Source organism: Rhipicephalus microplus, chromosome 6 (assembly GCF_043290135.1).
Source record: "Rhipicephalus microplus isolate Deutch F79 chromosome 6, USDA_Rmic, whole genome shotgun sequence".
NCBI classification, from domain to species: Eukaryota; Metazoa; Arthropoda; class Arachnida; order Ixodida; family Ixodidae; genus Rhipicephalus; species Rhipicephalus microplus.
The window spans coordinates 157,186,041-157,258,129 of record NC_134705.1 but is presented as its reverse complement, the minus strand read 5'-3'; the positions used below and the strand labels follow the sequence as shown (position 1 = coordinate 157,258,129).

General features: G+C 46.6%; 1 protein-coding gene across 1 annotated transcript; it reads right to left on the bottom strand.

Moving 5' to 3' along the window:
• Positions 1-13,179: 13,179 nt before the first annotated feature.
• LOC119167251 (uncharacterized) lies at positions 13,180-30,420 on the bottom strand. Its single transcript, XM_037418700.2, has 5 exons — positions 30,240-30,420; positions 24,246-24,397; positions 22,379-22,446; positions 15,042-15,128; positions 13,180-13,332 (listed from the first exon to the last, which is right to left on the bottom strand). The coding sequence occupies exons 1-5, from the start codon at positions 30,333-30,335 to the stop codon at positions 13,205-13,207; spliced, it is 531 nt and encodes a 176-aa protein (XP_037274597.2). The 5' UTR covers positions 30,336-30,420; the 3' UTR covers positions 13,180-13,204.
• Positions 30,421-72,089: the final 41,669 nt, after the last annotated feature.

Genomic DNA, 72,089 nt, shown 5'->3' with positions numbered 1-72,089 from the left:
CTTTCAGCATCAAGAAAGAGAGTGAGAGTTTATTAGAAGACAGAGAGGTCAGCCTGAGCTAGTTCGCTCTAGCCTGCTACTCCACACAAGGGATAAGGGAAAGGGGAAGGAAAGAGGGAAGGGTGATGATGGGGACAAGAAGAGGTGGTGCGAATGTACAGTAGCCAATTAGCATAGTACCCTACAGTCTAGTTTCTAGTCCAGTGCTTTCTATAAAGTCTAGATAGAACAAAAACTGCCTTTGTAGCAGTTTTTGACACTGTTTGGTCGTTCATTGCTGACAATATGTGGCTTTTACTTGCCAACGTTGCAGTTAGCATTTTTCTTTGCGCCACGTATAATGCACAGTCACAAAATATGTGAGCTATCGTTTCGCGCACTTGGCAGGGTTCACAATTCGGGCTGTCCGCACGGCCGATTAGGTGGGTGTAGTGGCGAGTGAAGGCGACACCCAGGCGAATTCGGTGCAGTATATTAGCATGTCTTCGGCTGATTTTATCTGGAAGATGAAAAGTAATACCGGGGTCTGTTTCCCGCGGGCGCTTGTACCGGTGATCTGGTAGCGACCAGTAAGTGGCAACGCATTCGCGCATGAGTGATCTCAACAATGTGTTGACATCACTTCGCGAGTACGGTACTTTGACGTACATAGGAGCATTGTATATTGCCGCTCTTGCTTCGTTATCGGCTGTTTCGTTGCCATCCAGGCCGCAGTGTCCAGGAATCCATTGGAGCGTAATCAAGGGACCGCTTCTGTGTGTTAGGTCAGATGCTTGGACGATTCCTAATGCTAACTCGTAAAATTGGCCTCTTCTTGAGCAAGAATGGATAGCTTGAAGCGCTGATTTTGAATCAGACAGAATCGTCCATTTACGCGGTGCTTGGTCGTTCACAAATTGTATGGCTTCTTGTATAGCAACAAGTTCTGCAGCTGTCGAAGATGACCTATGATCTAATTTGTACTGTCGGGAAATACCGAGTTGAGGGATCACGAAGGCTGCAGCTGAGGCAGATGAAGTTACAGATCTATCGGTATCAATGTGCACAGAGTCGCCGTATCGGTCATCTAAATGTGCCAAGGTGAGTTGCTTGAGGGCAATATAAGAGACACGCGACTTATACGAAATTTTACGTATGTGAAGGCACACCAGTGGTTTAGTCAATGTCCATGGAGGCACTGCAGGGATTACGGCAGGTGCAAAGCCTGAAGGGATCATGTGCCTATGCGTATCGAGGCATCGTGAATAGGTACATCCTGGTCGGTTTACTTGTAGCGAAGACAACGGGTGCTGTGCATGTCGGGTCAGCAGACGAACGTGCACTCGAAGAGGCTCACAGGACGTGTAAACCTGTATAGGGTAGGTGCGGGACTCCTCTAGTGCCAGAGGTTGACGTGCACCGTGGTAGGCCAAGGCATATTCTCAGTGCTCGCGCCTGAAGGCTCTCTAAAGTACGAAGGCACGTTGCCCGCATGCTGGAAAGCACAGGTGAGCTGTACCTTATATATACCACAAACAATGACTTGTATAAATGCAGAAGACTTTTCTCTGAAGTGCCCCATCTCAGTCCTGCTATAACACGAAGAACATACACAAAACAGATTAGTTTGTTTCGCAGCACAGTCACATGCTTTGACCAGGACAGGTTGCGATAAATGACGACCCCTAAATAGCGGTGGTGCTTGACAGCGGGAATCACTGTTCCGTGAGCGAACATTGGGTACCGCGACATTGATTTCTTCGTAAATGCCAATGCAGCACATTTTGCTATTGAAAGTTCTAGGCCCTGACGACGTAAGTACTTGAATGTTATTGATGTGCCTTGTTGTAGCCTTGCTTGTAGTTGTGGTCGCGTTGCTCCAGATGCCCATATGCATATGTCGTCCACATACGCACTGATTCTGACAACGTCGGGAAGCTCAGCTTCAAGGCCAACGAGTGCTATGTTAAAAAGCATGGGGCTCAGGACGGCGCCTTGCGGAACTCCACGGCTTACGAAATGCCTGGCCGTGTCACCGTTGGATGTCGACATAAAAATGGTACGTTCTCTGAGATAGCTCACTATCCATGCGTGTAGTCGGCCACCTATGTCGATGTCTTCAAGTGCGTCAAGAATGGCCTCATGGTAGACACTATCGTACGTGTCCTTTATATTTAAGAAAATGGCCCCTACCAATCTCCGACGTTGTCTTTCCTTTTTAACAGAAGAAACTGGATCTACAACACCGTGTATAGATGATCGACCTCTACGGCAGCCATTTATAAAATCTGGTAAGCCGACATTATTCTCCAGCAGCCATTCCAATCTTGCCAGCACCATGCGTTCCATCACCTTACCGATGCAACTGGCTAGGGCAATGGGTCTATAAGAAGACAACTCGTGTGAACACTTGCCTGGTTTCAGTAAGGCCACCATGCGGCTGCACTTCCAACTCTCTGGGACTGTCGCTGTTTCCCACGTAGAGTTGTAGAACGACAAGAGAGCCTACCTTGCTTCCTGGCTGAGGTGATATAGAGCCGAATAAGTAATTCCGTCAGGCCCTGGTGCGGACGACCGTCGGGACGCAGAAATCGCAGCGTCGAGTTCGTGCATTGTGAATAATAAGTCGAGGTGATCGTCGCTAGATGGCGGTGAGGCTAAACACGAAGGTGATATCGATGAAGAGGAGATACCTACAAGTAAGTGGCAGTAATCTTCTGCAACCTCTACTTCAGGTCGACCTTGCTCTAGAGCCAAATATCGGAAAGGGAAGAACTGTTGAGTGGGCGTCTGAAGGCTTCGGACACTTTGCCATATTCGAGACAGGGGTTTTCTGGGATCAAGAGAGCCACAAAATACCCTCCACCGTTGCCTATCGAGCTTATCGAGGGGTCGCAATACATGTCGTTGTGCTTGGCGTGCTGTAGATAGGTCAGATGGCGATATCGTCCTCCTGTATTTTCTCTCCGCCCGGCGACGGATTGCACGAAGGTATTCATATTGTGCGTCAAGTTGTGATCTTGGTAGCGACTCATTCACAAGTTTCATATGCGTTGTTAAGGCTGATGCAATGAGGCTTTCTATTTCAGATATAGATTAAATGTTCCCGCACTGAGCATTTACCGAAGCTTGGAATCCTGGCCAGTCTACGCTTTTCACAGGCAGGGGAGTCGAACGACGGAATCCTTTTAGCTGTATATATGTGGGGAGATGGTCACTTCCATGTGTTTCAACTTCTACGAACCAACAGGTGGTAGGCAAGAGACTTCTGCTCACAAAACATACGTATAGACAGCTGCTGTACGATGCGCCACGGAGGTAAGTAGGTGAGCCATCGTTAATGGACATAAGGCCCTGATTGAGCACAAAATTGACAATGTCCCTACCGCGGGTGTTCACTGAGGCAGAACCCCACATGGGATGATGTGCATTGAAATCCCCAACTAATACATGTGGTCCAGGGCAAGCTTGGAGCACAGGCAAGAGATGGGAACAGTCCACGTGGCTTCTAGGAGGAATGTATCCACCAATGATTGATATTGAACGTCGCTTGTGCTTTATTGATAGGCAAATATAGTCGTTAGAATTATGAGGAGCCACGGCATGTCTCACGTACTTTAAATCTTGACGTACGCATATAATTACTTTGCTCGCATTTCGATCATCGCGTGACCACAAAGTGACGTATCTGGAAATACGAAACGACGACATCATATTCGGCTCACATATTACAACCAACGGAAATTTGTATTTAAACATCCGTTGTCGAAAGTCAGACAATCGGCTTCGCAAACCTCATGCATTCCACTGCATTATAGCAGAGGTGCGCACACGTTCATCGAAGAAATTTGCCATATTGTTTATGGAAGGGTGAGCAGTTGCGGTTCCAGCACGTTGAGGATCTGCACTGCAGTTTTCGCACCTGGTGTGCGTGGCTCGTTGAGAATGGCACGAATAGATTTGAGTAGAGGCTTCAGCATAGTTTGGTTCTTCTCAGTGTTTGCCTATCATTTTCCGCCCTCTTTGAAGTTCCAGCCCATGATGTGGTCTTTTTTATTGCTCCGGTCGGTAGCAAAGGCTACTCAGTATCTGAAGCATCGGCGTGCAACGCGGACGTTGGTCCACTTTCTGCATCCTTGGGGCGTGGTGCGTACAAAATGAGTGTAGCGGCCTGATAATGCGCTCGCGTATGTTTATCTGTTGCTGATGGTGATGCATCACTCCTATGTCCACTATGCTTTCGCTGGTGCCTACGCTTTCGATGACGTCTGTGTCGGCGGATGGACGTGACATCCTCTCTGTGTGTCGAGTTGTCTCTGACCATCTTCCGCAGGACGCGAATTTCTGCTTTGATCTTCGGGCACTCCTTCGAAGTCGCTTCATGTGCACCAGAGCAGTTTGGGCATTCCAATGGAACAGCAGTATTGCAGTTTTCCACCTTATGAGACCCGCCGCATCGCTGGCAAGTTGTCTCACTTTTGCACACTGCGCTGACGTGTCCCAACTTGCAGCACTTGTGACACTGCAAAGGCCGTGGCACGTAAGGGCGCACGGGATGTCTCAGGTATCCAACCTTCACGCTAGGGGGCAGAGTCTCAGAATCAAATACTAGTTTAATGCAGCGAGATTGCCCGAAGCGGCGTATGGTCACGATTCTGACAGTCGATGTCACAAGATTCTGGAGGTCAGCGTCTGTGATGTCAGCGTCGACGTCATTTGTCACGCCAGTCGTTGTTTTTTTTCCCGTGAGCGAGAAACGCACGAACTTAAATGTTTCCGAGCTGCGTGACGGCCTTCAGTCTGACAAGAATGGTTTTGTTTGTCACATCAACAGACAATATCTTTTTCCTGCTATTTATGCGAATTTCATTCACTTGAGCAGGTGCAACTCACTCGAATTCATTAGTCGATGACTGCCCGTTTAGTGAGTTCAGAGAGAGAGAGAGAGAGAGAGAAATAAAGATGCAAGGAAAGGCAGGGAGGTTAACCAGACGCACATACGGTTTGCTACGCTGCACTGGGGAAGGGATAAGGGGAAAAAAGAGGTTGCAGAGAGATGAGAAGGTACACACAATCACGAGCACACTCGGGGAGCACACACAGTCTACAGGCGGTCGCTCAGGTTTGTTGACTTTAGGTAAAGTAGCAGTGCTTTAGTTGCTTTCTGCGCTACTGAGGCAGATGCCGAAGTCCCTAGTATCTTCTGCCCACAAAATGGTCCGGGGTCAAGTTGATTCAAAACCATCCGGAGCTTGCATCGCTGTGTGTCGTAGCAAGCGCAGCTGCACAGAATGTGTTCGATGGTCTCTTCAGCTCCGCAGTAGTCGCATGTAGGAGTGTCTGCCATACCAATTCGAAAGGAGTTCTCCTTTGTAAATGCAAGACCCAACCAAAGGCGGCTTAACAGTGTCGCTTCGGAGCGGGAAAGTTTTGATGGTAGGTTTAGCTTTAGCGAAGGATCCAGTTCATAAAATTGACACCTCTGGAAGCTGGTAGACGACCAGGACGTGCGTGTGAGATCTCGAGCCAGCAGGTAAAGTTGTCTTGCTGCATCATTCCTTGATAGATGAATCGGGACTACACGGGTTCCTTCATGCGCTGAGCGGGCTGCATCATCAGCTAATTGATTTCCGGTAATACCGATATGTCCAGGCAGCCATTGATATATAATATCATGCCCTCGTGCTAGAGCTTCATAATGGCAGTGTCTTATTTCTTGTACCAATTGGTCATGACTCCTCCTGCGCATGGCAGACCGCAAACTTTGAAGCGCTGCCTTCGAATCACAGAATATGACCCATTTTCCTGGACGTTCTTGAATGAGATATTGTAAAGCAGCCCTCATAGCAGCAAGCTCTGATGCCGTAGATGTAGTCATATGCGACAACTTAAACTTGATTGTCATTGCTGCAGCCGCAATTACAGCGGCACCTGATGAGCTGCTGGACGAGATGGACCTATCAGTGTATATCTGCGTTCGCTCTAAATACAACTAATGTAATATTAGCAGTGTTGCTTGCTTCAATGCTACTCTGGAGTGATTGCTTTTCTTTTTGATTCCCGGAATTTCTTGATGTACTTGCGGCTGGTCGAAGCACCACAAAGGACATGCCATTCTCACAGCTGGCGTATATCCTGATCGAATGCTGTTTAGGTGCTTGGCTATGACGTCTGAAAATGTAGCACGTGGTCTTCCGGAGGGTAGAAGGGCCAAGTGGTGGTCGGGGACACGGCTAGCATGTCGAATGTGCGCTCTGAGGCAATCCACAACTCTATATGTCCTGACCGGATTGTCTTCGGCAAGCATGATTGTGGCATAAGTAGAAGCGCATCCGGGCCGTTCTAGGCAGATACGCAGTGCCTGACCCTGCAAACTCTCCAATGAATGAGTATTGGATTTGCAAGTGTTAGTCAGTACCGGCAAGCTGTAGCGCAATAGACCCAGAAATAAGGCCCTGCACAGCTGTAGCATGGAGGCCACAGAAGTTCCCCATGCTTTCCCGCACATGAATTTCATTATATGCACAATATATAGCAGTCTCTTCTTCAAGTACGCACAATGTGGGCTCCACGAAAGACTTCTGTCGAATATTATGCCCAGGAAACGATGCGTCTGTGCATATTTGACACTCTGCCCATTGATGTAAACAGGGTAAAGCGTCATTGGTTTGCGTGTAAACGCCATCAACGCGCACTTCACAGTTGATATATTTAGTCCTTGTTTCTGAAGGTAGGATGTTGTGAGGGTTGCTGCCCGCTGTATTCGTGCACGCACCTGAGGGCGAGTAACTACAGCACTCCAGAGGCAAATATCATCGGCGTATAAGGATATAGGCACACCGACTTTGGCAGAACCTTCACCAGACCAACGAGGGCAACATTGAACAATTTGGGGCTTAAAACACCTTCCTGAGGTACTCCGCAGTAGGTGTAATGTTCAGCAGTTGTACCCTCATATGTTTGCACAAAGAAACCCCTGCCAGTTATATAATCTTTTATCCATTGAAACATTCGTCCACCAATGCCCGTTGCTGCGAGAGAAGTGAGGATGGCTTCGTGAGCTACATTATCATATGCACCCTTCACGTCAAGAAAGAGTGCCACTGATATGCACTTGCAACTTTTTTCTTGTTGAAGAAATGTCGATAAGTCAAGGACACAGTCAATGGAGGAGCGGCCCCGACAAAAGCCTGCCATGCAAGAAGCGTATTTGGTGTATCGTTCGAAGTACCACTCGAGACGAAATAGAACCATTGTTTCCATCACTTTGCCGAGGCAGCTTGCGAGGGCAATAGGGCGATACGCTTTCAAGTCCAATGGTGATTTTTCCGATTTAAAAAGTGGTATTAATTGACTTATGTTCCATTCTCAGGGAACGTTGCCGCTGAGCCAGGAGTTGTTGAAGCATGTTAAAAGTTCTTTTCTGGCTTTTTGTCCAAAATGTTTCAATGCACTATAAGCAATACCATCAGGACCTGGCGATGACATGCGCTTAGAAGCGACTAACGCACCTTCCAGTTCTTCCATGGTGAATGGAATGTCCATTTCTGGTAATCGCGTCTCAGGAACGATCACGGTGTCGATGCTCTCGTTCATAATATTACCGGCAACTCTCGTGCAAAATTCTTCAGCCACCTCGAGTTCTGTTTTTCCATGGTGGAGTGCCAAAGCTTTAAAAGGGTGCCGTTGTTGCGGAGAGGAGCGAAGACCACGAACTGTTCTCCATATATATGACAGCGGTTTATGAGAGTCTAGAGATCGCAGAATGCTTTCCAGAGTTCTCTCTCCAGCTTGTAAATGCGTCGTTGAATTTTTTTCTGGAGCCGCCTTGCTTCCCTCAGATCGTAAATTGATCTTGTGCGTCTGTATCGTCGTTCAGCTCGCCTTCGTATAGCTCGTAATCTTTCCAGTTCGATGTCAAACTGTGCTATTTTAGACGAAAATGGTAATTTACATTTGCACGCTCGCATAGCTTCCACTATGGTATTTTCCAGGCTGCAGGCGAGGCCTTCTTGGCAAGCGTCCTCAACACGAGATGTAAACATTAAAGGTCAGTGCCAATTACAAAACCGGAAGATAAATTTTTTATGATACCATCGATCGTCACGTAGGTGGGTATGTGATCACTCCCATGAGTCTCAATATCGCAAAACCATTTAACTTTGTGAGAGAAGCACCGTGACACCAGTGTCAGGTCCAGCCGACTGCCATACATGAGACCCCGCAGATATGTGGGGGTACCATCGTTCATGATGGAAAGGTCGTAATCGGAAGCGAATGTAATAATGTTCTGGCCCCTGGCATTCATCCTAGTGCTCCCCCAAAGCATGTGATGGGCGTTGAAGTCACCGGTGATGATCCAAGGCCCATCGGTCCTCATTAGGATGTCTTTTAATCTGTCGCAGTGAAATCGCGATGACGGAGAGATATATCCACCAATAAGCGTGAACGAAACTGCATCCTTCTTTACACGAAGACACACGTATACTGATTCTCGTCATTTGAACTTATTGGGTGCGAAAGATAAGTCAAGTCTGTGCGAATGTAAACAATTACTTTGCTTCGTTTTTCGCAAGCGGCTGAACAAAAAGCTTCATAACCGGACAATCTATAAGGCGTTGATACGTTTGGTTCACATATGACAAGTATAGGGAATTGATTGGCCTGAACAAATTGGTGAAAGTCCAAGATACGGGACTTCATGCCTCTGGCATTCCACTGAAAAATCGACGCACTTTTAACTTCAGTGCGGAAGATGAGATTTTGTTGAGCCATTGTGCTTATACGAAGTTAGCAAGAACTGGATTCAGTGCATCCAGTATTTGCAGTGCACTCTTAGCAGACGGAGATTGTACGCTGCTCAGTAGCGTGCGAATCGTGGCAATTAATGATTGCACGATTGCAGTCACTTGCCTGTTTTGGTTGAAAAGATCTCGAACCGGGATCGCGGACTGGCCGTCATGAAACTCCTTGGGTTCGCTTGATGCTGCTTCCTTTTGAAGTGCAGGCCACTCTGTCGCAGTTAGGGTATGCTCACTGGCTTTGTACTTTACAGCCTTTTCCACGGCATGTGGTCTGGGAGGCACTGATGAGGGATCAGGCAAACGTGTCGAGGAGGTAGCGGGTGTCCTCGAAGACCGACGTCGACGTGAACGACGCCTTCTGAGTTTAGCTGCGGCTTCTAGATGAGATGAGTGATCGCGCACCATCTCCTTCAAGGTGGCAATTTCCTTCTGAATCCGCGGGCAGTCCTTCGATGTGGCTTCATGGGGTCCATTGCAATTACAGCATTTCTTGACAGTTGCGACGCACTTATCCGCTTCATGGTGCTCGGCGCAGCGGTGGCATACCACCGAATTCTCGCAGACGCTGCTCACATGTCCAAGTTTCATGCATTTACGGCACTGGAGAAGCTTTGGAGTGAAAGGCCGCACAGCATGTCTGAAGTACCCCACCTTCACATGAGAGGGGAGTGATGTGCTCTTAAACGCAATCTTCACACAGCGAGACTTGCCTAGCCGGGTGACATCAACAATTGGAGTATCAGTTGTTGACTTGACAAGAAATTGTAAGTCATTATTGGAAATAGACACATCTATGTCGTAGATCACGCCGGTTACTACATCACATCCCAAGGGAACATGAGAGCGCACCTGGTTGCCGTCCAAGTCAGTTACACTGCGCAGAACGCCCAACGCGCAAAACGTCCACAGCCAGTATATTCTTTCTGGCGTTCACTCTTATGTCCGTGATCTCATTTGGCACGAGCGTTTCCAGAGACCTCGACACAGACTGTCTGTTAAGGCGTTTTATGCTGACGGTAGGAAGTGCAGGCAGAAACAGGATGGTATAAGTGTTCGATTTTGGCGCTTCACTTACAGTTTGAATAGTTGAGGATGAGGATGTCATCATGTTCCTCCTCTTCGCTTTGCGGCTAAGCACAGGTTGGAAACCGTTATCTGAGAAGTCCTCACTGCTTAGATAGTAAGCATGAGTATCTTCACTGTCGCTGTCACTCGCTTGTCCCATCCGCTTCCTGGAGGCGGCCGCCACTGACGCCGCTGGTACCGGCAGGCGCCCGGGGTGGTCTACATCCATCCCCTCTAAGGGAGCAGCGAAAATTGATCAACAGACTTAAGTTACAACTGAAATACGCCGGAGTTAGCAGATGTAGCTCCTATTCAAAACACACTTCTTCGTCTTCTTTCAAGACATAATTAATGTCCCAATCCTCTTGTGCACGTCGTCAAACACTACTTGCCAGATAGTGGCACATACCTGTTGGCGGCGGGTATGTGCCACTGGTATGCGGGTATGTGCCGGAGGTGATTGACACTTAGTATCTACCCAGAAACGATGAGAACACACATGGGTAATTTTAACGCCTGAGCGTTAAGAACCAGATATCGATAACGTTTGTTCGACGAATGCAAGGAATAAATGTCAGGATTCCAGCTGGAATCAAATTCAAGCATTCCGCGTGGCTGTCCAGTATTCTACCAAAGAGCTAGGCCAGGTCTCGGAACTACTTTTCTAATAGGCCCTAATTTTCGTGGAACGTCAATTCTTGTTTCAGTGCTGGCTATTCAATTTTATAAACAATATATATGTACTCCTATGGGCTGTGGTACCGCTATCACGTCGGGTTAACGTGAATTGTAGCCAAGTATACGTGCGTTGAAGTTGTTTGATGTAGCAGTGTCCAGGCCTACCATCCTCGAAGCTCCATACCTACATTTCAGCTTGTCGCTTTTGGTGTGGCTGAAGCTTATGTTCTTGTTGGTATCCTTGCGCAAGTGCAAACAACTGGTTGTATAAACATCTGCAAGTCTCCAACTTATTTCTCTGCATGGAACATTCGTACGTAAACTTAGCGTCATTTCATGAAGGTTCCTCTAAAAGATTGCACGTTCCTTCCGTATGCTTCGCCTAACGTCGATTCCCAAGGCACGTGGGATTTGCCGAATTATTTCCATGGAACGACATAGTCGCGTTTGTCGTACACTTATGTCCTCCTCGGCTTAGCGTCCTCACGTAGGCGGCTAAATAGATAGATAGATAGATAGATAGATAGATAGATAGATAGATAGATAGATAGATAGATAGATAGATAGATAGATAGATAGATATATAGAAAGATAGATAGATAGATAGATAGATAGATCGATCGATAGATAGATAGATAGATAGATAGATAGATAGATAGATAGATAGATAGATAGATAGATAGATAGATAGATAGATAGATAGTAAAACGCTGTGATAACGTATTGATTGGTGAAAAAAATGCTTCAAGTCGGAAACGTCTGAAGTTTATAAACATGCTTCAAGTGACGCCACAGGATGAATCAATAACAACAACTACGACAAAAAATAACGCCTCTATTGCACAAAAGACACAACAGACTCAAACTCTCTCAACTACAGCAGGTGATTAGCAACGTTCAGAAAGGAACATTTTCCTGTCAAAACGTTTAAACGCACAAAGGTACGGAGGTGAGTGTTTCTTTTTTGTTTGTTTCAGGTTTCATACGTTTTCGTCGGCTGAGGCCAAGGAGATATAGCAATGACAACAGGCCTATTTGCATATACTACAGCCTCAAAAAATGAAGCTATTCGGAGAGCGTAGTTCTGCAGTCGCATGTAGATCGCTCTGTGCACTGTTCAGTAAGAGTGCGCAAGCTTGTATAAGGTATAAAAGCCACAATGTTGAAGAGCTCGTTTCGCGGAAATTCCGCCGTCAATGTTGACGTAGGCGTTGTTGTTTGCGAGCGAAAGACAATCACCTGGTCCATGACGAAAAATCGAGAGTGATAATAATAAATCATAAATAATAAAGATTTCGGGTACGAGTGAGGATCGAACCGAGGCCGTTAGAGTGGCAAGCATTCTTCATTGTGAGATATGAAAAAAGCAAGCAGCTGTTCTAACACGCAGCCACTCGTCTTCTCGGAAATTCAGTGAACATAACTTTCTCGGCTTAGAAACGCAGTGAAACGACGACGGCTGAAGCTTTCGCGCGTCCGTCTCTGTAGGCTTAGAAACCCCGCGAAAATAACTCTCATGCTTTACTTTACAAACACACGCACCCTGCGTGCAGGCTTTGCAATACTACATGTGATATCGCCTTAATATTGCCCGGTACAAGCGCACATTGCCATCAGGCATCAGAACATGTGCTTGTCATACTGACTTCATGGTTTCATGCCAGCCAACCGTTAAAAAACACACACATATTAGTGCGCGTACACCCACAAGGCCCCCTAGTGGGTGCATAGCAAAGTCAAAAACATTTCACGCGCTCAATAGCTCGTCATTTAAAGCATGCTACTTGTTACAAAAATTGCAGCCCCATGCGAAAGCTTTACTGACCCAGGCCACATTAAACTTTATCGAAACTACGATTTAAACTTCTCGAGTAACATTATACAATAAAGAGCACGCACAAAGTTTTTGAAGTACGCAATAGGGATATGATATCGCAATAACGTTCAATCCTTAAAGGGACACCAAAGGAAAACAATTACTTGTTTGAGATTGGTAAACTGAACTCTTATGTCGTATCGTTTTCATAAATGAGTCCGTAGTTTAGAAAGAAAATCAAGGTTGAAGTTTAATTTTTAAATTTTGCGCCGCAATTTCCTTACAGGGCGAGAAAAATTTCACAATGTGTTTTTCGTATTTTCTGGACATTGGTTCGACGAAATTTTCTGAACCTTCTTAGTCTAAGCCTACCGCAACCACAGATTACAATGTGCTTCAATTGCATTGATCAGAAGCTACGCAGGACCCAGTAGAGAGCTTCAAAATTTTCTACGTCACGTTGTTTGCTGAAGGAATCTCAAAATGGCGTCTCCGCCCGTAGTTTTTTTTTTCGTGCGTTTTCACGCTTATAAAATGTTATATCGCACTAAAAGTGGTGTTTTCGGGTTTGTAAAATTGGACTCTACTAACACACGAAAAAAATTATTTTGCTCCTTGAGCGAAGCTTAAAGGTTTCCTTATTTTTGTTTACTTAACTCACAATGGCTGTTATGACGTTCTTTTTTTATGTCTGCACCGCCCAGAAATAATAACTAAAAAAAGACTTTAGTGTGCGAGTGAATGGGAACGAAGAGAACAAGGCTGACGTCACGACAGTTAGGCTTGTATAAAACGCTCGTCAACAACGACCGTAATACACTTGCAGGCACACTCAAGTTCAGCTTGGACGGCATTTTCGTCTTTATTGGTTGTCCTCGCACAGTTCTCGGTTGTACGTCGCGTGTCTGACGTGACAGTACCGTTTGTAGTTTTGACGGCAGTGTCGAGGAATTTCATCAACGACTTCGGGCTTTACCCACAGCATGCACTCTGAAAGAAGAACAACATGAAAACAAAAATGCACACGTGAGTTCTGGAAGACGGTGTGAAATATGGTGAGACAGTGATTACTCAAAAAACAAAGCAATGCTGCGAAACGGCATAGTTAAGTACAGGCTGCTCGTATCAGGAAGCACCTTTTGCTCGCGGCCGACACCAAAACGAGCCATTTGAACAGAAGTGCAAAATGGCCTTTATCAAACAACCACACGATTAGCCGAACGTAATATTATAATCTGCATTTGAAAGCAAAAGCTGTTCTGGTAAAAATGCGAACAAAGTAAACCTTCACGTTAGCTTTAATTTTCAATTCTATATTTTTGAGTCTCCCCCCTCCCTGATTATGCTAGCAACTTTCAGGCTTCCCTGTATTAGCTTTATGCAGGAAAGAAAAACCTAATTCAAATCATTGCTCATATTAAAAGAGAGCGTTTAACACGAATGGTTAGTGTGCTCTGATGCGCTCGCACATTCATTACTTTAGGAAGAACTGCTTATAGATCGAAGCTCAAGAGTACTTACTGTTTACACAGCATTTCGGGGTCACTAGCGTCGCAAGTACTCTTGGAGCGCTGGTAGGTTATACCATCTTAAAGTTTTCAGTTACAGCCAAGCCTCCTTATATCGAGCTCGAGTGAATTGAAGTGTCCTTTGTAGATCTTATATTCTCAAGCATGTTGGTCTGTTGGTTGCAGGGAAACCAGCTATGCTCTATCTACCTTCTACCCCCTTTCATGAAAACAGCTTTCATTCGGTTGGTGATACATTCACGATAATTTCAAAGGCCAGGACATTTCATAAAATATTTACTTATGTTCGACACAACTCGCATTCTTTGCACAAAAAAATCAATGCGAGACCCATTAAATCACAGGGCCAGCCACACGTCGGCTGCTAGATTCAGCCAACTCTTGAGCTCATTTTTCAGATAGGCTAGTGTCGGGAATGCCTATTCACAAGCATTCGCTCTTGAAAGTGGTTGTAGCATGTCCAATGCCTCATCTCCAGCTCCTGTCTTCAAGCAGGATAAATGTGAAAGTGGATAAAAGAAGACCTCCGAGGTTTTGCGTCACAGCATAAACACGCTGCTCGTTTGCGGAGTCTGACTGGCGACAAAAAAAAAAAAAAAACTGGTGAAATTTATTGCACAGATCGCGCCTTCCTGAGTGTGTAACCAAAAAAAAAGAAAAAAACGTATTCTTGGCTTGAGGAGCCCCGAGGAAGTTCCTGCGGAACGACTAGGTTTGACGGAACCTACTTTTAGAAACCATGCTATAAATCGAAGTCTTACCACGTTCTATATTGCTATAATAGGTAGTTTTCGGATAGCGTACGCTAAGTTGGAGGGTGTTGTGGGCGTGACGTTTGCGTATGGGTGCTATATGAGTTTTCGTATAGTGTTTGTCCCCAGCAAACGCGTACTCACGCTCAAGACACCGCAAATTGGCTTTGCGGGCATTGTGGGCCGTACGAAATTTCATTTTTTTGCTGGCACACCACGAATGCTAGCCGTGGTTATAGTTTTATGACGCATTCACAGTGGCAATGGCCGCAGCGAATAATATTGGCATACGTTATTTGAAAACTCCCCAATAACAGCGCATAAAAAGATATACCAATACATCGAAAAAAGTAGTAGGAAGAATTGATATATGATTCATCAAGCACTGTTGGTAGGGCTCTATAGAAAGTCAGCTTACGATCATAGTCAAGGACAAACATTTTCAGGACCAAACATGTGTCGTAGTCGGTATAGAGGCCATGGCCAACGTAATAATGCTTCAGATCTGAAATGCAAGCAGACATACAGGTTAACAAAGTCTCCAAGATAATAAAATTACAGGTAGTGTGACATCATATCTTGAAGCATATAGTACGAAATTTAGGCCGAATTCTTTGTCATGGCTAGGAAGTGGCAATTCTAGAAAAAATCGTTAATAACATCGCTGAGCTGTGTCTAACGAATAATCAGCGCGAGTTCACGTACGCGTCACAGTTAGAATGCCAGCCGATAAATAATCGAGTGCGACCCTATAGATAACGACATGACCATTATGTCCTTTTAGGGGCGAAGCACCTCAAGACCTCACAATCTCCATCTGGCTGCCATAGTCTAAAGACGACGTTGCACCGGTGAATGTGAACGAACAAGAACATCTGTGAACTACAAAAGGTTTTACGAAGGCAGTTTACAAGAACAAACAAAATAAAAGGCCACAAAATCGTAGAAACACCTACATGTAGCCACCCATCAATCAAAACAAACAGCATAAAAACGCTCAAGATAAACAACCCAAAATAAAAGAGAAGGCCATGATTCATGATCTGATGCGCACTGCTTCGCTCGATCACAGGCATTCACGCCATGGATATGAGTAGATTAGGTAATGTTTGTAATGCTGCCTTTCAGGCAGTCAAATTTTAGCCGTGAATTGAAGCGAACAGTTCTTTATAAATACAATATGCGTCTGCCCAACCATCTACGCGAGGCTGCTGCAAGGCTCCTATTTTACGCGCGAAGCAGCTTTTGCTTGGGGATCTGTCAATCCCTCGGCGACCGTCCTCTCCCCCACTGCGCATGCCCCAACTCTCTCCCTATCCTCGCGTGAGTGCGAGAGGGCGGGGTGGAGGAAGTGGCGTGATCACTGCATACGCTTCGTTTCTCCTCTGCGGTTTTTCTCTCTTCGCCACAGCTCGGCGCTAGTATATAAAGCGGTGTAGTGCTTTGCTCCCGTTGCACTCTCCTTCAAAATAGTGCTTTTTATGTCCGCGTTGGCAACGGTCTCTAAAATAAAGATGGAACACCCACGTGTACAACCAACTCTTCCTTTTTTATTCTAACAATAACAACCTAATGATTACACCATCGTCCTCTGAAGGGGGCCATGTGGGGACGCGAAGCAGCACCGGGTGTTCACTTTGCGGCACACACCTGGTGCTGTACACAAATGACAGGGGGAATAATATAAGCGGCACACAACATATACAAAATTCAGCACCCAAATGAAAGAGACGCGGAAACATAAAAATGAAAACAACAAATAGAAACACAATTGAACACCAGCACTGCTTTGCACCCCCACATGATTCCCTTTAGTGAGAGATTATGCAATTTTTTGACTCCACCTTCACTTAGATTATCGAATATCTTGTCCCTGGCCTGCCACGCAAAGGTTTATGTCATAGAGACCGAGCCAAACATGAACGCAAGAGAGAGACAGGAACCACAAACGCCGGCTAACAGCTGAAACAAAAAGGCCACAAAACAGCAGAAAGGAAGGTAGACACAGAGGGTTATCTGCACATGTATAGGCAAGAGACGATATCTTTCTAGCATGGACATGCACAGATAAGCAACTCATAGCGATGTTTCACGTCACCGGGATATTGATAAACAGTATACTTCACTCAGCGCAATATGTTCAGCATTTCGAAACTGAATATTACCCCAACCCCCCCACCCCACCCCCTTTTTGAAAAGTGGAATGTTTTGCACGACTACAAAGCGAAAGATAACGCTATAACAAGGTGCTTGATTGGGCTAGTTGGTGCTGCATGGTAGACGAAGAAAGTGCTTAACAGCGCAAACGACAGGAGGGGATAGAAGAGACGAGAACAGAAGAGACGAGAACAGCGCTCTGTTCTCGTCTCTTCTATCCTCTCCTGTCTTTTGCGCTGTTAAGCACTTTCTTCGATAACGCTATAGAAAGAGCAGCCCCTTGCACATTTCGACACATCTTATGGTGACACGTCCACACTGTAGGGAACTATGCGAACGACGACGAAGCAGCATGAAACGGCAAGCCACAGCGTTGGTGCACGCGCCACCCGAGCTTGAGTTTGTTTTGTATTTTCGGCCTGTTGGCGTTCCTCGCTCTTCTGGCGTTCCTCGGCCTTCCAGTAGGTCTGTACGTAAATAAACTGCGTGACATCTGGTGGAGGTGTGTGGACTCCCGTACAAACCTAGAACTTCGCTCCCGTAAGCTTCCCCATCTACGTGACATGAACATGGCCACCGAGACGCCTCTCCAGGTGGGACCTTCGACCGTCCATGTCACTTGCGGTGTCGTGTATCCTCAATGAGACCCTCCTATCTTCACGGGCTCCACTGAGTCGGACGTCGAAGATTGGTTGGCGAGGTACGACAAAATCGGCGCAAGTAACAAATGGGACGACCCAAGTAAGCTGAGCTACGTCACATTCTACCTTGCGGACACCGCGCAACTGTGGTTTAATAACCACGCAGCTGACATTACTACGTGGTCTGCATTCAAGACGGCTATTACGGACGTCTTTGGACAACCTGCGGCACGCAAGCTTCAAACTGAGCACCGTTTACGTCACCGTGCACAGCAACTAGGCGAGACCTACACGGGCTACATTGAAGATGTGTTGCATCTATGCAACCGCATCAACTCTACCATGCCTGAGGAAGAAAAAAATCAGGCACATATTGAAAGGCATTGACGACGGCGCCTTTCAGATGTTGCTTCCGAGAAATTACCCCACCATTGCTGTCCTCGTTTCCCTCTGTCAAAGCTTCGATGATTTGCGTAGGCAGCGCGCAATTGCTCGTCAAGCCCTCACGACGCCAGACACGCTCGCAAGCTTGCACCTAGCTGCCCATCCTACCAACCAGCAGCCGCTGCTTTCGACAATCAAGGACTTCGTCCGCGAAGAGGTAGCGAGCCAGCTATTGCTGCTGCCACTGACACATGAGCCCACGCAAACTTTGGCACCGGACCCCCAACACGTCATTCGGACCCAAGTCGCTGAAGCCCTTCCGCCGGTTCATCAGCAACCACCAGTCACAACGCCTCTCACGTACGCCGCCGTCGCTGCTCGGCCTACACAACAGCGTATGCCGTATGTTCAACCTGCCACGCCACCCTATGTCGTGCCTACAACCCAAATTGCGGCGCCGTATCCCTACGCGAGATCTTCAGCCAGCTCCATTTTACCGTCGCTCAGACGCTTGGAGGACGCCGGATAATAGGCCCATCTGTTTCGCCTGTGGTATCGCTCGACACGTCGCCCGCCACTGTCGCCGAGATCCCCCTCCAGTCGACACCGTGGGCAGGCCAATGGCGTCGTCGTCTAGGACGCCATCAAGGTACACCACTGACGGTCCTCGACCCTACGCAAACCATCGGTCACCATCGCCACGACGACGCTCCCTGTCACCTATGCGTCGCCGACCTGCTACGGAAGAGGGAAACTGATCGCTGCAGCTCCGGAGGCAACAGCTGCATACAATTCGAACTGCTTAAGGCCTCCATCTTTCTCGCCGCAAAACGTTATTGACGTCAATGTTGAGGGGACCGCCGCACAAGCGCTTATCGACACAGGGGCCAGCGTTTCAATAATCTGTGAGACCTTATGCCGCAAGTTGAAAAAGGTGACGACGCCTCTTTCGGACCTGATGCTCCACACGGCCAACTTGCAGTGCATAGAACCTACAGCTGTGTGCACTGCACGTGTCATTATCCAAGGTGAACTTTATGCCATTGAATTTTTTGTGCTGGCATCCTGCTCCCACGAAGTCATTCTTGGATGGGACTTTCTTTCGCGTCATCGGGCCATCATAGATTGCTCACGTGCAGAAGTTGCCCCTACACCGCTGCCAACCTCTTGTTTGGTGGATTCTCTTTCTGAAGCTTACAAACTTGTCGTTGTTGCAGACATGGAAATAGCACCGAGAACATCCGCCCTTGTAGCCCGGACCTGTACGGCCGCTCCTGCCGGAACTGTTTTGTTCAATCCGTCTGACGTATTTACCCGCCGCCGTAGCCTACACCTGCCCTTTGCCGTACTCACCGTGGAATCCGGTGCTGCCGCCATGCTCGTCGCGAACTCGCTATCGTCGCCAGTTACCTTACTTCGCGGAGAATGTTTGGGTAACATACAAGACGTTGACCTCTTGCGCCCTCTAGAGTTCGCCGAACACGCACCTCCCCTCCAGCTCAATGCTGTGACACCACCTGTGGCCACACTGCCCGCGCCAGACTCATTCCAGCCCTCTGTTGCCGCTGAGCTATCGCCGACACAAAGAAGCGAACTCTTGTCCCTTCTTCGAGAGTTCCGTTCTGCATTCGATTGCGCTCAACCATCTTTGGGTCGCACAGCGAACATCACGCACCACATTGACACCGGTACTCATGCTCCCTTACGCCAATGACCATATCGAGTTTCAGCGGAAGAGCGTCGTATTATCAACGAACAAGTCAAAGATATGCTCAAGCGTGGTGTCATCCAGCCATCGCAGAGCCCTTGGTCGTCCCCTGTTGTACTTGTGCGCAAAAAGGATGGGTCTATCCGATTCTGTGTCGACTACCGCCGGCTCAATAAGATAACTCGGAAGGATGTGTACCCATTGCCACGCATCGACGACGCTCTCGATTGCTTGCCAGGGGCAGAATATTTCTCCTCTTTAGATTTACGCTCACGATATTGGCAAGTTCCAATGGCTGATCCTGACCGATTGAAGACTGCATTTGTAACACCTGATGGGCTGTACGAGTTTAACGTCATGCCGTTTGGACTCTGCAACGCCCCAGCTACCTTCGAACGGATGATGGACACCATCCTTCGCGGATACAAGTGGAACACGTGCCTTTGCTACCTAGACGATATCGTCGTTTTTTCTCACGACTTTTCCACTCACCTTGTTCGTCTTCGTGCTATTCTCACGTGTCTCACCTCTGCTGGCCTTCAACTTAACATCAAGAAGTGCCAGTTTGCCGCACGTCAGCTCACTATACTGGGTCACGTCGTCTGCAAAGAGGGTGTTCTCCCGGATCCGGCGAAACTCCGCGCCGTGGCCGACTATCCGAAGCCCAAGTCCATCAAGACGCTTCGAAGTTTTATCGGCCTGTGCTCATACTTTCGTCGATTTGTGCGCAACTTCTCTTCCATCATCGCGCCTCTTACCAACCTGTTGACAACTTCCAAAGGCATTTCTGCTTGGTCAAAAGAGTGCGATGAATCCTTCACCGCGCTTCGGCGGTTATTATTATCACCTCCAATACTACGTCATTTTGACCCTGATGCGCCTACGGAGGCCCAAACCGACGCCAGTGGTGTCGGTCTTGGTGCTGTATTGGCTCAACGAAAACCAGGGTACCAAGAATACGTAGTGGCTTACGCGAGTCGAACCCTCAAGAAAGCCGAGTGTAATTATTCCGTCACGGAGAAAGAGTGCCTCGCAATTGTCTGGGCTTTGACGAAGTTCCGCCCATACCTTTATGGTCGCCCTTTCGAAGTCGTCACGCACCACCACGCTCTATGCTGGCTATCATCGCTCAAAGACCCGTCGGGGCGCCTTGGTCGTTGGGCGCTTCGCCTACAGGAATACGACATTCGTGTTGTATACCGATCTGGCCGCAAGCACTCCGACGCTGATGCGCTATCCCGCTCGCCGCTACCGGTTGACCCAGCCTCCTCGTCACCTTCTTCAGCTGTCATAACACCAATCGACTTCACAGACATGGCATCGGAACAACGCAAACTTGTGTGGATTTCCCAGCTCCTCGCCTTTCTGACTGATCCGTTAGCTAATTTAGTGTCAAGAACTATCCGCCGTCAAGCCACACATTTCGCTATTTGAGACGACCTACTCTATCGGCGGAATTACCCGTCTGAAGGTAGGAAGTGGCTGTTAGTGATACCCAGCCACATGCGCTCGGAAATCTGTACTGCCTTCCACAACGACCCGCAAAGCGCTCACGCTGGCGCTCTCAAAACGTACAACCGTCTACGTCAGCGGTACTACTGGCGCGGCATGTACACATTTGTCCGCAAGTACGTACGTGCTTGTACTGCATGCCAGTGACGTAAAGTCCCACCTCAACGCCCTGCCGGTACACTTCAGCCTCTGCCTTGTCCAGCGCGTCCGTTTGACCGCGTCGGTATCGACTTATACGGACCACTTCCCACGTCGTCTTCTGGAAATAGGTGGATAATTGTCGGCGTGGACCACCTCACGCGTTACGCGGAGACAGCAGCTCTACCCGCAGCAACCGCGAGGGAAGTTGCTTTTTTCATCTTGCGCAACTTTGTTCTTCGCCATGGTGCTCCCCGCGAACTTTTGAGCGACCGGGGGCGTGTTTTCTTGTCTGACGTCATTCAAGCGTTGCTCGCTCAGTGCAACATGGTTCATCGCCTGACGACAGCATATCACCCGCAGACGGATGGCCTCACAGAACGATTTAATCGCACTCTTGGTGATATGTTGACGATGTACACAGCTTCAGACCAGACTAATTGGGACACTGTCCTTCCATTCGTCACGTATGCGTATAACACCGCTACGCACGCGACAACAGGGTTCTCCCCTTTCTTTCTGTTGTACGGACGCGAACCATCGTGTACGCTGGACACTATCCTCTCATACACGCCCGACTCCTCTGAGTACACTGCAAGTTCTCATGTTGCCAGGTACGCAGAAGATTGCAGACGATTGGCCCGTTCTCTGACAACCGAGGACCAAGGCCACCAGAAGCTACGGCTTGACATCGACCGACATCTCTCTACTTTCACGACTGGTGCTCTCGTTTGGCTCTGGGTTCCACCGAGCACTCCTGGCCTTTCGTCGAAATTGCTGGCACGATACCGCGGGCCCTACCGCATTCTCGCCCGTACGTCACCCGTCAATTATGAGGTGGAGTCATTGACACAGTCTCATGACTTACGCCGTCGTGGCCCAGAAATTGTGCATGTGAGTCGCCTGAAGCCGTATTACGACCCCGCTTTAGTGACTACGCCTTAAGTCGTCAGGTTGGCTACGCTGTTCACCGGGGGCCAATTTAGGGAACTATGCGAACGACGACGAAGCAGCATGAAACGGCAAGCCACAGCGTTGGTGCACGCGCGACCCGAGCTTGAGTTTGTTTTGTATTTTCGGCCTGTTGGCGTTCCTCGCTCTTCTGGCGTTCCTCGGCCTTCCAGTAGGTCTGTACGTAAATAAACTGCGTGACAACACTAACAAAATGATGGTGTCGACACCTGTAGGTCGATCTTATGGCCAGTGTGAGCTTACCGTCGTCGATGTAGTAGGTGGGCCGGTCAGGGGCATCTCCTTCTTGCCAATTGACAGTAATGTTTTTTCTGAAATATTGAGAAACAAGTTTTAGTGCTGTAATTTTAAAAGCACGTTAACAATTCTAGTAAAACAAGTATCTGTGCTTGTGAGGGTGTCTCTAAATGGCGGCATTTCCGATGGAGGCGGAAATGTTGTAGGCCCATGTGCTCAGATTTGGGTGCACGTTAAAGAACTCCAGGTGGTCGAAATTTCCAGAGCCCTCCACTACAACGTCTCTCATAATCATATGGTAGTTTTGGGACGTTAAGCCCCACATATCAATCAAGGATGTCTCTAAATCTAGTACATCGCAAGTATGACAGACCAAAATTGACTGCGTGACCTGCTCCTTTGCTTACTGCTACGGTCATTTCAACTTCGGCCTTTGTATATGGAACAGCGAATAATTATTTCATTGTTCATAATTGTCTAGACGATTGTGGTGAACAAAAGCACAACACGAAAAACGTTACAGGGGTGCCCCAGGCAGCTTACTTGCACTGAATGCAAAAGAACTTTGACGGGCTTATCTACATCTACGTTATCAGGACGTAGTTGAGACGACGAGAAGTGCAGATGCAAAAGGATAATATTGCACTATTATCGGTGCACGCGTTACGCATGCACCTCCCTTCCCACACACACACATCATCCTCATCAGCCTGACTACGTCCACTGCAGGACAAAGGCCTCTCCCTTGTTCCGCCAGTGAACTCGGTCCTGTGCTTGCTGCTGCCACTTTATACCCGCAAACTTCTTAATCTCATCTACCCACCTAACCTTCTGTCTCCCCCTAACCCGCTTGCCTTCTCTGGGAATCCAGTTAGTTACCCTTAGTGACCAGCGGTTATCCTGTTTACTCTCTCTCTCTCGATATAATTAAATAAATGAATAAATATATATATATATATATATATATATATATATATATATATATATATATATATATATATATATATTTATTTATTTATTTATTTATTGAGAGAGAGAGAGAGATGCGTGTGTCTAACATACTGCAAGCCGCCAACTTGGAATTGTGCATTTCACTGATCATGCATTTTCACTGCTCTGAGGCCAGCTGTGCAATGTATTCGAACCGTGCTACGTCGTGGCCCTCATGACTAACTGGTGCTGGAAACATGCCGACTGTATCAACCAGTAATAAAGAAAGGACATGATGTAATTTTAAAGGACCACAAAGCCACTGCGGATTCATCTATAACGAGCATGCCGACGATACAGCAAGGGTCGTTCACAAAAATGGCGACATGAATACAGTTTCACTATCAAGAAGCTTTTCAGAAAAGCACGTCAAGGATATACGTGAAAACATCGAAGGTGAATGGAATGTCACAACGTGATGGTAAAGAAAGGAAACCACTTCAGGTAATTCGTCGAGATATGCGTGCGTGGTAAGTAGTTTTCAATTGAGTTAAAGACTGCCTGAATGAGGAAAACAGACAGATAATAGAGTTCACGTTGCAAAGGACACAAGAAATAATGGAGAGATATTTCATACTTATATCCCCCGATCACCTGAGCTCTGCAGCTGTTGCCCTCAGTCAAGAAGACTAACTTCATTGACAACGGCTAGATTAGCTGGACTACTCACCACGCGGAGCCAGTTGAATCACATGCAGAGACTTGCTTTCATGAACTTCAGTCATCGACATAGCTCCTGATGCCTTAAATGTTATCGCGAATATATTTAACGTAATTTTGCGAAAATAAACACATGCACTCAATGGTAACGGTTGTTGTTTTCGAAGAATGGTAGTTATTCTGCCCCAGAGATTGCGGTCATAGACATCATTGAGAAGCTCACTTGGAAGAACCACCGTGCCCTTTCAGTTCCCAGACGTAGCCGGCCTTCTTCTGCTCAAGATCCATGTATGAACGAGTGGCAGTTGTGCACAGCATAACGGTGTCGTTGGTTGAGGTGTAGACGGTCACGGCTCGTGGGAACACTTGTACCACCTGAACGCAAGAAAGGAGATAACAAATTCGAACGCACCTTGTGTAAGAACTTCAAATGGCATGAATCGCTCCAACATGAATTCAACGGCTAACACTGTATTCACCAAAATAAGGTACCGCGTACTGTGCGAATGAATGTAAAGCGAAGCAGTCTGCGAGGAGCTGCATACATCGCATTGTTGTTTCTTGCAGCCAAATGAAGGCTTTCGTCATGAGCTGCAGTTCACTGCATGCCAAGGCGAATGCAGTCATTAGCGTATGTTTCTTATACATGTATGCCCATTTGAAAATCTGCTCTACGCCACGCTACTTAAACGCAAAACCTCGTCGCTTCAATGCATGTCCCTTCACGCATGTTCGTCCCGCGCTCATATCATGCCCGACGATTCCCACACAATTGAAGTGAACAAAGGAACTGAAAGCGCCCCGATACACTTCAGGTAAACCAGTCAGTACATGATAATATGATTATGATACGCATTTTAGGTCTTGCCATTTACGTTCATCACACAATCGTGTCATGTAGTAGCGCTTTCAGTATATATCTAGTGGACGAAATGATGGTGAGAGCTTCAAGATTGTGTCGTGCAAATCACGTACGAAATATGTTTTATGATTTTCCCCTTACGACCTGTCATTTCTCTCCGCGATGCAATAACGTCGCGCTGTACTAATATTATCACACATCAAAGTAGCAAAATGGCCTCCGGTGCACCATGAGTGTGGCAGGGAAATCATGCGGTAGACGACATGGGTGCCATTATTTCATGTTGCAACCTGCCGCTTGCGTTCATCATAAAATTGCGTTTCCGGCAATACGAATTTCGCCATATAATAAGCTAGTGAAACTGCCTCCAGTGCATCGAAAGCATGGCACGTAAGCCATGTCATGAATAACATGTCGTGTCATAGTTCTAACATTGGCATATGTCATTTATATTCTTCTTACAAAAATTAATCGCTATACCTTCTGGCATATAGAGCTAGCGAAACGGCTTCGAGCGCACCATCACTGTGGCATGTTATAAGTGATGCAGGACGGGGCATTCATATCCCGATTGTGTTAGAGCCTGCTTTGCATGATCTCATCGCTGCCTGAACAACGCTTAGAACGGCTGTTTTAGGCAGCGTATTTATTGTCGAAGTTGATGACATTGTCAGGACGTCTTTGCAAAAGTACACTGGCTAGCGATAAATTCCAAGAAATGTGACAGTTTCATTCCGTTTTGGTATATTTGCTGAAAGCGAGCAGTAGTGCTGGGAGAAATTTTTTTGTCAATAATATGTGTTTCGCTGTTTCAAAAAGAGAACGAGTGAAACGGGGCAAAAAATTCAACATGAGCCTAGAGTTTGAAGTGTTTGAAAGTGTCAAGGTAAGCAAAAAAAAAAGAAGAAGGAAATGAAAAGGATTGAAACCAATGCATGGTGATCCAGATGCACGTTCCTCAACGTACTCACCTTGAGTGTACAAGATGTACACTCAAGGTGGGTCGAAATTTTCAGGGTCATCTAGTACGGCATCCGCATAAACACACAGCGGTTTTAAGATGTTAGATCAACGTAACTATCATTATTCTTGACAAGTGAGATGTTCTTCAATGAATTAAATTTATCCAGGAGCTGATAATTAGTCTCGTCGCGATAATTTCGTAATAGCTAATTAAAAAATAGCGCAGCTTGCAATAATTCGGCAAGGTTCGGCCGGTTGGAAAATAGCTTGTTATCGCTTGGCTAGGCGTCTACATTCTCATCTCTATTTCTCATCCCTTGTTAAACTAAACTATGCATAGCCGTTAGAGGACAACCGTTTCAGCTTGTCATACTTTTTGGAGTACAGCGCTATGAAACACATGGACGGACACTAATTTTAGGCATGACGGGGGCGCAGATCTACGACATATTTTTATTGCCTGCGGCAGTCAAAGCCCTCTTTCGCTTTGCGGCGTCTACGGGCCTATCTGAATGCCTTTGACTTTTGTATGGTGCCAACGCTGCATACGCGTCAGCTTATTTACTCGCCATTTTCTCGTCTCTTTTCCTTCTCTCTCTTTTCTCTCTCATGTTTATACTCCTCTTTCTCATTCCTCCAGCTTATGGAAGCCATGAAATCATGCACCTGGTTAGCGTCCCTGCCTTCTCTCTTGCTGTTCTTTCTCCTCCTCGCAGTGCAAATACATGTGCCATGATCCTTCAAAATTCACGGTGACAATCACGCTTTTCCAGGATTGACAGTTAGCGATAAAAACAACCTGCATAGTTAACTTAGTTACGCAGAAAGTCAAGTCACGCATGCGTGCAGAAATCAAAAAGCCCTGTTGTAGCAAAACGTGATTGTCGCAGTAAATTTTGAGTGACTATTGGACATGATTTGCTCTGAAGAAGGCAATAAAAAACCAGCTGTTAGTTAGCGCCCGTCGTGTCTATCATGTGCCTCTGGCTTTTCGTTTCATAGGCCCGCACCACAAAATCTTTGACCATGAACCTGCTCGCCCAAACCAGTTTTGCCAGACCAAATTTGAGCTTGTTTGTTAACTATCTGTGCAGAGCGCTTGGGAGGTGATTGAGTGTGTGCTGGTGCATGTTGATCATAATTCGTTATCTACGACACATGGCGAACATTTAGCGCCAGAGCTCTGTCGCAAAAGACCAGAAATATGTACAAAAACAATTCAGAAGGTGTTCAGCCCTACATTTTGTGACCTGCCATCGACCCCATACAAAAGGAAGTGCTGCAGTCAGTGAGACAGCGTGATTGCATGGTGCTCGAAGAGCAGATACGAAGGTCAGATAGACTGTGATGCTGAGACGGGCACAGCGCGTGCTGTACATGAGTGTTTGCTGGGTTCTGTCTGTTCTGCAGAAAAGTAATCGGAAAGATAAGCTTTGCCTTTACGATAGTGACGTCGGCTGGTGACGTCGGCCTACGCGGGAAGCTTAAAAAAGAGCCGTGAAATGTAGAAAGCAAACGTTGAATGGTTTCATAAAAAGAGCGTATTGCCTCACGAATAGATGGTCGCATAAGGTCTCAGGACTTCTAAAGTGCGAGTGGAGTTACAGGGGCTAGACGCGTGGTTTAAGCGCTTTATCTCTCCTTTCGTACCAGTGAGGACGGTGAAAGCTACGCAGAGGGAAAAAAGAGAGAGGGCAAGGATGCAAACAGATGGGTCTCTTCGTCAGCGCGCGTCATGGCTTTGAGCGTCTCCGTCACTACGCAGATCAAGATCAAATCAGCCATTGGCAGCGGAATTGTTTAATGACGTGAACATTTGTGTTTAAGGCGTCATTCGCAGAGGGAAGTGGTATTATCTTGTAGCTGAGTCAGAGGATTGTATGTTCTCGGCCACGTGCCATGTTGCGTTAAATTGTTTTCCCCGCGTGTTCTGAGGAGCCTCAACAATCGACCAGCAAGGTTTTTGGACCCTGCTTAAACAATGAAGCAGGGCCCTTTTAATCACGTGGCTTCAAGCAACCTATAAGGATGTTTCTCAGTGGTAAGAATGACACATAAAATGGGTATTTATTTTTAGTGCGAGGCATTTTCGTTATTTGAGCGTGGCGCAGGTTTTGGCGGCCAGTAGAAGAGGACAAAGATGTTGGGCTGAATTGTGACTGATTTACTGACAGCCATTATATCATTTACTTGCTTTTTATTACCACAAAATACTGGTGGAGGTGCTGGGTAATGATCGTTATTTAGACACATATGTATGAATAATACGTACAACCACACTTGTTTACAAAGATTAGTTCAGGCTCGTGGCCCTTAGGAAAGTCAACCACGTTTTTTGTGGCAACGCCATGGTGCAGCTTTGACCGGGGCTCAGAATATGTCGCAACTCAAAGCTCGAGACTCGTTAAATATTGCCATGGTTTACGTAAGCAACTAGGACATACTAGCTGGTGCGGGAATAGCCAAACATAATCCAACACCATGTTTATAGTCAAACGTAGTCCAACCCCCTGAAATAAGCGACACCCTGTTGCTCATTTCATTTTCCTGACTAAACTACACCACTAATCCAATCCTCGTAATCTGTCCTCTCCCACACTGTCTCTAGCTGATTCAGTGGCTTTTTTTACAGCAAACAAGAAGTATGCGTGAGTGTGAGTGAGCAAAATAAAATTAATATTGAATAAGTTTATTTATTTTCACAACTTTGCAGTCGTTTTTCATAGAGTGATTCAGAGACATGATCCACGAAAACACGGCCACTGCAGTTTGCATATGCCACTGAGCATTTTTTTTCCAATGTCAGAGTGCTTGCTAAGCGTGTGTCACCTAGTGCTGCACAGTATCCACGACAGTCTGCGGGAGCAGTACTTTCGTGCATAGTTGAGGAAACGGCAAACAACGCATGAGGCCCTTAAAAAAATCACTAATGCACGCTAGAGCATTCATCCTGAGCGGCATCATTCGTGTAGAGCCAGGAAGCTGATGACACAACTGTCGAAAAGCAGTGATTGTGGTGGCTTTAAAATACAGTCCCAACGAGTTCTTGAAATACTGTAGAAAAGTGGGCTACTTGAAACACATATTCATGAGAAATGACAGTAAGCGAAAAAAATAACCCGAAAAAACAAAGAAAAAAGGAACGAGAAAAGCGCTGCCTAACAACTGAAATCTTTATGAAGAAAACGTGGCGTATATAAACATAAAGGATGGCACTAAAAAGTTTATAGGCACCTAAAACCTAACGAAACCACACTGATGAGGCAAAGGGAGCAGCACACGATTGAAATTCTTGAAGCATTTGAAATAATAATAAAAAAGAAAAGACCGGTGCGTGGGCCAGCCCTTCAACGCTCTCACAGATGCTGAGGTTATCTATCGGCAGCACACGGAATTAGATGGTTAGTCGGGATCAATAAGATTTTCAGTGTCTTTTTTGTGTTTACAGATGCTACGTTTTCTGCTTTAAACTATCAGTTGTTACACAGCGCTTGAGTCGTGCACTTCACTGTTTTTTGTGCCCTTCTTTTTTTTTTGCGCAGACTGTCATTAGTTCTTAAAAACGTACCATGATGAAAGACTGCAATGAAACTTTTGTATACACCTGACCAAACTACTTCTGTAAGGTCATGCACGACGTGACATTTCACGTCTCTTTCTTTTTTGGTAACGCGTCTTCCCGTTAAACATAACCGGCTAACCGGCTCAGCGGGGCAACCGCTTCCTCGCTCGCCTGACGGGTTCCCGACAAACGGCGCCCTGGAGCTTCCTCTGCCTATCCTACTCCTGCCGTGAAAGTGCCTGTCCAGTGTCGACGTGGGCCACGGGCGACGAGGCCGGAGGGATATAAGGAGCACCCGAGAAAAGACGTGAGATCTTTTTGCTGCTAGAAGGGCTTGCCAGCCAGACACCTGCACGACCGCCTTAGGCCCCACTGCGGGTCATACTTTTGCTGACATCTCTGGATTGTAAATAATTGTACATAAAGTTTTGTTGTAAAACGTCCTGTGGTGAAGGTGTCTTCCTCCGGGTAAAAGTTACGAAGACGGCACTGATCATCCTCGCGAAGCAATGAACCCGGCTTTGCTTCACCACCAAGAACATGGTCCGAACCGTATTTCGAGTTCGGACGAAAATTTACTAATTCATTAAATGTCCCTCGATTGTGTCCAGCTTGTGGTGATTTACACGCTTGAAAATACGAATGGCAGTATGGCTTCAGAAAATCAATCTCGGTATATTCTTGCGTAAGATAGCCCAAAGTACGGAAATGATGGCATGCAGAAGGAGGAAAACCATATATTGTAAATTTTCTATTACCAACCGTTCACCATCTCTCTCTTTATTACATTCATACAAAAATTTACTTAAGAAAAGTTGCGTGGAACGTACCCTAATGAGGTCAACAGGTTCTTGACGACCCGGTAGAAAGCCACCAGCTGCCATAGTTGCAAGCGCCAGGCATGCCACCAGATTTGACGGGGCCATTTTCAAGCAGAAAGTTCCTTCGACGTTAACTCTTTCGCGGGAGGCGTCAATATGCTCATCTGACCAACGTGCGGCCTCTCTTATGTACAGCACTGGGCGATAAACGTCTCAGGAGGTTCGTGCAGACAGTTTCTACCTATTGGCAAGAAGGTGCTCGCTGAGACTCACAATGTGCAAATGGAAGGTAACGAGCCACTTCAAGTGTCGTTGCTCGAACCGCCACTTATCTACTGGTTTTGAGCATCAGCGTGTTTGGAGGCCGAGGTGTGCGGCCTTTCTTGTGCTTGCACTACATGGCCTACACGACCTATAGGCGTGCATACAAACGACGGACGGCTGCGCGGAAATCTTTTCCGCGGGCTGTGGTACCACCGCCCGTCCTGCGGAGAAGCGTGTACAGACGGTGTACAAAGCGAGTAGACGAACGCGACGGAGAAAAAGCATGGCGGTAACGTTTGAAGCGACGCCTGTTTGCTTCGGATCTCCAAGCTATCACTAAATTCTTATCATTTCCATTGCTCGCTGCGTTGTCCTCAACGTAAGTTTAACCGTCTGTGTGATCCTCCAGGTTTCTGCTCCGTAGGTAAGTACCGGTAAGCTGCAACTGTTATACACGTTATTTTTGAGGGATAGTGGTAAAATTATCATTCATGATTGGAAAATGCTTGACGAATGTGTCGCTCCCATTCTTATTCTTCTGGTTACTTCGATCTCAGGACGACACAGCGCGCAATGAAATGGAAAAGGATAGGTGTAACCCTAGGAGACAAAAAGAGCGCAGTGTGTATCAGGGAACAAACGGATGTAAAGGACATCATACCCGTAATCAAGAAGAAGAAATGGTCATGAGCTAGGCACTTAGTACGAAGGCAAGATAACCACTGGTTATTAAGGATCCCAGACTGGATTCCTACTGAAGACAAGCGGGTGAAGGAGAGACGGGTGAAGGAGAAGTTAAGGGGCCAGATGAGATTAGGAAGCTTGCGGGTATAAAGTGGCAGCAGCAAGCGCAGGGATGAGTTGACTAGTGGGACATGGCGGATTTTTTTGTCCCGCAGTGGGCGTACTCAAGCTGCTGCAGCTGCTGATAATATTATCTGGAGAGTATTTCATCACAACCTACGCCGACTTTCTGCAATGGTACAGAACGAGCAGACGCCTCTACCCACCGCCTCACCGAGACCTACAACGCAGGGAAGCAGCCACACTACGGCAGCTGCAAGTACAAGCAATATGGACCCCCGTCTGGGCAAAGCACGTTTGCCCGGAGGTTTACACCACTGATGTATGCCAACACTGCAAGAAGGCGCGAGCCACCCAGAGACACCTCCTTTGGGACTGTGCACCACCGCCGGGTAACAAAGAAGTAATGCCAACTGCCATAAGCAGCAAAATTATCAGCCGAGAGCCAGGCAATCAAAGAGACGTGGTCCAGCACGTGCTTAGCATCCTGGAACGCCAGCGGCCGAAAGCGGCGCCCCCACGGGTTTTACGCGAGTAGGTTGCTGCTCCGGGACGTCCGAGCACGCTAGTGTCTCGCTTTAATCCCCCTACCCCTTCCCCCTTTATGCCGGATCGTCAATAAAGTTGTTTCACTCACTCATCTGGGGTTATAAGTCCCAAAACGAAGGTTTTATCATGGAAGATGCCGAAGTGGAGGGCTCCAGAAATTAAGACCATCTGGTGCTCTCTAACGTGCGCTGACATCGGACAGCACACGGGCTTCTATTATTTCGCCTTCATTGAAATGCGACCACTGCTGCCGGGATGGAACCCTCGACTTTCGGTTCTGTAGCCGAGCACCTTAGCCATTGATCCTACGAGGCGGACAAAAACCTCTAAGCTATTAGTCGTGCGTTGCGTGGCCTGTTAGTCACAAACTGACGCTGGTATTTGCTTTAGTTTTGTGTACAAAAGCTTTCGATGGCAAAATATTCTTCACGATTAGGCACCGCTGATGCAAGTCGTACCCATTTTCTAGGAACTGTATATGCCTTGCATAAGCTTTTATTCGCAACTCCATAAAAAAACGCTCCATGTGCTGGCAGCACTGCTCGAAAAAGAATATATATATATATATATATATATATATATATATATATATATATATATATATATATATATATATATATATATATATATATATATATATTGTTGGGACGTTTATTGGCGGACACTTGTCGACGATGCTTGACAGCGACAGTCAATGCGGGTACCGACTTTCTGCACGAGCTGCTCTTCTTTTTGCTAAAAGGGCGACCCACTAGAAGGCGCTGGAGAGGACGACCCACTGCTTGAAAGCTTCGCCAAAACTACCCCGGGTACGTAGAGGGAGCCGCCTGGCGACCTAACAGCTGGTTATTATGAGCGGGTCGTGGTAGGCTTTGAGGCGCTCCACGTTGACAATGTCGCGCCCTCGACAGCGCATGTCCGAAGATGGTTCGATCAAGTAATTTACAGAGGAAGTGCGTTTGACGACACGGTAGGGGCCTTCGTATTTGGGCAATAGTTTTGAAGATAGGCCAGTTGATGTGGTAGGGATCGTGAGCCAGACGAGTGCTCCAGGGAGGAAAGTAGGCGCAGTAGCACTGGTGTCAGCGCGAATGCCTTTTTGCCGCTCTTGATCATGCGCTGTAAAGGTCCTTGCAAGCTCTCGACACTCTTCAGCAAGCTTGGCTGTAGCAGAAATAGGCGTCCACTCAGACGGATCTGGCTTGTACGGAAGTATAGTGTCGATGGTGTGCGACGGGTGCCTTCCATATAATAAAAAGAAAGGTGAAAAGCCAGTAGTGCTCTGAGGGGCGGTGTTATATGCGTAGGTGACGAAGGGTAGAATGGAATCCCAGTTTGTGTGATCGGCGGCGACGTACTTGGAGAGCATGTCGCCGAGCGTACGGTTGAAGCGTTCAGTGAGGCCATTCGTCAGCGGGTGGTAAACAGCAGTTTTGCGGTGAACAACGCTGCACTCTTTGAGATTGGCTTCGACGACTTCAGACAGGAAGGCGCGGCCTCGATCACTGAGCAGATCCTGAGGTGGACCATGTCGCAGGATGAATCGTTGGAGCAGGAAGGAGGCCACATCGCTCGCTGTAGCCGCGGGAAGAGCGGCAGTTTCGGCGTATCGCGTGAGGTGGTCCACAGCAACAATGGCCCAGCGGTTACCAGCTGATGTTAGTGAAAGTGGCCCATACAAATCGATACCGACGCACCCAAACGGCCTGGCAGGGCAAGGTAGAGGTTGCAGACATACCGGCGACAGGTGCGTTGAAGTTTTGCGGCGCTGACATTCTATGCAGGAGCGAACGAATTTCTGCACGTAGCTGTACATGCCGCGCCAAAAGTACCGTTGGCGAATGTGGTGGTAAATCTTCGATACCCCGGAGTGCACATATTGCGGATCAGAATGAAAGAATTCGCATATGTCAGAGCGCAGACTGCGGGGTATGACTAGTAGCCACTGGCGGCCGTCACGGTTGTAATTGCGTCGGTGGAGGAGGTCGTCGCGAACGGCGAAATGGTAGGCTTGAAGACGCAACGCGCGAGTGAATGGAGTGAATGGATCAGTCAGCAAGTCTATCAGTGAGGCAATCCATTGATCCTTGCGCTGTTCAGTAGCAACGGCATGAATGCTAATGGAAGAAACAGCAAGGTGAGACGCTGAGTCGTGGGCATTGTCGTCAGGCAAGGGAGAGCGCGATAGGGCGTCGGCATCAGCATGTTGCCTTCCGTTGCGGTACAGCACGCGGATGTCGTAGTCTTGCAGCGAAGTGCCCACCGGGCGAGAAGGCCTGAAGGATCTTTCAATGACGACAACCAGTATAGTGCGTGATGGTCGGTGACGACATCAAATGGGCGACCATACAAATAAGGTTGGAACTTGGTAAGGGCCCAGTCGATTGCGAGACATTCTTTCTCAGTGACGGTGTAATTAGTTTCGGCTTTTGTAAGCGTACGGCTTGCATACGCCACGACATATTCCGGGAACCCTGGTTTGCCCTGCGCAAGGACAGCGCCGAGACCTACACCACTGGCGTCCGTGTGTACCTCTGTAGGGGCCGTAGGGTCGTAGTGGCGGAGTATGGGAGGTGACGTCCACAAACGACGGAGAGCGTTGTGAATGCGTCGTCACACTGTGATGACCACGAATGGAGAGGCCCGTTGCTTCCGAGGAGCTTCGTCAGCAGCGATACGATAGACGCGAAGTTTCGGATGAAGCGCCGAAAGTAGGAACACAGTCCTGCGAAACTGCGCAGTTCCTTGACGGGTGTCGGCTTGGGGAACTCGGTCACGGCCCGAAGCTTGGCTGGATGGGGGAGAATTTCATCCTTGGACACGACGTAGCCGAGTATTGTCAACTGCCGAGCTGCAAATCGGCACTTCTTTAGGTTCAGTTGCAGACTGGCGTCACTCAGACGCGTTAAAACATGCCGCATGCGTTGAAGATGCGTGGAGAAGTCCGGCTTCGCCACAATATATATATATATATATATATATATATATATATATATATATATATATATAAGGGAAAGAAGTGTATACCTAAGGGCTCGTTTTTCCGTGTTTTAACACAATATTAATGAGATATAACAGACAGTAATGCCAAAGAATGTACAGGGGAAGTTATTAGAACCAATGGAATGTAAATAAGAAGAAAGAAGAAAGAAAAGTGGATGAAAAAATTACCAACTGTGAGCAGGAACACACAGTTGGTAATTTTTTCATCCACTTTTCTTTCTTCTTTCTTCTTATTTACATTCCATTTGTTCTAATAACTTCCCCTGTACATTCCTTGGCATTACTGTCTGTTATATCTCATATATATATATATATATATATATATATATATATATATATATATATATATATATATATACATGTATATATATATATATATATATATATATATATATATATATATATATATATATATATATATATATATATATGTATATATATATATATGTGGGCAGGCATAGTGGTTGAGTGACCGTAGCGTTGCACATTGTCAAGTAGATCCTCCGTGAGTGGTCACAACGTAGTTTATTTCGACGTTCCGGCCTAGAGTCTGGCCTTCATCAGGATCCTGATGGAGGCCAGACTTTAGGCCGAAACTTCGTAATAAACCACGTTGTGATGACCGCTCACGGAGGATCTACTTGACCGTATATATATATATATTGCCGCGCGCTTGATCTGCCAGCGCAAAAGAGGCAGACGAAGTGGCAGTTCCCCTCGTGCCATTGTTCTGTTTTTGGCTGTGCTGAGCCGACCGCTCTTCGGACTTTTGTGAGGACGCCTTAAAAACGTCTCCTGTCTCTTTAACGTGACATTTTAATGGTGGAGGTGCTGGGTGACCTCACCTATGCAACAGACTCCTTCTAGCAGCCGGAACGTGACCCAAAACCCAGAGCTTACGCCGGTACACCGTTTCAGTCGGAGGATTCGAGGACTGTCCCCCGAGTTTGTGCCTCACAGTACAAGTACGTCGACTGGTATGGAGAATACTGTTGCTGTCACCGCTTCCCCTACCGCTGGAGCCGCCGCTGCTCCAACCGCTGCACCCGCAGCTGCACCCACTCATTACACGCTACAAAAACCACGTGTTCCGAGTCCCTTTCGTGGTGGCCTCTATGAAGATGTGGAAGATTGGCTGGCTGAGTACGAGTACGTAGCGGATTTCAACGGGTGGGACGAAGTAGCGAAGCTCAAGAATGTGTACTTTAGTCTTCTGGATGGTGCTCGCACATGGTTCCAGAACCGCAAGGGCCTCCTAACGTCGTGGCATGAGTTCTGTCACAGGCTCCGCGAAACGTACTCGAGTCTCGATCGTCGAGAGCGCGCTGAAAGGGCCCTCCAGTCCCGCATGCAGATGCCTAATGAAGGTGTGGCTACATACGTGGAGGATATGGTTCATCTGTTCACTCGCGCCGATCCAACCATGCCGGAAGACAAGAAGCTGCGACACTTGATGCGAGGTGTGAAAGAGCAGCTCTTCGCTGGACTCATTCGTAGTCCGCCTAGAACGGTCGCGGAGTTCCTCACTGAAGCCGTCGCCATGGAAAAGGCGCTGCAGCAGCGGAACCAGTACGATCGGCAAGTGAATGCTACCTATACCACCGGGCTAGGCTCGTTCCCGACCGACGTGGGAGCGCTTCGCGAGCTGATACGTTCGGTTGTTCGCGACGAGCTACAACAGCTGCAACAGCTGAACCAGGCGCAGCAGCAGCCTTCCACGAATTGCATCGCCACCATCATACGTGACGAAGTTCAGCATGCGCTCGGCACACCTCGCCGCGAGACACCAACGCAGGTTGCTGCACCACTTCAGGCGTTCGCAACTTCAAATGAACCTCTAGGGGTGACCTACGCAGACGTATTGAGACGCACCGTTCCGTCGTCCACGACACCATCCCCAGTGAGTGGTTTCCAGCGCACCACTTATACCGACACGTTCGAACACAACGCACCTGCACCAGTCCCACTACCAGCCGCAACCCCGTACGCCACACTGCAGTCCGCACAGGTGGTCCCTTATTTTGCAGACACTCGACCCGTCATGCGTAAATCCGACATATGGCGCATGCCCGACCGACGACCGCTTTGCTACCACTGCGGTGAAGCGGGTCACCTCTACCGAGACTGCCAGTACCGCCGACTTGGGCTGCAGGGTTTTCCTGCCAATTCACCCCGCCCCCGGTTTGGACAGAGACCACCAGAAATTGAAGATTTTATCGCTCGGCAGAACGTCCCACTCAGGCGTCAGTCGCGCTCACCGTCACCGCGGTCGTCATCTTATTCAGGCAACGGAAATCGAAGGCCGCAAGGACGGTCTCCGAGCCCTCGCCTGGAAAACTAACGCCAGCGACCTTTCGAGGCGAGGCCGCTGATTCTCGACGTGATGAAGACCTCGCCCTCCAATCGACGCGACATCGGACCAACGGAAATTCGACTACGCCGGCGCCTGTATCCCAGCTGAGCGACTTTTCAATGGACATACCTGTGCTGCTCGACGGTCGCAATTTAACTGCCTTAATAGACACTGGTGCTGACTACTCGATTATTAGCGGACAATTGGCACGTACCTTGAAGAAAGTGATAATGCCTTGGACAGGATCGCATGTACGTACAGCTGGCGGACATGTTGTAACGCCGGTTGGTTTGTGCACGTCCAGGCTACAAATACGAGGCTGCACGTTTTTGGTCAGCTCCATCGTGCTACGTGACTGCTCCCGCGAATTAATTCTCGGCCTCGATTTTCTTCGGGAATATGGCGCCGTAATCGACCTACGGCGACGCTGCATTTCCTTTTCGACAGTCAACGCTACGTCAAGGGACTCCAACCGCCGTACAACCGCCCTCCGTGTTTCCGACGACAGTGTCACAATACCACCTCGTGCAAGTATCCTAATTCAGGTGACTTCCGAAGGAACCAGTGACGGTGAAACAGTGGCAGAGTGCAACGTCTCCCTGCTGCTGGCGCTTGGAATTTCTGTGGCACGAGGCATCATTGACATTCGGAACGGTACAGCCGAGGTCATGATTACAAATTTCACCAATGAGCATCGTCACCTTTTCCGGGGCACTGCGGTCGCCTACGCTGAAGCCTTGGAGGACGTCATTGAGTGTTTTGCCTGTGAAGACAGTAGCCGCAATGGACAAACCGTAATAGATGTTGACATGAACAGTGCACTGCCAGAAGAGAACCAGAGGGCCTTGCGAGAGCTATTGTTTGAATTCAGGGCGTGCTTTGCTCAGTCGTCTAAAGTGAGTCAGACGCCAATTACACAGCACAGGATAATCACTTACGACGACGCAAGACCTATTCACCAACAGCCATACCGCGTCTCGCCGACAGAACGCGCAGCTATCAAGCAGCAAGTGAAAGAAATGATCGACGACGGCGTTATCCAGCCTTCGAACAGTCCCTGGTCCTCACCGGTCGTTCTGGTTAAGAAGAAGGACGGTACGCTTCGCTTCTGTGTAGATTACAGAAAGCTCAACAACGTCACAAAAAAAGATGTTTATCCGCTGCCGCGTATTGATGACTCGCTTGACCGACTACGACGAGCGAAGTATTTTTCTTCCCTGGATTTAAAGAGTGGCTACTGGCAAATTGAGGTTGATGAGCGCGACCGCGAAAAAACCGCCTTTGTCACGCCGGATGGCCTCTACGAATTTCGGGTGCTACCGTTCGGACTCTGCTCTGCGCCAGCTACCTTCCAACGCATGATGGACACTGTGTTGACTGACTTAAAATGGCAAAGCTGCCTTGTGTACTTGGATGATGTGGTCGTGTTTTCAACCAGCTTCTCCGAACATCTGAAGCGACTACGACAAGTACTTGAGGCGATTCGGACGGCTAACCTTACGTTAAAGCCGCAAAAATGCCATTTCGGTTACGAAGAACTAAAGTTCCTTGGACATGTCGTAAGCGCAGAAGGCGTCCGTCCTGACCCTGAGAAAACCGCCGCTGTCGCAGCCTTCCCGACTCCTGCCGATAAGAAAAGTGTGCGGCGGTTTCTTGGTCTATGCGCGTACTACCGGCGCTTTATAGGCAATTTTTCGAAAATTGCCGAACCATTAACTAGACTCACTAGAGACGATACGCCGTTCGTTTGGAGTGCTGAACAAGAATCAGCATTCACAGAGCTTCGGCTTCGCCTGGCATCACCACCTGTTCTTGGACATTTCGACGAGGAAGCCGAAACAGAAATTCATACCGACGCCAGTAACGTCGGTCTGGGCGCGGTACTCGTCCAACGGCAGGAGGGAATTGAAAAGGTTATCGCCTACGCAAGCCGAACCCTAACACGCCCGGAGTCAAACTACAGTACCACGGAGAAGGAGTGCCTTGCTGTCGTGTGGGCAATTGCTAAGTTTCGACCTTACCTTTACGGCCGTCCATTCAGAGTAGTGACGGATCATCACTCGCTGTGCTGGCTTGCGAACCTCAGAGACCCCTCCGGACGACTGGCAAGGTGGAGCCTACGTCTGCAGGAGTACGACGTCACTATCGTGTACAAGTCCGGTCGTGCACACGAAGATGCGGACACGTTGTCACGCGCGCCAGTTGAGCCTGCCGCTCAGAGCTTCGAAGAGGACTGCCCTTTCCTTGGCTCCGTAAGCGTAACAGACTTGGCTTTACGGCAGCGAGCAGATGCTCAATTGCGACCTATCATTGAACATCTAGAGGGCCGCAACGTATCACTGCCCCAGCATATAACTCGCGGATTGTCATCCTTCTGCTTACGACAGGGCGTGTTGTACAAGAAGAACGCAGCCGCCAGCAACAAAACTTACCTGTTGGTCGTCCCCGCAGAGCTGCGTGAGGAAATTCTATTTGCCTGCCACAACGAGCCTCCATCGGGCCATCTGGGCATCACCCGAACCATCGCTAGGGTACGAAAGTCTTACTACTGGCCGAAACTTGCCGCTTGCGTTAAACAGTACGTTCAAGCCTGCCGCGAATGCCAGCGCCGAAAATCCCCATCTGTTAAGCCTGCGGGATTACTTCACCCTATCGAGCCACCCAGAACACCCTTCGATCAAGTCGGCATGGACCTCCTGGGTCCGTTTCCCTTGTCATCTTCCGGCAACAAGTGGATAATCGTCGCTACAGATTATCTAACCCGCTATGCTGAAACTAAGGCGCTTCCTAAAAGCACGGCTTGTGAAGTTGCTCAGTTTTTCATCGAGAGAATTGTATTACGCCACGGTGCTCCATCCTGTGTCATCACAGACCGAGGAACAGCGTTTACAGCAAGGCTCCTTGAACAAGTTTTTCAGTTAAGTTACTCCACGCATCGCAAGACAACAGCGTATCACCCTCAGACAAATGGACTGACCGAGCGGCTTAACAAAACGATGACTGATATGCTGTCTATGTACATAGACGTACAGCACAAGACGTGGGATGAAATACTGCCTTACGTAACATTCGCGTATAATACCGCTACGCAAGAGACCACACGATTCACTCCGTTTCGTCTTCTATACGGTCGGGACGTTCAGACGATGTTGGACGCAATGCTCCCATGCGACATTGACAACATCGAGAATCTCGACGAAGATGCTGAGTGTTTCGTGCAACGAGCCGAGGAAGCACGTCAACTAGCCCGCGTAAACATCAAGAAACAACAAGGCGTCGATGCACAGCGCTACAACCGCTGCCACAGACAAGTCGATTATAAACCAGGTGACCAGGTGTTGGTTTGGACCCCTGTGCGCTGCAAAGGTCTCTCTGAGAAGCTTCTCAGTCGGTATTTTGGCCCGTACAAAGTGCTACGACAAGTGAGCGACGTCAATTACGAAGTCCTTCCGGACGGAAGCCAACCACCCCGACGCCGACAGCTACGACCCGAGATTGTGCACGTGGTGCGGTTAAAACCGTACCACACACTGTGACAATGTTTTTTTTTTTACGATACACGCTTCGTTTAGCATCGAGGCGATGCTCTTCAGGGAGGAGGGGCAGTGCCGCGCGCTTGATCTGCCAGCGCAAAAGAGGCAGACGAAGTGGCAGTTCCCCTCGTGCCATTGTTCTGTTTTTGGCTGTGCTGAGCCGACCGCTCTTCGGACTTTTGTGAGGACGCCTTAAAAACGTCTCCTGTCTCTTTAACGTGACAATATATATATATATATATATATATATATATATATATATATATATATATAACCACCCTCTCGTTTAATTCCACGCAGCCTTCAATGTACACGACTGACTGCTGAGAAACCAACATGGCGGTCCGTCATGTATGGCGGCCGTTCTAGCCAGTTGTAAGCAAGTTTTATCAAAGTTGTCACCACCATAAAACACGGAAAGGCACGCACATGAAGGCTCCCTCGTAAAGCAACCGTTTCACGACCCCTCTAAGCGACCCCACCCCGCCTCCTAAAAATGTCAGCCGCATGACCCTGGCGAAGGTATTATTAAATTAAAAAAACCTCGGAACTAATAGGGTAAAATAAAGTTTAAGTTTAAATAACCAATATTTAAAAACAACATTAGGTTTCCGAAAGTAAGCGATGGTTTATTCAACAAAAATAGAGATAAATGGATCAATCGTATCAAGCCTATCCAGCATAAGTTGCGCTCCATTGTGTCAGAAAAGAAGCAAGCGATGCACCCAAAAGTCGAACGCCCGAAAAGCTGGGAGAATGCTTTTTGCAGATCTCAAATTTCTTATGAGCTAACGAACCTGAACTGTCAATGCACCACGTTTGATATGAACAGAGCACCATCTTTAAACACCGCAGAGCAAACGCAGGCATACGCACAATAGGTTTGTGCATAATAATTATACATCAGGTATCGTTACTGCAGTTCTCGCGGAAGAAACGTACGTTAGGGACAAGGGCACAGCAAGAAATTTTTTCTGAGAGGTACACCTACCCTTTATGCATATTTACACGTGCGTTTGTGCTAGTGTATACACACACATGTAGAATCTCACATAAGGCAACAAGTTTCCTAAAGCGATTTTTATATATTGTTACGCCACGTATGTGCCGGACGAAGAAGGAAAAAAGAAGCAAGGGGTGTGGAAGAAGAAGATCATCATCATCTGCCTGCGCCGATACGGCTCGTCCCTCGAACCGTGTATCAATAAACCCCCAGACGCCTACTGAGGTCGTAACAGAGTGGTGGAAGGTGCTGGGTATAGGAACCAACGACGGGACCGCTACCCCTCGGATTTCGCCGGAGTCGTCGCCTCGCCGGCCTGCCTCCTTCTTTGGCCATCATGCCTGACGAAACAGAAGCTCGGGAACCAGTCCCCAGCAGTTCTTGGCCGTATCACAGAGAGCCACGAACCTTCTCCGGGAGGGCCAATGACGACGTGGACTCATGGCTCAAACATTTCAAGCGAGTAAGCAACTGCAACAAATGGGATGCTGCCTCCCAACTGTCACGCGTTGTTTTCTACCTCACTGATGTTGCCCTCGTTTGGTATGAGAACCATGAAGATATTCTGACAACATGGGAACGCTTTGTTGAAGAAATCAAGAAGTGTTTCGGCAACTCAGCTGCAAAAAAGAAGCTTGCCGAGCAGAGTCTTGCACAGAGGGCCCAGCTATCCGGTGAGACCTGCACCGTGTATACTGAAGAGATTTTGAGGCTGTGTAGGGAAGTCGATTCCAGCATGTCGGAAGAGGACAAGGTGGGGCATTTGCTGAAGGGAATTGCAGAAGATGTTTACAACTTCCTTATTAGCAGGGAAAGCCTGACTTCAGTGTCTGACGTTGTACGGCACTGCCGCACGTTTGAAACCCTGAAGCAGCGCAGAATAGCGCCTAAGTTTGGTCGTCTGGCAAATGTCACCTCAGTAGCCAGCATAGAAGCGGCCTCAACTGGTGACCTTTCGGCAACCATCCACCAAATTGTTCGGGAAGAGTTACTCAGACATGGCGAAATGACACGTGAACGGGCAGCTGCCACGTCTCCATCCTATTTCCCGCAGGACACCACTGCCCCACAGCTTACAGTTTATGAACATCCATCCGTCAACGCAACGGAGGTTGCAGGGCCTCGGCGTATTCAGCAGTCAAGTCCGGTTTTTTACGAGCGATCACAGTACCCTCAACGTTTCCGTTCCGTACGCCCATACCACCCACCGACAACTGATTTCATTGAATCTCGGGCTTACGCGAACGCTCGCAGACGTGAACACTTCGAAGAACGGCGACGACCTCGTCCTGCGCCTGTGTGCTACAACTGTGGTCTGACTGGTCACATATCGAGGTATTGCGATCGTTCGCGCATACCACGCTATGATCAGTGGACAAGCTTGACCGATAAACCTGCTGTCCCACCTTTTCAAGGACACTGGCCCACCGACTCAAGACCCGGCAGCAGCTTCTGGCACGGACACCGGCGCAACAACTCCCCTGCCTCTGATCGAAGTGTGACGCCACCTCCTGCGCCTCGATCCCACCGGTCTCCATCGCCACGGCGCCGCCCATCGTCACCACATCAGGAAAACTAAACAGTGCGGCCGATGGGGGTGAGGTCGCTGGTGACTTGCTGCAAAACGAAATACCCCCGTCTGTGTTGATGTTCAAGAACAAGGTAGAAGTTTTTGTTGATGGTGTGTGTACGATGGCTTTGGTGGATACTGGTGCTACAGTTTCGATTATGAGTGCTGCTTTTAAACACCGTTTAGGACAAAAGGTGATGTTTTTGTGGGAGAAGGCAACAACATTCTGTGGCGTTGGTGGTAACTCGCTGTGTCCCATTGGTGTCTGTACCGCAGAAGTGTGCTTGGGTGATCAAGTGTTTGTCACAGAGTTTACGATTCTTCCAAGGAGCACACACGACATAATCCTGGGGATTGACTTCCTTCGAATGTGTGGCGCCACTGTTGATTGTAGAAATGGAGAGGTGTACATATGTGATGCTGCCCCTGGAGAACTATTAGAGAATTCAGACAGGGAGCACGGTGCGCTCCGGGTCAGTGAAGATAGCATTGTGCCGGCATTCTCTGCAGTCTGTGTTCCTGTATACTCTTCACGCATTGAAAACAGTGACAGTGCGTTCGACGCATTAGTGGAGCCCTTTCATCTCAGTTGCATTAAGAAGAACACATTGGTGCCGCATTGCATAGTGTCACTCGTTCAAGGACGCACAGGACTATGGGCGGTAAACTGTTCAGCTGAGTCGGTGGTTCTACCAGGAGGACTGAAGCTTGCCAAGTTCAAAACATACTCACCGATGGCAGTGGCTGCCCTCAGTGATGCTCCAGGTGGGGCCTCAGCCAATACTTCTACGGCCGATTCAAAACTTTTACCTATGATCGACAAGTCACTTACTACTGACAAACGCCGCATGCTTCTGGACGTTTTGTCGAAATACGTGGCGATTTTCGATTTTTCCCATGACCATGCGCCCTCGATTCCCGCGTCTCGGATTCTCCACAGGATAAACACGGGAACAGCACAGCCCATCCGCCAGAAACCCTACCGAGTGTCGCCGTCTGAGCGCAAGATAATTGATGAACAAGTGCGTGATATGCTGCAGAAGGGTGTCATTCGAGAATCATCGAGTCCTTGGGCGGCTCCCGTGATTCTAGTCAAAAAGAAGGATGGTACCTGGAGATTCTGTGTGGACTATCGCCGTCTAAACTCCGTCACAAAGAGAGATGTCTACCCTCTCCCACGCATTGATGACGCTCTAGACTGCCTCCATTCAGCATCCTACTTTTCGTCCATAGACTTACGCTCAGGCTATTGGCAAATACCTGTGCATTCAATGGACAAAGAAAAGACGGCTTTCGTTACTCCGGATGGACTATATGAATTTAACGTGATGCCTTTTGGTCTATGTAACGCGCCCGCTACATTTGAAAGATTCATGGACACCATTCTGCGCGGCCTGAAGTGGAACATCTGTATGTGTTATCTTGACGACGTTGTTATCTTCGGGCGTACATTCAGTGAACATAACGAAAGGGTAGAGCTGGTTTTGAAATGTATTCGAAATGCTGGCTTGGTTCTTAATGCAAAGAAGTGTCATTTCGGAGCTCGACAAACACTGGTGCTGGGACATCTCGTCAACAAGGATGGCATCAGGCCCGACCCGAATAAGACGGCGGCTGTTAGAGCTTTTAAACCACCTGGCTCAGTGAAGGAGCTTCGGAGCTTCTTGGGCCTCTGCTCTTACTTTCGCCGATTTATTCCCGCCTTTGCAGAAGTTGCCTTTCCACTGACCTGTCTTCTCCGCCAAGGTGCTAGTTTTGAATGGACTCCTGATTGTGAAACTTCTTTCAACCAACTGAAGTTCTTGCTCACGTCGCAGCCTATCCTGCGGCACTTCGATCCTTCTGCGGCGACTGAAGTTCACACCGACGCAAGCGGCATTGGCATAGGTGCAGTCCTGATACAGCGATGTAATCAAGTGGAACACGTAATCGCATATGCCAGTCGTACTTTAAGTAAGCCGGAACGCAATTACACTGTGACCGAACAAGAATGCCTTGCACTCGTCTTCGCTGTGCAGCGATTCCGCTCATACCTATACGGTCGTCCTTTCCAAGTAGTTACGGATCATCATTCTTTGTGCTGGCTTATCAACCTTCGGGATCCGTCAGGCCGTCTAGCACGCTGGGCCCTCCGGCTGCAAGAGTACAACTTCACGGTATCGTACAAGAGCGGCAGGAAACACGCGGACGCAGACTGCCTTTCAAGGATGCCAGTTGATGCTACAGTTTGCGACGCTGACGATTTCGATCATCTGATTGCGTCCGTAGCACCAGCGTTCCCGGATAAGGCCACCTTTGAAACTGAGCAGCGGAAGGACGTGAGTTTGAATCCGTTATTCGTGATCGCACAAGCATCCACTCCGGAAAGCCGCTTTTGCGTCCGTGATGGTCTACTGTACAAGAAATCCATCTCCGGCACCGGTTCCCGCTTCCTGCTGGTGGTTCCAGAGGCACTACGGTCATCTGTTTTGTACGCCATGCATGATGACGCCACTTCAGGTCACCTCGGAACGACGCGCACTCTTCATCGTACCCAGGAACGCTTCTACTGGCCACGTATGCGCCAGTCAGTTGAGTTGTACGTGGCCAGTTGTGCGCAATGCCAGGCGCACAAATCTCTCTCAGCAGCTCCGGCCGGACATCTACAACCTGTGACGCCTCCCAGTTCTCCGTTCGAACAAATTGGCATTGACCTGGTGGGCCCTTTTCCGCGTTCATCGAAAGGCAACAGATGGATTGTGGTATGTGCTGACCATCTTACTCGGTACTGCGAGACTGCTGCCCTGCCATCCGCGACTGCTGGTCAAGTGTCGTCCTTCCTTCTCCATTCTATCATACTGCGTCATGGGCCCCCTCGCGTCATCATAAGTGACCGTGGACGTCAATTCACGGCAGACGTTGTCGAACAACTTCTCCGTATGTGTGGCTCAGAGCTCAGACACTCGACGCCTTATCACCCGCAGACGAATGGTCTCGTCGAGCGAACAATTCGAACACTGGTGAATATGCTTTCTATGTACGTTGCTTCGAACCACAAGAACTGGGACGATGTCTTGCCGTTCGTCACATACGCGTTTAATACTTCCCAACATGAGACCACCGGCTACAGCCCGTTCTTCCTCCTCTATGTTCGACCCCCCCGTTATACTCTGGATACAATATTTTCCTTCTCTGATCGGGACCAATCAGAAATCTCCCTAGCAGAAACTCTTTGTCTCGCCGAAGAAGCTCGTCGTCTTGCTCGTTTACGTACAATAGCCTCGCAAGACAGATCGAAAGTTCGTTATGACAGCAAGCACCGGCAGGCCACATATATTCCGGGAGATCTCGTGTTGGTGTGGAAGCCTTTACGCAAACGTGGCTTGTGCCAAAAACTGCTCGCGCACTACATCGGACCTTTTGTTATCCTTGACCGCCTGAGCGCAGTCGACTACCGCATCGCACGTCTTACAGCTAGCGGGAGACGTTCCAGAAAGACAGAGGTCACGCATGTCGCTCGCCTGAAGCCTTTCAGTCAACGCGACACTGCATGAAACGCGCGGCGCGCTTTGTCTGCGAGGGGGGAAATGTTACGCCACGTATGTGCCGGACGAAGAAGGAAAAAAGAAGCAAGGGGTGTGGAAGAAGAAGATCATCATCATCTGCCTGCGCCGATACGGCTCGTCCCTCGAACCGTGTATCAATAAACCCCCAGACGCCTACTGAGGTCGTAACAATATAAACGAAACTACCCAGTTGATAGTCTGCACGCCTGTTCTTGTATTTTTCCCGTCTATGTTTTTCACCTCGTAGTATACTCACGAACTTTAAATTCCACTCTTTGAGACACCAGAATTTCAACAAGAATGCGCACACGCTAAATAATGGTGTGCTCACCAGGGAGAATGAATTCGTTGCGAGCGAAGTGATTAGAACAGATGACCATAGGGTTCGTCACTTCTTTCCAATGCGGAAGTATCTGGTCTACGCCATTCCCATTCGCGCGTCACCTGCATTCTTCGGGAAGTGATATAACGATACGTTGCCACCTCTACACCAGGATCCCACGCGTTGCGGCACAGAGTAATGGTGATGATGATGATGAACCTTCAGCTTTGCTGGCACTCGCCCACAAAGGGGGATCGGCGAAGAATGGTCTTCGGACAGCGATTTCTTCTTTCCTGAGCTTGCGCGCGTGTGGCATGGCAAAATAACGAACTATGCAGCCACTTCTCAACGCCCGCAACGTGGTAACACATCTCCTTTCAAGGTTGACCCTGTTCATGGCCTCCGAGATGGTACGCGTGGAACGTGTCTCTGTCCGGCTGTCCCAATCGCACGGAGAGAGTGTGTTTCCAGAGGTGCGCGAAGCCCGCAATTTTCTCCGCACCGCGGCGCTTCTACAGAGGATCGAAAGTGCTGCCATGCTGTTGACGGTTGGTGTAGCTTTCATGTGGCCAGAAAAAAATTGTTTCGCACTTTTTATATAATCTCGCGCTCATTTGAAAATGTCGTCTCAAGGTGTCGAGAAGAATGGTGGGGCGTATCCATTCTCAAATGCACTTTCCTTTTTTTTTGCTGTGGATTCGCACCACCCATATTGATGCGCTTATGCTTCGATGCCTCAGCAAGATATTGGTATGTTGATAGATAGATAGATAGATAGATAGATAGATAGATAGATAGATAGATAGATAGATCTAAAGGTTTAAGTGCTTGAGGAATGTTTCCAGATTTCGGCCACATCTTCAAGGGCTTTTTTTCCCTTCACACGTACTATACTCATTTTTATTTGAAGCAGGTCATAGAAGGATTCTAAGCAAAAATGGCCAACGGGCAAAATTTTCACAAAATAGGTCATTCTTTTTTTGTGACTGTGCTAGTGATTCAGGCGTACGGTCGTAACAATAACAGCACTGTCTCTACAGTGGGCCGTGTAATTACCCCTGCTTTGAAAATCGCAGAAGAGAGAAAAAATAAGACTAGAAAAAGGCAGAGAGGAGGATAACCAGGGCTGAGCCCGGTAGGCTCTACCCTGCAAGAGGAAGGGGGAGAGAAAGTTATAGGGGTGGAGAGAAAAGTCGTGGATTTCGCCGGTTCTATAAAAACATGCGAGCATAGCTTATTTCCGCAAACACTCGAGGGTGGTTACACAGTAATTAGGGTCAGCGTAAGGTTGATACTCAAGTGTCCTGACATCCTGCTCTTGCAATTTGCTACTTGTTGAATAACCAACTTATACATATATATCGAAGGAAGGGTCAGCCTCGTTGTCAGGAGGGCAATCAATCAGGTTTAAAAAGAGTTTAGAAATCCCTCAGCAGACTTTTAGTTTACCTTCTTACACTTTTCGTCCAGCACTTGATGGCGATGAAAGTACAGGCGCGTTGTTTTTTTTTTAGCACAGCAGAAAAAAAAAGTATAAGCAAGGTACCGTTACTCTCAAAGCGGAAGTTGTCATTGTTTGCGTCACGTCCACACTCAGCGTCAAGTTCGCGACTCTTAAAGTTTATTTAGGCCTCCTAGGTGAGCTCCCACTAAGATGCCAAAGAACAAATTTTTGTGCATTCCTTTTCGCTTTTATTAGGCTCAACAAGGAAGCTTCAACCTTACCTACTGGGGCCTATTGATATGTCCCGTGTGAATACTTAGTAAAGTATTCAGTGCTTTGTTATCTACGCGTTCTCTAACGCAAAATAAGTGCCAAACCTTGGACGTGGTATTCTTCGCGAGTGCCTTTGAAAGAATATTTTTGTTTTTATTTCTTACTTGAGAAAAGCTGTTGCCCTAACTTTGCTATTAGCTGGTGGCGACAGCATCCCGGGTTGACTGCGTCACTCTGCCGGCAAAAAATGTGTTGACACTGATTGATGAACTGTGAAACTGTACGGCAGTCTTTTTTTCTTTTTGTGTTCGCATCGTCCTCCTGAGTTGCTTCTGGGGTTAAGAAGTCGGCTAACAAAAGGCGTAAAAGTAGGGTCACCTCATCATTAGCGCCGTCCTTGTTGAAGCTAAGGTAAGGCTAATGATGACAAATAACGGCAAAGTTTGCACAACATGTTTTGACAGTTCACTTACTTGAAGCTTTCTTCGCGTAACATCGACCTAAAAATTGACATTGAGAAAATTCTGAAGAAAAAAAAGTTTCAATATTAACGACTTATAAACTCCCTGAAATAAGATTTTCTTCTTTGCTTGCTTTTCACAGGCAAAGTAAACAGTGTGCATTGATGTTCTTGCTCTTAGGTGGTGGGAAGTTACGCGTCAGATTTTAAAAAGAACAGAACTTATGTTAGCCACTAACAATTGTTTTCATTAAAAACTCAAGAATTTAATGCAGCTTTAAAGGAAGGAATTCGACGCTCGGACACTAGTTATCAACGGATAGCAATTATCTTCCAATAGCTGTGCTTTAGGGCTACTGCATTTTCGATGACAATAGGAGGTATTTATCATTATGAAATAAAAAGACACGTGTTCAAAATTTTTAGCGGCGCATAAACTCACATTCGCTTTCGATGAATTTAAGTGCATCAACTAAAATACGTTTTTGAGTTTGTTTATAGTTTAGAATTTTAATGAAATGGCAGGAAATAGATGGAACTGGAGGTCTGAGTAAACGTCCATTCTGCAGTCATTTTTACATTACATTTTCTACATGTTTCTGTGTCTTTGAAGAAGCTGCTTTTACGATTTTGCAAAAGGCAACCAAGTCATTGAAATTTTTTGTTGTTGCTAATGCGAACTATTTAGACAGGTCGTGAATAACACACGAACTATAACAGGTCGTGAATGTTCGTTAGAATTATCAATAATGAACCATTTTCATTTAAATTCAAGAGCTGTGTAGCCTTACATCCATCAACAGTCGTTATAAAAACAGGCACCACAAAGATGAAGCGCTTTGATGTTTAAAAATTGTGATAGTCTCAAGAAATGCCATATTATATGGCAGCACGAACGTCCTGCATGACAGAACGTAGGCGACACACTGATTAAGTATCAAGACAGTAATCAAACTGGAAACACAAAATCCCACTCATCGGAAGCTACCCTGTTCTCGTCTTTTCTCGATTTTCCAGTAAGCTTTGTCACCTCTGCTGCACCACGGGCCTTGTAAGTGACTATCTACAATGGAAGTGAGTAACGAGCAAGAAGACCTTTCAGCTCTTGTCGGGGCAGCTGAGATGCCGTCTTCCCGCTTGCTTTCTGACACCTCGTTCGAGCAAAGTGGTTCATTTGTAACCGTCCAGCCAACTTCAGCTCTGTCGCGGCAGCCCCGTAATCTTGGTTCGCCGACGAAGCCATTACGACCAGCCTGACATAACGGCTCGATGTAACGCCCGTGAACCGTTCCCTGCGTAAAGCTTGAACTACCGCCCACGCTGTAGTAGTTGGTTTATGACAGGGAAACGGTCGTCGGATCAGCATTTGGTATTTTCGTTTTCGTGGCGGCACTGACGGGACTTCTATTTCGTAGCATATTTCTATATGAGAAGGAGACAGAACGTCACACTCTAATACACCGTACGAAACAGTGAACGACCCTGCGTGCAAGTCGTGCAAGTCTCTAGCTATGTTATTACCGGCACTCTTCAAATGTGGGAGCCAACGCCCGTTGGTATTGTCACATACAAAAACTTGGAGACGAAGTTGCGCCCCAAATAATGTTTCTTTTTTTTTTGGATCCGGAGTATGTTGCTAAGCGGTCCAGCGTAAATGGCCATGCGTGGACGATGTGCCATGTATTTCGCACTGTGGAGCTCCTGTAGAATAATTTTTTTTTTGGCTGACGCTATTGTCCCCCAAACTTTCGCTCGCGACTGTAGTGTCATGTAAGCGAGATAGCAGTGACGCATGTAAGCGAGGGTCGTGCTTGTTTAGCAGCTGTTGTATATGGAGCGAGCTAGGCAGTGTGCGTGAGTCATTAACTCCTTGTCCAAAGTAACAGCAGTAGGTTCTGAGCTCATTACCCTGTACATAAAGAAAGAGCACAAACGAACGTAGAAACAAACATAGCAGTCTTTTCAGGCTTTCCAGTTTGGCCTCTTTAGACTGATCTTTCCAAAAAAGGCTATCATTTCAATGCTTTTCTTACTGGCCTTCACTGTGGCTCTCAAAAGTTCAGAGATGAGCCAGGATTCGCAATAGATCACATAATCGTAATTATGCTCTGTGCTAAGAAATGTTTTCGTTTCAGAATTAGGTAGTACTTTTCAGCAGAACGCCAACGCTCAAAAGGTGTAATTTTTTTTCGCTGTCTACAAAATTAAGCATAAGGCTCTTTTTCTTATTGAGATTTTGGGGAATCATTTTTTCTTGTACGTGCAAGTGCCAAATTGAACACTTCTGAAACAAATAGACGTTTATGTAAGGATCGGTGAGGTTTCACAAAAAGTTAAAATGAGGCGTAACACATTACCAATCAATACAAAGTTCAAAAGGCGAATTTACCAGCACAGAACTTTTCAAAAACCCGAAGAAAGTACGCTTACTTTTATGTACAACAAGTAGGCATGTAGCTTGGCACCCCGTTAACCCAGGAGGCGAAGGAAACTTTCAAAACTCTCGGCTGGGCGATGGGTCAGAGTTTGGGCCATCTCCTGAATTCGCAGGAGAAGTACTTTGGTGCCCGCCCAAACGCTCGAAATCAATCTACATTATGTTCCTGTGAGCTTTATGTTTTTTTCTTTACTTTTAGCAAAAGTGCATGGAACTTGGAATTTTTCAGAAGATGGAGCTAAGAAGCGAAATTGAAGACCCCTCGAAGCACGGTGTGGTGCTTAAAATTCTTGGTGCGAAAATGCAGCCTGCAGGATTCACTATGTTTGTTTTATTTTTAATGCTAGTGAAAGAGAAATTGAAATAAATAGAGATGACGATGAAAAAAATTACTTTGATATAATCGCCCCAGAAAAAGCGACGCAATTATCACAATATTTAAGAGCTTCCACGGCAAGTTCAACATAAAAGCAGCGTTTTCTGCTTCATCTAGGCTGGACGTCTACGGATTCTAAGGTAGGAAAATGTTTATGGAAAATAAAAGTATCATGATGTTGCAAAGGACACAGCTAAAACCGACGGAAACTTTCAAAGCATACGAATTTCGTACTAGCGGGACTTGTACTGCCATGGAATAACTTCAAAGTGGCAATATTTTATTGTTGCAATGTTTACTTTTATGCTGACTCTATCGGAAAGCACACATGAACGCGCAATGTTATGATTAAGTCATTTAAAAGTCCATAAAAGCTGTCCATAAACAGTACTGCAGGCCGAATGTTGCACGCACGCATGCACACACACACACACACACACACACACACACACACCATATATATATATATATATATATATATATATATACTGTTTCATGCGCTTCAGGCAGTAGTGGCATTATTTGGCGCGAACGATTGCATGCATGAATAAATCCATAAATTATTGTAGAGACGGCTCAATGCCGTTCACTTAGTATTCACGTTGACAAGCCTTAACCTCGGGATAATTTAGGAATGCCGTCGTGGGCGACTCTACACATTTGACCAGCTGAAGTTATTTAACAAAAAAAAAAGATTTTTAGTTAACAATTGATTTGTCCTAGTCCGGGATTTCAGCCCGCCGCTAACGTCTTCTCGGAGCGGTTTGTAGATGTGAAACTATGGGCCACTACCTGTGGAGGTATCTGCTGCCGATGTTCTCGACTGGCAATAACAGCAATTGGGGTTTTTGCGCTTCCTGAAATATTGTTCTCCATCACCGCATCTTTTGGGGCGTGAAATTGCAACTTGCGCTGGCACTGTAAAGGTTCGCTGCCACTGCCATCTTACATGTCGTGCACAGGATGGAACACTGGAGAGTATCAGAGAGCAGTAGATGTACCCTAACTCATAGTGCTGTTCAGAGAAAAAAAAAGGAATATAAATATGGTGGATGATACGAGGTCATAAAGACATACCTTGATAAATGTCATGGGGTGAGAAAAAGATGAAGAAAGAACATGCAATAAAACAGCTACAAGAAATAAATAAATATATTCAGGTGTCGTATAAAATAGAATTCGTGGCGTACACAACATTTCCCATAATGTGACAGAAACGTATTAGAAATAGGCGTAGTTAAAAAAACGATGTATAAACTACAGAAGCCACGGTAACATTACCAGAGCTTGAAGAAAGCTGCGCAGAAAGTTTTGGTTCTGAGCATAAAATAAACAGAAATCGGGGTAGAGAGCACGTGACGCAAGAAATTCCAGAGAAATATATACAATTTGCTATATTCCAAAGTAGTTGGGTGCACACCAATTGTGGCGTGTAGCCTTTTTTATGTGCATACGAAAGTACTTTCCCAAGTTGTGGCCGCTGTAGCTGACAGTTCTGTCAGAGCTGCCAGCAATGTCTTTATAAAAAGTGAACTATGACTGGCAGGAAATAACATGCCGCATCGTGGTATATATAACGTTATTCATTGCGGCATTGTGAAAATGACAGACACAAATTATGGGTGGCGTGAAGAAAACACTTTGAGCTGCTTTTTACGTACCTCGGAGGAGTGCCTGTATTTCCAGTTCGCCGGCCTGATGAATATTTCATAGTATATTTATAATATATGTGTGCCAAAGAAAAAAATAGGCTCTAAAAAGCATAGAAAATGATTGACGGAGTGCATATACGCACGTTGAATGGGAAATGTAAGAATTCTGTACACAGAATGGTCGAAAAATGACAGTGCTCACGATGCAAAAAAAAAAGTGGCGATCAGGTATGAAGGTATGCAGTGAGAATTGTCTGATATCAAGGAGGAGGAGGAGGAGGAGGAAGGGAAGAAATGAAAGGCAGGGAGGTCAACCAGGCGCACGTCCGGTATGCTACCCCGCACTGGGGGAAGGGGTGAGGGAATTAAAGGAGATATCAAAAGGGCTGCCGGTTACATATTAGGAGGCAGAGAAGGCCAACATACTTTGGAAACATTCCTGCATCATAAGATATCACTTGTCAGGTATTGTTGCAGACTAAGGACATAAACGCTAAGTTGCGCAATTTGTAATTTTATTGCAAAGCTTGAGAATGTTTATGGTGTTCTGAAATACCTCATTATTATTAAAGCTATAAAAGCACACACACAAGTTTATTGGTTTTGGTGTGAAGAGCATGGAGAGGCACTTCAAAGCTTTAAATATATGAAAATATATTTGTAGAATTTCACTGCCCTTTTTAACTACTGTCACGGAATAAAGGCCAGAAAGAGTTTTAAGGTTATTGCAATTTGGCTGTGGCTTGTTCAATTACCCAATACTATTACATAAAAGAAAAGAAAGTGGCTGTTATTGTCTATTTCCTGTCAACAAATTAACGCCGTCATTACTGTTCAATAATAACAGTTTTAGAGCACTGCGTGCCCAGTTAAGGGCATGTTTGGTGAAAAAAAAAAAGAAAGTGTAGCACTGCTTTAAACTGCCAGAATGTAGTTGGTTAAGGCAGAGAAGAAACGATGAGTGTAAGTATTGAAAATTTATATCTGTATTGCCCAGCGTACGTATCACGCGACACAACTAGAGCAGGTTCGTTCAATCCTGATTGTTTGATCGATATACTTGTTCTCTATAAGTCGCTACATTGCTGTGTCATAAATATTTCACGATGGAGTTGACTAGCAATTACATGTAAACTGCATCCAGCGTGAAGATATAGGAGCTTGCAATTCATATTTGTAGTCTTGAGACTCGCATTGGTTGTTTTTGGAAACGACGGTTTTCCGACCGCCAATTCGCGATGCAGCGACATGCAAAAACTGAAAAAAAGACATGCAATGATAGAAAGAAAGACAAAAAGAAATAAAGAGAAAAAAAAGAAAGAAACAAGCTTGCTCCGTCTCGCGAAGTACGTAATTTAGTAATAAGGAGAAATAATACTACGGGACACTCCGGTTTGGGACGACGTTCACATTAACACGGCACAGTTTGAACGCACCAAGGCTTATGAGTTGTTGTGGCACAAGGCTGTCTATTTCATTCCTATCGAAACATTGCCACATTGGTGGGTAATGGTTATAACGATCTTATTAACCGTACACTGTGGTCGCAATAAGCAAAATCATAACGTAATCGAAGATGTAATAATACCTGTTGGGGTCTAAGGACCCAAAGTCACGATATGATTATGAAGTGCTCAGAAAATTTCAACCACCTGGGTTTCAGTAAAATACAGGTTCTTTCCGTTCACTTCGATTGCGCTATCACTAAAAGAAATTGATTTCCTTCGGAACGTTAGCACACGTGTTGTTCATGGTGCGTTGTGGAGATGACTACGTGGTTGTTAGGTGGATTCTGTTTTGTTTGTTTTGTATTTCTCTTTTTTGTCAGATGCTGCCCAAGTATATATTGTGCGGTTCCAGCAAATAACTTCTTGTTGTAAGTCAGTGCCGCTGTCTGTCTCCTTCTTTCTCTTGTCCCTCGTTATTGGCGCTGTTTTTTTTTTAAGTGAATCATGTCGCACCAACTCGCCCAAGCAACCACGTTAGCTTCTTTCTGTTGTTGTAGAAATGAACTCTCACCACTCAGCGTGCGAGACATACCACCCGAGGTGGTATAGCAAAGTGAGAGACGAAACGTGTTGCCGCTATTTCAATAGCGGCGATTGACCTGCTCGTCACTCGAAGATGAAGCAGGAACGCTCGAGAAGTTCTAATAGGCTCAGAAAAACGTGCATTTGCAGACTGTACAAAAGTAACATAAATACGGACATCAACGTTACAAAAAAAAGCGAAGCACTTGGGAAAGGAACCGTCTTTTGTAGGGCAACCCTACGGTATAAGACAGTACACTTGGTCGATGAGAAACCCACTACAAGGACGCAACTGTCGTACATATGCGAAGGCTCATACCCTCGCCCCAAATAACACAGCAGCCAAAATGTAAATAAAACAGAACTAGAAAAAGTCGTAGAGACTTGGGCAAGCTGCGCGGCGCACAATTATCTAGACAGAGCTACACGTACTGGATATTGTGGCCATAGGACGGCTTCCACGTAACACGTCAACTTCTTGACGACAGGGCAATAATCCGTTTGTCCCCTGTGCGCTACAATAGGAACCACTCGCTGACCGCTCGTGGTTCCACCTACGAGCTTATTTGCGTGGGAGCAGTCGAAGACATGCCACTGCGACAATACGCACCAAATCACCGAATGGGTGTCCAATCATCGCGACATCAGGCACACCCTCACGTGTCGCCAGCCCACCCACTTGAGAGAGCTACCGAAGCTAAGCCAGACCGGGACAAAAGGTTGTCGGTGACCTCCGAATTTCCGCAACGCGCGCTGCCTCGAAACAGCGTGCGTGAACACAGCATGCGGCTGGGCTTCAGTTGAACCGAAGCGAAGTCGATGACGATACTTCTCCGGCCCTTAGGAGCTTTCCTAGTCAGCTGCGCATGGCGCGTGGCGGGAAGCAGGTCGAATGACCCTCGCCTCTCTTTTTTCTTTTCTCTGTTCCAATCTTTCCCTCCATATATATTTTATTCCCCATACCCCATTCCTGTGCTGACCTGTTGAGGTGTCCTTGTAAGGAGAGACAGTTACGGGTCGGCACTTTTCTTTTCTTTTCTTCTGTTATAAGCACTTATATATAAGTGAGGAGTCACCGTGCCGCTCTGGTTCTTGGAAGAGGCCAACGAATGCGCAGACTGCCAGTGTCGTGAAGCAATTAAGGGGGACGTCACAATGACGTTTATAATACCACCTCTTTTGTTACCCCCGTCGTGGTTGGTTTCCGTTTCCTGAGTAACTGGAAACGCTCGACCGTCTCTGGCGCAGACGAACTGCGCAGCGTACAATGCTGGCGCCGTTCTGCCCACGTGGTCACGGCAAATCCAATCGGACACGCTCCGACTGAGTGCCATCAAAGCAATGCTGCCTGCCATCGGCTGACGTGCCTCCCCTAGCTTACAGCACTAAAAACTAACTGTAGCGCAACCAATTCTAACCGTGGTCCTACAGTTTCTTTAACGTGCACCGTAATATCTTAGTATGCGGGTCTGTTGCACACGCCTCCATCGAAATGCAGCTGCCACGTCCGGGATTCCATCCCCCGACTTTCGTATCAGCAGTCATGCGCCATTTCCACCCACGGACACCGCTGGCGGAAAGTAGAAATACTTCCATTGTCTCTTAGTATAATTGTTGTTTCTTCGCCTCTTCTTTTTCTGTCTTTTCAGTGCTGTTTCCAGGAAACGCATCTCAGTCTCGAATTGTTGACGCCGAGTATACCTGCAAGTTACACGCAATGTTAATCCAAGCGCGCCTACTCGGACCACAGGATGGACCAAGCAACACCGCGACTTCAGTTCTGAGGAGCACCGGAAGGCATATACGTTCTTATCACATGCACTGCCGGCACCCTGTTTGCTTTGGACACCGTACACTCCTTCAACTGAATTTCCAACTTCACGGTGAAGTGCTCATCCCGTAGTTCCATTTACAACTGGCCAAAACCCGAGAAGTCAGCATGAATTATGCATTTTGCTCAGGTCGACAAACAACACAGCAAATCCGTGTTTGCGTTGCTCGCTCAAACTGCGCCGACAAAGTTGTTGTGTCGGCTTCGTGTATCTTTCAAATGCGGTTTCTTTGCAACGGTGGTCAGTTCGGTGCAGCTTACTAGATATCTGCATCCTGCAGATAACTTTTGGCGTTCCTTGAACGTTTGTAAGCGCTGGCATTTCTTGATGGCATTCTTTGCTTGAACATTTCGCTGCTTCTTCCTCAGTGTCAACTGCATACAACTTAGCTTAAAGATATTTGCCACGCGTGACTTTGCGAATTGGAAAATATATTACAGCATTTATGTCGTCAGCATAGATTACCATTTGTCAATGCACGGTACCTGAGGGATCTTGCTCTTGGTGAAGGAAAGCAAAGAAACATTTTGACGCGGGTAAAATAAAAACCTTATCTAAAGTGTATGCAAGTGTTGCAAATATTGAACACTACTTTGCAATAAGAGAATCACGGATTTAGCTGAGATAATGCTGTGAAAATTTATCAAATTACCACTGTCTCAGTTAGAGCCGAGTATGCGTTTTTGTTAACCCTTTAATGGGATTATTCTAGAAAACGTGCCTGACAACAGTGCACGCAACTATAGGGAACAATGCATGTAATGACACGACCTCATACGGCTGGCAAGAGCAAGCGAACTGAACGCCGCCATCAAGAATCTTGTGTTGATGCTAGTCCTTGGATACACGGGCAGCGTAAGAGATGAGAGGCCTCTGAATTTTGCAGTCATGTGCTACAAGAAAACCTGACTTCATCTCGGAGGCACGCGTGAGACCCTGGCGTACTTGTGGCATTTAATCTTAGGAATACTGGCAGTGCCTTCGTGCACAGCTGTTTTTCCAGGAATGCGAGACCCTCGTTTTAAAGCTGGTGCTGCTGCTTGTATTTTGTACGATACAGGACATCTTTGTGAGTAGGCGTGCGATACACGCGGTGCACAGATAGACGACCTACACTCTCCCATCTCCGTCTGCTGAAACAGCTGCAAGTAAACGTTGTGAAATTCTTGCTTCAATATAACACGGTGTTTCTCCCTTGTACAATGATGTATGCTCCCAGAATTCTTGGTCCCATATTAATTTATCTAGGGTTTCATGTCCCAAATCCACAAGTTGATCATGAGAGACGCCGTAGTGGAGGGATGCGGAAATTTTTTTTACCATCTCATGTTCTTCATTGAGCACTCAAATCGCACAGTACACGGTCCTCTAGATTATTTCGCCCCCATCTAAGTGTGACCGCCATGGCAGGGATCGACCCCGCGACCTCTGGGCCAGCAGCAGAGTACCTTAGCCACTGTTCCACCGACGCGGACCATACTTGGTCCCAATTCTGTAGGCTGTCGTGAGGTGACATCGCACAGTCGTAGTACAGCTAGAAGCGTAAAGTTGAATGTGCCGAACGAAAGCGAGTGGTCAGCATGACTCTAGGTATATTTGGTATGTCGTCAATTCGTCCAAATACTTTTCTAACACTTGTTATTGTTTCTGGTTTTACTTGCTAATGCAAATTTCTGTAACGCACGTTTATGTCACTTTTTTTTCAAGGTGTTCTGTATTTGTTTTTCTGAAAAAAGAAAAGAAGTCCCTCTATTTCAAAATCTTTCCCACTCACCTACCCTTCCATTGTTGGCATTTCTACTCTTCACCACCATCAGCTTCAACTCATCGCTAGAGGCGCTTTCTGCTAACGAACCTAATTTTGCGAGACCGACGGTGAGAACAAGCACGAATGCACGAAAAAAATAGAGACCGAGTTCCGTCTCCAAAGTTTTGAGATTCCGTGGGGCCAACGCTAGCAAACTCCAAACGCGAGGAGTCCTCACGTTTAGGACTTCATTGGTTTGTATATCAAACGCATTTGCCACCAATTGGCCAAAAACGTTTTTTTTATTTCGATGTAAAAAATGAACATGAAAGGAAGGCTTCGTTAGTGCCAGCAAACTTTCTGCATAGCAAGACCCTCAGAATCAGAACGCTGCCTAAATTTGTGGCGATGGTCCTTTTATCTGGCCTTGATCCCATCACCTGATAAGCCCACATAGTACATACCTTAATGTACAACACTGTTGGTGTTCGACCCAACAAGAGCGAGTTATTTAGCAAGAGTAAAAATTGACAGAGTGACACTGCGTTGTGACTACTATACGTCCATAAAGCCCGGTGCATTGCATCACGCTGTTGTGCTCAGCTGACATTTTGACGATGGGATTTCATTGCCGTCATATTGGGCTATTAACGTGTATGTTTTGCATCTTCAACAAACTAAACAGTGTTACGGTAAATGCAGACGCATGAAAATAGATGGGTGGTACATACGATGTTTTATGTCCTCATTATATCGCATCGCAACACACACACAAAAAAAATCAAGAAAACATTGCCTTAAAGCACAAGATGGTGGCACACATAAGGTTTAGGTGAAATAGCCTATAGTATAGAATTTTGAATGCGAAGCATTTTTTAGCGAACTTCGGCGACTTTGAACGTATCTATCTATCTATCTATCTACCTATCTATCTATCTATCTATCTATCTATCTATCTATCTATCTATCTATCTATCTATCTATCTATCTATCTATCTATCTATCTATCTATCTATCTATCTATCTAGCCGCTTACGTTTGTGTGCTCTCGTTGTCACCCCGTTAACTTGGCGTGGACCAAAATTAGCATCGGAGGGTAAGATGGTTTGACGAATATGACGTGCTCGTTAAGAAATCACTAAAGTCGCAATCCCGTCGCGTACGTCGTCAAACACTTCCCGCCAGACAGTGGCACATACCCACGGGCGGGTATGTGCCACTGGTATGCGGGTATGTGCCACAGGTGATTGACACTTAGTATTTAGTCGAGAAGGACGAGAACACACGCGGGCAATTTTAGCGCGTAAGTGTTAAGCAATACCCGACATCGGTTGCGTCGATCCAACGAAGGCATAGAATAAATGTCAATGTTAAGAAAAACCTGACATAGGCAGCATTGATCCCCCGACGAATGCAAATAATAAATTTTACGGTCCTAGCAGGTATAGAACCTAAGCATTTTGCGTGGCAGCCAAGCATTCTACCACACAGCTATGCCAGGTCTCGGAACTACTTTTCAAATAGACGCTAATTATTCTTCGTGAAAAGTCAATTGTGGTTGCAGCGCTGCCTACTCAATTTTATAAACATTAGGTATGTATTGTTTCATAGAGCCTTCACGTCGAGTTAACGTCAATTGTGCAGTCAGTTCCCATGCGCTAAAGTTGGTTTACGTAGCAGTGTCCAGGGCCAGCAACCGCGCGAGCGCGAGCGCTTCATATCAGCTTCTGGTGTTGCTAATATGCATGTTCCAGTTGGCATCGTTGCGCAAGCGCAAACAACTGGTTAAATAAACATCTGCACCTCTTCAACATATGTCTGTGCGTGCAACATTTGTACATATATTAAGCGTCTTTTCATGACGTGTTGATCAATAAAAAAATTGCAACATGGTCACCTTCCCTTTGCATGCTTCGCATAACGTTGATTCCCAGGTACGTTGGATCTGCCGATTTTTTTTTGTACGTAATGTACCGATCCTGCCTGTGTCACAGAACGAGTGCTAAAAATGGGCGCGCCGCCAAATTCTTGCGATAACGCGCGGGAGAGACGCCGGGAGGTCAAAAGAAAAAAAAGAAAACAAACATCCAAGGCTCCCCGGGCGCGCGCTCTCCCCTCGGAAGCGTGGCTTCGCCGACGAACCTCCTCACCCCACATCAGCGGCCGAGCAAGCCCGCGAAATTTCTAGAACGAAAGAGGCGTGGTCACGCCGGGTTGAGTCATCCATCGCGGAGGGCATTCCAACCATCTCGCCCTCTCCCCAGCCTTCGCTGCGTATCGCGCCGACGAAATGACGAGAACCTTCTGGAATCTCGCGCGGAAGGTATTTAATCGAGCAGCCGAGACGAGAGAGCAGGAGAAGACGGAAGTTAGCGCCAGAGCGCGTAGGGATTCCGCCGTGTAGTCGGCGAAGGTTTTGTCCGTAGCGACAAAGCAGGAGAAGAAGAAGAGGATTTCCACCTGAGGGGTGAAGGCTCGAGCTACAGGCAAGAGCGTGTGTCTACCGCTAACGAGCGAAGACGCGTGGCAACAGCTGCGTGTGTGAGGCCGACGTGTTTCCGGCGAAGAAGTTTGAAGCTTGGAGAGTGGCCATTTGAAGACGCGAGGTTTCCTGGAAGAGAAACTTCAGGGGCAGCGGAACGACAACAACGCTGGACTTTGAGAGAGTGATTCTCGGAAGAGTATCATCCAGACTTTTGTTCGAAGAACTTTGGACTGAATAGGTTTTCTATCTCTTTAGTCTTTAAGTGTCTTGGTTGTTCAATGCATGCGACTGCATTGTAGTGCGTATTGTTGTCTGTGTCCATTGTTTCGAGAGTGGCTGATTGTACTGTGTAGTACGTTGTTTGATTGGTTTGATTGGTGACATATTGTACGCAACTATTGTGGAGTGTGCTTTTTTTGTGTATTGTTTTCGATCGGCCATTATTGAGAATATTATTTGTTTGTTTAACAACTCTCGGCTCTGCCTTGTTCTTTGGGCCACAGCCGGCGTCCGCTGGCGCGCCAAAAAGGACCACTTCTAAATTGTCTACGCTTTCGTGGTGCGGTTCGGGGGGCCGATACTTCGGCCCTTGGAATTAGCCCGGCGATTGCCTCCCGAATTAATGGGACCTGTGTGACAGCCTGACATAAACGTATCAAGCTGTTGTGTACAACTGACTCTGATACGCACAGACTAACGTATTGCGTTAGAATTTGTGTGCAGTACGCGCCTACACAGACTCATGTGGTGCATCACTCTGTAGTATACAATAGATGCTTATTCAGTCTGATGGGGCATATCCCACTTGTATTCAACTTATTTCTGTACACCCTGGTGTAGTTTATGAGGCTGTAAAGTCTCTATTTTGTCCTTACAGCCTGAGTGCTTGAAAGGAGACATGATCTGTCTTCGCGCAGAATATGAGTGAAGGCCTTATTGAACTTTTTGCGTGGTAGTGGCCTATTGTATAGGCTATAGCACCCCCGCTCAATTTCGTTTTCCATTTTCGCGCACCTATTTCGTTCTTCGCTTTCTTTCCCATCTTTCTTCCCCATTCTATCTACCCTTGGTGCAGGGTAGCAAAACAGATGCTCCGATTTCTGGTTAACCTCCCTGCTTTTCCCCCACTTCATTCTCCCTCTTTCTCTCTGATACAGGGCACCGCACTGCTGTGCAGGTGCTTGTTCGCTGAACATGTCGCGTTCAGAACAGCTGGGGAAGCCAGTGGGGACATGTTTCGGAGAATCATTTGCAGCGTGCATTTGTCGTAGGGCTCTCAAAATACCGGATCCGTTAATGAAGGTACTAATAACACTTCATTGTTTACGAAATCAGCGCACCAAGATTTCGGAATAAAAACCGCCTTGTTTACAACAAAGCATTGATTGATTGATTGATTGATATGCGAGGTTTAACGTACCGAAACAATCATATGATTATGGGGGACGTCATAGAAGATGGCTCCGGAAATTTCGACCACCTAGGGATCTTTAACGTGCGCCCAAATTTAAGCACACGTCACTACAGCATTTTCGCCTCCATCGAAAAGGTATCCGCCGCAGCGGGGCTGTTCAGAACAAAGCAGCAGGCAAAATTAAAAACAAAGAACGTAAGGGAAGCTTGTAATCAAATTAAACAAGTGAAAGTACGCCGATGCCAAAGCAGCCAGAGCTTTTTCAGTCGAGAATTTATACACATAGTATGTCTTAACAAATACAAACGTGTATATCACGCATAAAACTGTTTTAGTTGTACGTATAACTAAAGAAAATACGAAAAATGTGGACAGATCTCGCGACTATGACTATTGACGTTAGGCGAGACCAGCGGAGGGATGGTGACTGTGTGGGGGTGTAAATTTTGTTTTTCGGTGAAAGCTTACGTCACGAAATTATACTAGGTATATGTACGGATTCTGTACGCACAAACATAAGTTGAACAGTGGCATGTGCTTCACATGATCACTTGTTTATATTTGCGTAACGATGCTTACATCAGTACTAACAAAAAAAAGTGACAAGTGGACATGTAGCACTTGTGTTTGTGAGGATGGTAGCGCAGGCTATTGGTATGTAAGTGAAATTCTCCAGATGGCGCTGCAGTATAACAGTGACAATAGCGCGACGCGACGCCTGTGTCATATAAGTACACATTTAATGTTTTCTAGAATTAGATAGCCAGCACCACGACCACAACTCACGTTTCAGCAGCGTTGCGCCTGCACAGGGTACTTTACAAAGTAGTTTCGAAACCTGGCGTGGCTTTGTGGTAGCATGCTCGAATGCCGCGTGGAGTGCTTGCGTTGGATTCCTGCTGGGACCACGATGTTTATTCTTTACATTACTTGGGCCAACAGTGCTGATGTTAGGTTGTCTTAACGCTATATCACTAAAATTACCAGTGCCTGTTTTCACCGTTCTTGTGTACATATAAATTTTCGACCCACTTTCGCACATAACCGCATACTGCGGTCTGTGGTATACGCGTATGTGCCCCACGTGTCGAAGGAAAGGGTTCGATGACGCACGCGATGTCATTTTCATTTTATAAATGTAATAACTAGCCAGACATTCGAGATAACCTCTCACTTTCTCATAGTAATTCCAATCACGAGAGCACCCAGACGTGGACAGACAGACAGACAGACAGACAGACAGACAGCAGACAGACAGACAGACAGACAGACAGACAGACAGACAGACAGACAGACAGACAGACAGACAGACAGACAGACAGACAGACATATAAATACATAGGTAGATACGAAGTGCCTGCAGTTCACGCAGAAATGCTTCGAGAACTAAAATATTAAAAAGTGAACAGAAACAAGCAAGAAAGAATTATTTACCATTGCAGCTATTACATCATAATCGATTTCCCCAAGGAAAAGAAGTATATGAGGAAGAAAACAGTCATAAATTTTTCTGCGATGTTTTGGCGAGGAATTATGATAAACTTTTCAAGCGTGCCCGATGTGTCGCTCAAGTCCTCGGGGATTCGTTAGGCGGAAGCCGACTGGAAAGAACGTCCTCGGGGAGCACGAGCTTATACTCAGTTCCCTAGTTCAAGGTCTTCTCGCTGTCAATACAAAAACATATTTGTCACAATTTATGGTCATTCTAGGAAGCCATAGTACTTTGGACTTAAAGGGTGGATGGAATTTATTTGTTATTATCTTTCGAGTTCTGATTTCTTTATATTTGTCCCGTTTGGTCTTCTTGACACTATCTATCTATCTATCTATCTATCTATCTATCTATCTATCTATGTATCTATCTATCTATCTATCTATCTATCTATCTATCTATCTATCTATCTATCTATCTATCTATCTATCTATCTATCTATCTATCTATCTATCTATCTATCTATCTATCTATCTATCTATCTATCTATCTATCTATCTATGTCTGGGTAATCTCGCGACCTTAGCTTGGTGTGTGCACAATAATTATACTATAGGAGCGTAAAAGGCTTTTAGGATTAAGGCTGTGTGATCATGAGTTGAATACGGTGAAAATGTCGTCACATATGACGTGAAACTCTTTTTTTTTAGACACGCTTGGCCCCTACCCGCATACCACGCTCCCTGGGTATGCGGCAAGGGTTTTGGAAGTTATATCGTGGAATCGTGAAAACAGATATTGGTAATTTTAACATGATGACACCAAGAAAAGCCCATATCGGCAGCGTTGATTACATGATTGCTAAGAATAAACTTTATGGTCACAGCCTGACATGAACCAAAGCATTGGGTGTTGCAAACAAGTATTCTACCCTAGAGCCACGCGAAAACTCAGATTTGCTTCCGAAAAAGACCCTACATATGCAGGCTAAAATATTGGTGAAACGTCAATCGTGGTCGCACTGTTCTGTTCTGTTCTGTTTAATTGTATTGCTGTGGAGAGGTTGAGGTGCATAAAGCCTCGGCTACTTCATATCACAAAGTTCCACAGCGAAAAAAAAAAAGAATAATACAGAAGGGTACCCAAAAATTAACAATACAGAAAAGAAAAGAAACATAACAGTACACTGAAACCAGTTCAAATATCATGCCCATACAGAGTTTTATTGGAGCAGTTCACACAGCTCTAAGCTGTTTACACGCACACCTTCCTTTTCTGCTGTCAGGATATGCATAAACACCTTTTATACATATTCATCTCTGGCTGTCTATCATAGGCGCTTGTCCACTCCGGTCTCCACTAAAAAGTCTGTCAGGAAGATTATTGCCTTTTTCTGGAGATGCATCTCAGGCCATGGTCCAAGTAGTTTCTTTATTGTGAGGGGCCATCTGTCCAAACTTGCTAATTTGTCCTTTAATTTTTCTCTTTCATTCGCATATTTAACGCACTCCAAAAGAATGTGCCGAACATTTTCGTCTGAATGACCACAATGGCATTCCCGGGAGTTGGATCGATGTATCTTGTGCAGAAAGCTGTTGGTGTGTTGCTGCCTATATAATTTTATAAACGTTGCATACGTACTCAAGTGGTACAGGCGTCGCATTGGTTTAGCGTAGTGAAGCGCCATCTATTAATTTGGTTTATACGTAGCACAATCCGGGGCTACCATCCTCGCAAGCAAAAGCGCTGCATTTCAGCGTACCGCTTCTGGCGGTGACACGTGCATCTTCATTAAACATCTGCTTGGACGTTTGCTACACGTCTGCGCCTTATACGCCTTACGCGTGCGCATGCAAGCTCTGTGGTTGCAGCCCTTATTTGCGTCATTGCGAAAAAATAAAGCAGTTGTCAGCATAATCGAAAATACTTCGAACACACAGGGATGATTATGCATTAAGAAAATACATGAATCGTCATTTTTAGTGCTTAGTTTAGGGTTTCAGGATAAAATATTGTGGCACATTGCGTTGCGTAACATTACGGGTTTTTGGTCATGTAGGCGTAACGCATGCTTTTATGACATTAGTTTGCTACATGACATCTATTTTTTTTAATATAACTTGGGGAAGACACGACAAAAACATTTCCTTCGTGTTATTCTCCAAGATTGACATAAGTGTAACCCTTAAAATTGAATTTAGTACATCGGCCGTGGGGTACACCATTATAAAATTGGTTGTCCATTTTTTTTGAAGAATGCGTTGTTAAAGCACGTTCGACAATTTCCGTCATCTCGTGTTTCCTTGAATTCATGAACTGGAAAAAATGCGCGTAAGTAAACTAACTTACGAAAGTGGTGTTTGCGCTTTCTATTATACGCATTGATTTCTGCAAAAACAATGTGTCCTCACTGGCAAGAGTGATGGACGGCTCCACACGTAAAGCGTTCCGTTCCACTCGGTTGCGTGCTCGCGTCGGTGACAGGTTGATCGAGGAGCGCGCAGATAGAGTGGATCGATTGCCTTCGTCAATAGACTTCCGCCATGCATCCGTCCCGCAGACTCCCCCCCCCCCCTTTTTTTCGCACCACTCGTATCTCATCTGACACCGCAAGCTCTTGTTCAAACGACGGAAGCCGATTCACAGCGCTCAGGCGCGTCGAAGCCCGCCACTAAGTGAGCGACGCGTTTGGGTATCGATGGAAGAGAAGACCTTTCGTTGCGCGCATTAGGTGCAGTCACGTCTCAATACAAATTCTCAACACGGCAGTCACGGCCGGTTAACGGGGTTTCAGGCCTGAACGGTTACCGTGGCAGATGTTAATTGGTTCAGAGTGTACCGGCACCTGAAGCAGCATCTAGTTCACTAATATCTGCTACATCCGTTTTGCAGCGTCGGTGCCACTCTAAGCACAACAACGTGTTTCAACTCAAATTCGACGCAATTTTTTTGTATTACGCCTGGGAAAAATTAACGACAAAAATGTAGTCGTATTACGTAGAGAAGTGACTATATACTTCTTACTTTTTGTGTGTGTGTGTTCTGGGCTTCTCATTGCACGAATAAATCCCAATAAACAAATCTGAGAGCCGTAGTACTTTGTGAAGACAAATGACTAGTGACCCCCTCCCCCCCTATGTTTATTGTGCTCAACACCCGACTTGAAGGTCACGGCAGCGAATCCCGGCCGCGGCAGCTGCCGCATTTCCTCTCGAGGCGAAAATGCTTCGGGCCCGTGTGCTTAACCTTGGTTGCATGATCGAAATTTCCGGAGCCCTATACCTGCAGCGTTCCTCGTAATCACATCGTGATTTCGGGATGGCAAATCGCAAGAATTGTATGTTATATTAAAACTAGTGCAGCACAGGGTATGGAGGTGATACCCTGTACTACCTGACACACACGTTAAACCAGACATATACACAAGCGCAGACTTGCATCTGACTTGTATCTCACAGAGTCCACCTATAAGTAGTACATTAGGCACGAACAATCAGCAAACATGCGCCCCCCTCTACTCCCTCTACCCCCCAAGAGAAACATAAAAAAAAAACGCTAAGAAATTGTATAAAATAACCACAAATCATGGCATCTTAGCCGCGCTCATCGATACACTCCATCTCTGCTTAATGCAAAACAAACAAAATCAGCGAATTCCAAGGGAACAGATGTTATGCGAAGCATGCGGAGAAAAATAACTGTGGCGTCATTTTGCTTAATGAGCGAAACCTTACGAAATTACGCTAAGAAACTTGCATGTCTTGTGCAACATACTGGGAGGCTGTGGCCCATCTCACTCTTTTTAAATGACCAGAGCCACAGAGCAACTAACTATTTTGAGACCTCGGGTTATATTTTCAGCATACAGGATTGTCGGAGAAGGTTTCAGCAATGCAATAAAAAATGGAATTTTCCGACCTGTTAGTTAATGAGTGAAGGATAATCCTCTACCCCGGCGCTGACAAATGTGAAGTAAATATTCAATGGCAACGTGATACGAGAACATCTCTCGCTTTATTTGAAAGCCCAACAACATTGCGAACTTCTAGCGATACACAGACAAACCTGGTCATGGTCGAGCCCTACCTATACTGAACGGTCTGTGAAAACCATATGAAAATACTGCACAGCAAATGGACAACGTAATGCCTAACGAAGATGCCCTGCTTCTGCACATGGTATCCATCTTAAAACTGGATTGCAGTGTAGTTGAACTAAAAAACTAGCAACATGAAAAACCTGACTACGGTCCCACCAGCACCATTCTGAAACGGCACCTCAAAGATACCTTCGATGCAAGTACGAAAAGCCTGATGTGCTGTTGCACCGAAGCATGACAAAACTCGCAAAAAAGAAAGAAAAGCGTTGCGAAATAATTGTAAGAGGTAATGATGGAGGCTAATAAGAAGAAGCTGAATAGCGTTCTCAAGGGCAAGGTTTGTCAATTTCTTCTCGAGTGACAAACCCTAGGGCGTCATCAGCTGTAGCTATAGGTGCGCCCACTTGGTCCCATCACGGGCACTTTTTTGCTCCGTAATTGAAGTGACTGCCACCTTCCTCGAAGCTTAATGAGTGCCCCGGAGGAACTCATTAATCTTCGTAATGAGCGACTTAGGCCCTATAAGGCTATCCTCTCAACGTCGCCATCTGCTTCACGCCAGAAGCACCAATGCGGATTAATCTTTTTTTAAAAGGGTGCGAAACGACGGGGCCAAGGGGAATCGACGTCGAAAGAAACACGTGCACAGACAAAACACTGCTCTTTCTGTGAAGAACAAAAATTAATTAGAAGCTTTTTTTTTTATAAAGAGAATGCAGGCAAGTGAAAGTTCACGTGCGGTTCCCTGATGTACTCAATTCTTTCTTTCTTTCTTTCTTTCTTTCTTTCTTTCTTTCTTTCTTTCTTTCTTTCTTTCTTTCTTTTCTTCGTTCTTTCTTTCTTTCTTTCTTTCTTTCTTTCTTTCTTTCTATGTTTGTTTCTTTCTTTCTTTGCATTATTTCTTACCTTCTTTCTTTCTTTTTTTTCATACTTCAAACTTTATCAACTTGCTTAGTTGCCCAACGCTTGATTTGATGCAGGCGGCAATGATGGTAATGCGTTTATATCTAGGTGACACGGATGTCGTGCTATAGTTAATCTAGAACACTTCACGGAGTAGCCACATGTAACCGCACTTTGGCGTGATTTCTAGTCATCTTTAAATGAAGGGTCAGGGGGCGCAAACGTCGAACCACATAACTTTCTGTGGACATCGACCACACGTAATAGCACTGTGCACAAAACCACAAAAAACACGAAAGGTTATTTTATTCCCCCTTGTCATTTCAGAAACGTGTGCAGAAAGGTGTGCAGAACAGAAGAAAGGTGTGCAGAACAGAAGTATTTGGTTTGACCCGCAGGTCGTGGGTTCAGATCCCTGCTTCGGCGGCTGCTTTTCCGATGGAGGCGGAAATGTTGTAGGCTGGCGTGCTCAGATTTGGGTGCACGTTAAACAAACCCAGATGGTCGAAATTCCCGGAGCCCTCTACTACGGCGTCTCTCATAATGAATGGTGGTTTTGGGACGTTAAACCCCACATATTGATCAATCAATCAATCAGAAATATTTGGTTCCTGTTTTTCACAGGTTTTTTCATGGTGCCACATAAAGAAATTTTCTGTCTTGGCACTGAAACTTTCTGTGTAGCATTTGTTAGTTTAGAACCATTTTTACAGTGAGGGACTTGACGAGTGAGTCAGACTTGGCCACCATTTTTGAACCATTTTTTAACCTAATGTCATGAATCCGCGATACACCAGGAAGTTTCGAGTAAGCAAGTCACGGAATGCGTGCCACCTTAATGCCGGCTGCCAACGACTCACGGGGATTGTAGCTTTAACCATGAAAAATCTAGCGTGATATTGCCTAATGTATTTTATGCAAGAAACAATTGTATTGTAGCTGATGTCGGAGAGAACGAATCGCGTGCAAAGAGCTCACTTCTTCTTTAACAATTGTTTCTCGCATGGCTGGCGCAGGTTATATCTTCAATAACCTCGTTTAATTGGCATGTACGCGCTGCAAACGTAGAACACGACATGTTGCGTTGTTCTGAAGTACGTTTTTAAAGACGATAGTCTTTTTTTGGCACCTTCGGGGCAAAAATTTTGGTCTGTCTGTCTGTCTGTTCATTTGTCCATTTGTCAACTCTTAACAGCATCGGGTACTTGAAATGGCCAACCCCATCCACAGCGCCTACCAATGTTGCTCAAGGTTCAGCGTTAATACTTGTGCAATTGTGAATTCAAAAGCAAATATTGCACATGTCTTGAGCACCACGACCGGGATATATTCTACATGTGCGTCTTTTACTAGAAAAGGTATACATTGTAATTTTAAGGACCGTAGCGCTTATCACACTGCGCTGACTTTGCAACGCTTGCATGAACAGGCGAGTGTTTCCAACGTTTTGCTAGAACGAGATGGTGGTGGCACCTACCCGTCGCCTTGCGTTCTACACCTTATCACCTCTGAGACAGGCACGCCCACCCGTCTCAGAGCCATGCGCTCCGTTTTAAAAGAGAACTGCCAGATTGCGCTCACGTCTCACGTGTGACGTGACTTGATGCGTTCCTTCGCCTCCGCTGCACGCTCGAGGCACTCTAACGCAGCGCCTACAGAATACCATGCTCCGATTTTCTTGCGCAGAGCATCAAATAAATGTTTTGTTCACTCTCTCCACACCCAAGACTGTCGTCTTTCGACGACATTTGCAGATTACACGCAGATACGGGGCCATTTTTTTATTGCAAAGTCCTCGCTTCTGTGGCATGTTAATTACTCGTAACATATATATATATATATATATATATAAATATGCATTACAGGTGCATTTAAATAATTAAACAGTAAAATCGTGTAAAGTTTGCCAGAAGAAAAACGAAAATAATTTTCTTTGGCAGTTTCTTGATTCACGCAATAAAGCGTTAAAATTCCTCGACTAGCACTCCAACTGGTTCGCAGACAGCCGATTAGACGCCACAAAAAACGGTCCGGGAGCGATTGGCGCGGAGAGGGCCCTTTTGACGGGAATCGCCACCACCGAACCGGATTCCGCGGCCTTCCGGCGACTGGATTGGTCACTGTGAACGAATCCTAGCTGCTGCCTTCTTTTATTCTTTTTAGTGGTCCAGTAGTGATCAGTAGGATTCAAGTACGTACACTATATGGCCCACACTCGTCTATAATGACGACAGCTTTCTAATCGGCTGCACAAACTTTTGCGGCCCCTATCCGTTTGGCGAACGTGGGCTTTTTCCTTTCTAAGGGACCAATGGTCACTGGTGGTGAG

What these genes read in the sequence shown, in the direction of transcription:
- LOC119167251 (XM_037418700.2), bottom strand. Translation starts at nt 30,335, where the DNA reads ATGGCCCCGTCAAATCTGGTGGCATGCCTGGCGCTTGCAACTATGGCA. An exon ending in GGGCACGGTGGTTCTTCCAA is followed by an intron (nt 22,447 to 24,245) that starts GTGAGCTTCTCA and finishes TCAATATTTCAG; the next exon opens with AAAAAACATTACTGTCAATT. An exon ending in CACCTACTACATCGACGACG is followed by an intron (nt 15,129 to 22,378) that starts GTAAGCTCACAC and finishes CTTGCATTTCAG; the next exon opens with ATCTGAAGCATTATTACGTT.